General features: G+C 44.6%; 5 protein-coding genes across 6 annotated transcripts; 3 read left to right on the top strand and 2 right to left on the bottom strand.

Moving 5' to 3' along the window:
• Nucleotides 1-14,328: 14,328 nt before the first annotated feature.
• Nucleotides 14,329-17,800, top strand: LOC136473761 (myb family transcription factor MOF1-like). Of its 2 annotated transcripts, none has more exons than XM_066471401.1 (6): nt 14,329-14,615; nt 14,788-14,864; nt 15,160-15,196; nt 16,030-16,117; nt 16,253-16,505; nt 17,468-17,800. In XM_066471401.1, exons 1-6 carry the CDS (start codon nt 14,480-14,482, stop codon nt 17,798-17,800), a joined length of 924 nt encoding a protein of 307 aa, XP_066327498.1. In that variant the 5' UTR covers nt 14,329-14,479. The 2 variants fall into 2 exon arrangements, with proteins under 2 accessions (XP_066327498.1, XP_066327497.1); XM_066471400.1 differs by having other exon boundaries at nt 16,253-16,514.
• A 1,866-nt stretch (nt 17,801-19,666) lies between these two features.
• On the bottom strand, nt 19,667-24,519 carry LOC136473760 (uncharacterized). Its single transcript, XM_066471399.1, has 7 exons — nt 24,142-24,519; nt 23,447-23,493; nt 22,803-22,956; nt 22,493-22,685; nt 21,741-21,867; nt 21,227-21,391; nt 19,667-20,371 (listed from the first exon to the last, which is right to left on the bottom strand). The coding sequence occupies exons 1-7, from the start codon at nt 24,407-24,409 to the stop codon at nt 20,216-20,218; spliced, it is 1,110 nt and encodes a 369-aa protein (XP_066327496.1). The 5' UTR covers nt 24,410-24,519; the 3' UTR covers nt 19,667-20,215.
• Nucleotides 24,520-24,633: 114 nt separating this feature from the next.
• LOC136470034 (probable leucine-rich repeat receptor-like protein kinase At1g68400) lies at nt 24,634-26,304 on the bottom strand. Its single transcript, XM_066468009.1, has 3 exons — nt 25,060-26,304; nt 24,781-24,953; nt 24,634-24,640 (listed from the first exon to the last, which is right to left on the bottom strand). The coding sequence occupies exons 1-3, from the start codon at nt 26,302-26,304 to the stop codon at nt 24,634-24,636; spliced, it is 1,425 nt and encodes a 474-aa protein (XP_066324106.1).
• A 2,739-nt stretch (nt 26,305-29,043) lies between these two features.
• Nucleotides 29,044-29,577, top strand: LOC136470033 (uncharacterized). Its single transcript, XM_066468008.1, has one exon. It carries the CDS (start codon nt 29,044-29,046, stop codon nt 29,575-29,577), a length of 534 nt encoding a protein of 177 aa, XP_066324105.1.
• Nucleotides 29,578-33,290: 3,713 nt separating this feature from the next.
• LOC136477392 (cellulose synthase-like protein H1) lies at nt 33,291-40,600 on the top strand. The gene is made up of 9 exons (XM_066475547.1): nt 33,291-33,621; nt 33,730-34,051; nt 34,149-34,271; nt 34,396-34,515; nt 34,651-34,863; nt 38,670-38,799; nt 38,923-39,113; nt 39,231-39,581; nt 39,714-40,600. The coding sequence occupies exons 1-9, from the start codon at nt 33,350-33,352 to the stop codon at nt 40,257-40,259; spliced, it is 2,268 nt and encodes a 755-aa protein (XP_066331644.1). The 5' UTR covers nt 33,291-33,349; the 3' UTR covers nt 40,260-40,600.
• The last annotated feature ends 30,401 nt before the right edge of the window (nt 40,601-71,001 follow it).

The following is a 71,001-nucleotide window of genomic DNA, read 5'->3' as shown; positions in this document are numbered from 1 at the left end:
CACGACTCTAGTTTTAAGAGCAAGGTTAATAATACAACTGGTGGCTAGCTGTAAGGTTCTTTGTAGCCTATTTCTCAATGCGCCTATATAGTAGTTAGCTCTTCACTATTAATACATAGCCCACTCATTTCTCTCACAGAGTTTCTTGGTTCTTATTGTAAGCTTACATCCCACTTCTTCTCTCTCCTCTCATCTCTCTCCTCCACCTCAGCATTCAGCTTGCTTACATCATGTTATTATATACTTGCCTTAACACATAACACTAATATGACTCTAAGTTCTTTAATGCAGCATGCCTTTATACACAATCTTATGCAAAACGACAATCTCAATCAGTCGGCCGTTCCGGCCAAACAAGCACTAGTACTAGTGCTAATCCACCACATCATCCTCTTTTCGCCTCCTCCGCATCCTCTAACCATATACCACAGCTGCGTCCACATCCTCCACTCCATGTCATGGTTGCCATTTCATTTCTTTCGCCACCAAACTAGTTTGATTTCTATGGCCATGCATGCTTGGACTTCTCAACTCTAGGACAATGTGGGGACAAGCGTGTGGGAAGTTCAAAACACGCACCAGAGCATGTTTTTCCAGAGAGGGTGTCTTTCGTGATCATCAGAGAGGAGACACTGAAGCTTTTTTAACATTGTAATTACTAGTTTTTTTACATTGTCAATGACCGTTGGGAGCTCTCCGGTGGTGGTCTTCGGTGACCCACCAGAGCTCTTTGCAGTGGCGGACCCAGGATTTTAGAGTATGGTATGCACATGGCAAGAAAATATTTGGATGAACAACATAAAAAGTTCACCTCTGAATTTGACAGAACGTAGCAAAGGCAAAAGGGATTTGAATTTTGATTACTTCTGGACGAAGAAATCAAATCGAGGTCGGACAGTCGCACTTCGGAGCAGAGAACTGGAGCAGTCGGGCTCGCTGGCTCCTGCGGCTCTGGTCGCGCCGAGCGAGCAGCTCTGGCTCCGCAGCTGCCGGGTGGGGAGGGGGCGCCGGCGCCGCGGCGCGATTCCGCATCCGTCGAACAGTCCAAGCTACTGGCTGCCCTACCCCTACGGCAGCCTGATGGGTTTGGGGAGTGGGGAATTGGGGATTTGGGAGTGGGAAGGCCAGATGGGCCATTGGGCCGTCCAGCTAGGTGTGGCCTGTGGGCTACTTTCAGTTAGACGTGAATTACAACGAGAAAATAGTGAAGAATCGCAATTTTGAGACATTAACTATATTGTACATGTATATACCTCCAAGAACTACTAAAAATTTTCTTAAAAATGTTGGGTATGCCCGGGAATACCCGGGCACAACTGTAGGTCCGCCCATGGCTCTCTGGTGCCCACATGAAAGTTGTATAAGGTGGCAATGGCTAAATTGTTGAGATGGGCTATAATCAGAGTATGTGTCTAGGCAAGTTACAACTTTTGGACTCTGAAAGGATCTCTGATGGCTAGAAGGAGACTAATTTAAAGTTTTCTACAAACAAGAACACTTAGGAAAACTAGTTAGTAACAAAGATGGTCCTAATAAATACTACTACTAACTTAGTCTAGCAAGCCTAGGGTGATTAGCTACACAATCCTAGATATCAAGTGAAGCAACTAAATAAGGTTTTTAGGAACTGTAAAGCTAATTAGGCAAAAGCCCTTGGATGACAAGTCCTACTATCTCTACTTCTAGGAATTGAAAGGCACAAATAAAAGCACAAGTGGAGAGCGATCGAACCACATAAATGGAGACACAAAGATATGTCCCTGCAGTTTTGTGGCTTGTCGGCCACAGTTCAAGGATCATCGCCCCTCAACAAGCTCAGTGACCCCTCAAGGTCATCTCTGATGTGAGCGCTTTTTTATGAGGCGGCTCAATCACAAGGTACCCCAACAAAGCCTTGGTATCCAATTGCTCTTTGTCTCTCCGACGGAAAATAAGCACAAATGCCCCTCACAATATTCCTCTAAAGCTCCTTAACAATCTCCAATGAGTACTCAACGTAGTGACGGATGCACATTCAACCTGTGGAGCCACCTAGCCCCACAGGTTTTCATGCAGCAAATAGACCCCACTATAGCATATATGGCTTGGCCCCACAGCTCCTACTCTAGCTGGCCCCACAAGTTTTAATTGCTGGATGCGCCACTGACTCAAAGAAGTCCCCTTCCTCCAAGTTAGACATATTGTTGTTAGGGTAAGGTAAACTTTCCAGGACACCAACCAAACAAGTTCTTATTTTGGTCTCGAGCTCAAATGAGGATTGCAGTGGCAGCAAAATTTGGTTGCCACTCGAGCCGCCCCGAGAGAGGGATGTGGGTCCTCCGTATTTATTGCTCTAGACCTTGTGGAAAGAAAAAAGATAAGCCGTCTGTTGCTCTAGACCTGCGCATTATAAACAACAGGATTTTCGAAAACTTGGAGGCTTGGAGCTACCATTAGGCTATGCTATGAACAACACCAGACCTAACGCCTAGAAGGCAATATATATGTCTTCTTTTCGCCGATACGGCGTGTGCACTTTTTATGCAAGTGCTTGTTTAGTTCCCAACCAAATTTCCAAAAAGTACTACAGTAACCATCACATCGAATTTTATGATACGTGCATGGAGCATTAAATGTAGACGAAAAAAACTAATTGCACAGTTTGGTTGAAAATTGCGAGACGAACGTTTTGAGCCTAATTAGTCCATGATTGAACACTAATTGCCAAATAAAAACGAAAATGCTACAGTAGTCAAATTTCCAAAATTCATGAACTAAACACAGCCCAAGTGCAAGTGCGCAACGTTCAAATTCCTGGCAAAGCTGTAGAGGTGTAGGATGCGTGGGTGCCTCAGCTCAGCTGGATGCTGGCGGTCTGGCGCACAGCTACCCGTTCTGGCTCTGTTGGGCCGAATTTTTTACTATTTGGCCCTTTTTTCGAAAGTTTATCACAAATGGACCCTTGGCGGAAAGAATTCCGGAAATGGACCCTTGGCTCGGCGCCAGAGTGAGTGGCGCCGAGCTTGGCGCCACGGTCACTGGCGCCGAGCTCCTGGGCATGGGGAAATGCCCTACCAGGGGGCTCGGCGCCAGAGTGAATGGCGTCGAGCTCGGCGCCATTCACTCTGGCGCCGAGCCCCCTAAATATCTGTCGCCCCGGCCTTTCTTCTTCTCCATCTCACCCCTGCCCGCGCTGTCGCCGCTCCACTGTGCCCGCGCCCGCCCGCCCGCGCTGAGCCCGCGCCGCGCCGCAGCCGAGCCCGCCCACGCCGCTACTGCTCCGGCGGCTAAGCCCGCGCCCTCGCCGCGCCGCGCCGTCTCTACTGCTCCGGCGGCTGAGCCCGCGCCGCGCCGCCGCCGCTCCCTCGCTCGAGCCCGCACCGCGCCACCGTGCCCTCGCGCTGTTGCCCATGGTTGGCTACAGCGTCGCGCCGCCACGCCCTCCACCGCCGTTCTCGCCTTAGCCTCGCCTTGGTCTCCACTGGCGGCCTCGGCCTCGCCCCGCCTTGCCCCCTCCACCACCGGCCTCGCCCCGCCTTGCCGACATCCACCGCCGCCCTTGCCTCACCCCGCCTCCCGCGCCCGTTGAGTCGGTCTCGTCGCACGGAGCGCTGGGCACCCCGCGATCGCCGCGCGCCACCTCTGTCGTTGGCCGCGCCACCGCAGGCCTGGATCTTCGCCTTGACCTACGCCCATCGTCCGTCGACCCGGAAAGGTAAAAAATATGAATATGCAATGTATCTATTTAGTTGGTGTTTGTTATTTACTAGTTATACTATGATGACTTAGTTAGTTGATTTAGTGAGATATATATGTAGATAGATAGAAACATAGATACATTGGCAAATAGATATAGTTAGATAGCTACTTAGATATGTAGTTATATTTGTAGTTAACTACATATGATCTAGCTATTTAGTGAGTACACTATAAATATATACGTAGTTATTATCTTGATTACTTAGTTTGTAGTTAGAAAGTACTTGTTAGGTACTATCTATCGTCTAATTTAGACTAAAGGACGTGTGTTTCGTTACGTTTTTGAAATAGATGGACAACCTAGTGACCATATATCATGGAGGCACGGTTGAAAGCGATCGCTATGGATATGTTGAGTTTCTTAACATGCAAAGCGTGCCTGTGCTATTCAATGATAGGCCTTCATTTAGTGAGATGGTTGCAAGGGCTCGGGAGGAGCTGCATTGCTTTGGAGATGATGACATTGTAGTTGATGGTGTACTGCACCTAGGTTGTCCTCCAAACATCTTCAGGCGAATGATCTCAATTGGTTGTGTGGATCAGTGGGACAACTATGTGAGATCGGCTATGAAGAGCCAGCTGTAATGTTTGGATATGGTTGTGCGTCGGGTGTTAGTTGATCCAATCCCTCATGGGTTTACCCCAGCAATGGATCATCCGGCACACATCGACCCTCCCGTTCCGGAACCTTACCTGCATGTGCAGATTGCGCCTATGGTTCCTGATGCTCAATCTGCCCCCAATGCGTTATTTGGAGATGGTTGTCATACTCATGTTTTTATGGCAGATCCTCCTTATGAGATCCCTTTGACACAGAATCATCCGAGTAAGTGTCTTAACCGCATGGTTTTTGGGAGTTTATCATGTTCCTTACATCTATTTCTTTCATTCTTTCCTCATTTCTGTAATGACGTTGCAGGAGACATTCCTGAGAATATGGATGTGCCCCATGTTGCTGCGCAAGTGCACTTTGGAGATGGATTTCATGGCTCCAATAGTGTTGAAATTATGAATGATTTGGAGCCATATGAGATGGCTAGGGCTCTTGATTCTGATGATGATCGTCCTGTTGGAGAGCTGACGGAGAGTGATGTTGATATGATGAGGCATATCTTTCCCGACCACCGTGATCCTAGAGTTCATGAGTTCAGTGATCTTGCTCATTCCGATCTGGCGTTTGCAGAAGGACGTGATGATGAGCTCCTAGAAGCTCCTGAGGCCGGTCCTAACATGGTAATTGAGGAGGGGAGGGTGTTCAATGACCTCCCTGCTTTAAAGAGGTGGTTGTAGACTTTTGCAGTGATACGAAAGAGGCCTTACAAGGTATTGCATTCATATGTGGAGTGTCGTTACACAGTTGTGTGTGACAAGGAACGCTGTCCATGGAGGGTTTGTGCAAGGAAGCAACAGGTGACCGAAAAATGGAAGATCACAAAAGTTGTTAGGCCACACAATTGTGCTGACCATGAGCTAACACTGAGGCATCAGCAGTTGACATCTACCCTCTTTGCCAAGCGGTTGATGGGAATTTTGCAGGGAGAACCCAACATGAAGGTGAGAATAATTATCAGGACCGTTGAGACGTTGTATGGAGGATATGTGATAACTTATGGTAAAGCATGGAGGGCTAAGCAGCGAGTGTGGAAGATGATATATGGGGACTAGGAGGATGGGTATGAGCAGCTACCAGTTCTTTTCAATGCAATCAAAGCGGTGAATCCAGGCATGCATTATGAGTACATCTCAAAACCTAATGCATGGAAGGATGGGAGGCAGATATTTTTCCGTGCCTTCTGGTGCTTTCCTCAGTGTGTCGAGGCCTTTAGGCATTGTCGTCCCGTCTTCTCCATTGATGGTACGTTCTTGATTGGCAAATACCAAGGCACACTTCTTATAGCCATATCTTGTGACGCGAACAACAAGTTGGTTCCTTTGGCATTTGCTTTGGTTGAGAAGGAGAACAATGACAGTTGGGGATGATTCTTGAGGCTAGTCCGGATACACGTGGTTGGCCCTAGCAGGGAGGTTGGCATCATATCTGATAGGCATTAGGACATACTTAATGCCGTGCAAGAGCAGTTAGAGGGGTATGCACCTTTGTACCATCGTTGGTGTACTCGACACCTTGCCGAGAATCTACTACGGAAGGACGGTGTCAAGAAAAACTTTGATCTATTCTAGGAGGCTGCTTGATAGCTTGAGGACAAGTACTTTAGGGAAAAGTTGGAGCAGGTCAGAACTGCATCAAATGTAGAAGGTAGACAATGGCTCACAGGTTTGATGAGGGATTTGGAGAAATGGACGAGAGCTCATTACGACAGTGGCTGGAGGTACGAGTTTCAGTGTAGCAACATGGCAGAGTCATTCAATAAGTTGCTACTGGGGATACGTGGTATGCCCGTGAATGCAATTGTTCAATTCACCTTCTATAAGCTTGTTGCCTGGTTCAACGATAGACATGCCCATGCATTGCAGTTGAGGAGTGATGGAGAGATATGGGCTCCGAAACCAAAGGCACACCTAGAGAAGGCAAGAGAAAGGGCTGGCACACATGAGGTTGCATGCTTTGACCACGCCACAGGGACTTATCAGGTCGAGCATAGGGGTGGTACAACTTCCAACAGCGAGGTCCGAGAGTCCAGGATACATGTGGTTGTCCTCCAAGATTTCAAGTGCACTTGTGGTAAACTAAGGCAATACCACTTTGTATGTTCGCATTTGGTGACAGCAGCTAGGCATCGCAACTATAATATCGAGAGGAGGATACCTCAAGAGTTCAGTGTCAACACGCTTGTGAACACATGGAGCCCCCGCTTCGTGCCTTTCTGGGACCCTAGAGAGTGGCCTCCATATGATGGGCCGAAGTACATTGCGGATCCAGATTACCGTTGGAACAAGTGTGGATCAAGGCAGAGGACGAGGCATAGGATATTTATGGATCAGATACCCGAAAGAACTAGGCGTGGGAGAGGAACTCCATTTGTTACTAATCCTGAGCAGTACGAGTGTGGCAAGTGCGGTAGACTTGGCCACAACTCACGAAGTTGCCGTTGGTAGATTAGTGAGGTAGGACTATTGGTTTATAGTATTATTTTATATTTGTCTTATCATATATTTAATTATGCATGTCTCAATTTATGCTTGTATTTGTGTCAATTACTTATACATTTATAAGTTTATGTTTCATTCTACATTGCAATTCTAATTCATTCACTTTTTTTGTAGGATGGAGCAATTCCACCTGCTCGACCCGACGTACGAGGAGACCCACCGAGGACATCTCATTGTGCTAGGGCAGGTAATAATCTATAAGTTTTATTCGTACATGTATTCGTGAAGTAACATGTGACTATGTTATATTCGATGCAGGACCTTCCGCACCTTTGTTCTAGGACCCACAGTGGGTTCTTGGACATTCGGTATGACGATAGGTACACTCCTTTCCTGCAAAGAGCTGGCCTGGATGTCATCTCCTTTTAGGTTCGTCGTGGGTTGCCCAAGTTCAACTCAGCGGTGATAACTGCGTTGGTAGACAGGTATTAAAGTGAATCATTGCCTCCATTAATGGCCATTTGTTCATACGATTGACTTTTTGACAAGTAATCTTGCTTGGTCTTAAATATAGGTGGCGGCCAGAGACTCACAGCTTCCACCTACCTTTTGGGGAGATGACAGTCTCGCTTCAGGACTGTCAGAAGATGCTAGGCCTAAGGATTCATGGGAACCTAGTCACCGGGCAGTGCAGGTTAGAGGGCTGGAGAGCATGAGTGGAGGCCTTACTTGGGCATGAGCTTGGCGAGCAAGGGGCTCGCACTTCTGGAGTTCCCATCTCATGGCTACGTATAGAGTTCGCACAGTGCCTCGAGGAGGTAGATGAGGAGACGGTTGGGTACTACTGCCGGGCGTGGATCCTACACCTTTTTGCTTGCGTTCTCTTTCCCGACGCGATGGGTGACAATACGTCCTAGATGTGGATCCACTACCTCAGTGACTGGGACTAGGCGAGTCAGTATAGTTGGGGCTCTGCAGTCTTGTGTTTTCTATACCGGCAGCTGTGCGAGGGGTGTCGTCGGTCTACGGCGAACCCATCACTTGGTGGATGCGTGTACCTATTACAGCTATGGATGTGGGCTCATTTTCCAGTTGGTCATCCAGAGGTACTGGCTCATCGTGAGTGGTTCCAAGGTCAGCCTCCAAGTCGCCAGCCAACATGGGCGTACCTTTGGGACCAGGTCAGGGTTCCACACACGAGGATAGACCGGGCGTACATTGAGTACACGAACGAGCTAGATTCGCTGACGGCATCTAGTGTAAGTAAATTTTATTTTCCATGCTGCTTTTAAAAGGATTAGTATATCATCTAACATCTTATTTGGACATGTTGCAGGTGGAGTGGGAGCCGTATGGTGGAGAGGACGCACTTTCTTTTTAGCTGAGCAACGTCTGTGGGGCCAACGACTACTTCTATAGGATGAGGTGCCCTCTAATCTACTTCTATGTTGTTGAGTACCACCTGCTAGATAGGGTTGCACGCCAATTTGGAGTGAGACAGCTTTGTCCTATGCCTCTGTTCTCGACTGGCGTTGACTTACACAAGTAAGTGTTTTGATATTTCAAATGTCTCATGATGATGGTCCATTTCTTATAATATGGTGCCATGTACGTGGATTAATGTAACGATGACATACGTACAGGTTGGATCATCAGAGGAACAAGAAGATTTTTGACTGGGAGAGGCACCACCAGTCCTACATTGAGGAATGGGAGGAGATGCACAACAACCTGGATGACAACAACGAACCACACATGAACCGTGAGTTCAGGCGATACCAAGCTTGGTACCAGCGTTCGACACGGTGCAGGCTCAAGCTACAATGGACCGAAACTGACTATGCCGACATCGAGTCCTCCGACGATGAAGACACGACGTATGATCGGTCCACTCATGCAGGAAGGCAGGTGGAGGTAGGACCGATCTTGGATAGAGTGGTAAGCCAATCGCTTTATTTTATTACGTTGAGTTACATAACAATACATTAGGCGTTCTTGGACCGACATTAGGAGTTATCTATTGTAGTTATTGCAACCTTCGAGCCGTATAACCCTTATAATAAGTTACATTCTTGTACAAAAGAAAACAAAACTAAATGCTATCTGTTCAGAAGTCTTATTATTAAAAACTTTGTTACAGGGCAATACACTGAGAAGCTCAGTTGAAGAGATCGAGCGCGTTTGGCCGAGAGTCAATGATGACTACATACTTGGCTTCCTAGATGTAAGATTAAAAATATTCTTTCAAACAAATCATTAATACGTTATATTCTTTCAGTTAACATAGTTTTGTACAATAGAGGTTGTCACGTCGTCTACGCCGTGTGGCTGGTCGTTGTGGTTGTAGGACAAACACGACGCATGACGTGTACGATCCTTCCATAGGAAGAGGAGCATTGGGTTCCATAGGAAGAGGAGCATTGGGTTCCTCTAGTCAAGCAGCTATAGGGGACGGGGACGAGAACGAGGAGGCCGACGACAACGATGACATGGACAAGAGGCACGATGAGCTTGAGCCCTCTCAGCTCCATGATGCTCTATCGACTCATCCTACACCGCCTCTAGGCACTAGGCGACGCCGTCCGCGTGACCCTTACACTCTAGGCACCAACGCTCTGGGTCACAAGGGTAGGGACAAGAGTAGGAGACAGTGAGGGACGTGGTAGGTGTTACTATGAACTATTGTGAATTTTGCATTTACTTTTTTGTAACTATTCGGGACTGTATGGACATTGTGGACTATTTGGACTTTGCATGACATATTATGTTGGTTGTGATATTCATTGTGGTTGCATTATGCTTGTTGGATGATTAAATGTTTAGAATATATATTGATGTCTCTGTTTGTAACTGTGGATGCTCCTAATACAAGACCGTATCTTGCGAATTTTTTGCGTGAACCTTTAATCATACTACACTTGTACAAAGGCACAAATGTAGTACACAGATTAACTATAAATTTATTACGTGTATAATCCAGGAATATTTGTACATACGCTGTGTAGAAGAATCTAGGTTTACCAAGCAACAGTGAATGAATCTATGTTTTTCAGACAATAAACATAGACTTTTTAGATACACGGACATCATCGAATTATCACATCACTGATATAGACTTTTCAGATACACAGACAACATGCAAGGAAGCACAACTCAACTCTATCTCCACCATCCATCTTATGACTATTTGATCCAAGGGCTGAGGTGAAGAGGCACACAGATCACTCACATGGCACATTGACAGGCCTCCATTCCTCCTCTCAACCTATAAATAACCACTTACTCCCTCTCATTCACACAAACAACAATGAAGAAGAACACTCCTCAGCATTTGCTTTCGTTGTAGTACCAATGTCTGAAGGGTCGTCCAGAGGGAGAGGAAAGGGGAAGAAAACTACCTAGGGGTGGGAGGGTCCTCTTGGTCCCGATTTCTTTGAGGAAGCTCTTTATGAGATGTTCCCAGTTGAGAGCAAAAGTGATTTCACCAAAGAGGCACCGCTGAGAGGATACGATGAAAGGAAAGAAGAGTGGCCAAAATACATGCATGGTGAGGACTGCCTAGTGCAGATGTTCACCGAGGGAATAGATGGAGGTCATCGTTTCTTCAAATGCCCGCGAGTATGGATAATTGCTATTACTATTTGTTTCTTCAATATGTTTGTCTTGTATATCACTTACACGACATACTTTTTGTAGTCTTCCTTGGCCGAAGAAAACTGTGGGTTCAGTGGTGGGTCGATCCTCGACCTATTTATCCGCATGCGGAGTACATCTACTACCTACAAGACTGTATCTTCGATCTAGAAAGGGAAGTTAGCAACGGTTACAAGGACGACGAACAGGACGACAACAACAATGGTGCCGATTCACAGGAGGCACTCTGCAATGATCCATATTGCACCTGTCCTAACCACAAGAAAAAGGGGCCTCCCCCATCACCCCTGCCACCACCACCAACAACAATGGGAGGCTACTATGGAGAAGGTGCAACACAATTTGCTATGTGGCCACACTACTAGGATGACTTTATCTTTTTCACATGTACCTAGGTTTAATTACCTAAGGCATGTTAGGTTTAATTACCGAAGACATGGTTTAATTACCTAAGGCATGTTAGGTTTAGTCAAAGAAAACTCTGTACCTAGGTTCGGTACATGTACTCACATGCCATTTAATGTGTTTCGTGTGTTGATTTCTATAATGTCGTATGTCGTTAACTGTTTTTTGCAGCACGTGTTCAAATGGAAATACGTCCGTATCATTAAGCGGAATATTAAGACCATTAATAATGAAAACAACCATATAATGAAAAGTTTGATACTATGCCACATTACACAACATATTAATACTACAACTAAGTGCCGACAGTAGACATAGGGGCAAATGCACTTCCAAATCCTCAGTCTGAAACGTACTGAGTAAGCAACTCATCATCCGAGTACCAGTCCTCTACTACAACCCTGTTGCTATGGCTAGGCTCAACTGCGTTGCTCTGACCTGCCTATCACTTGTAGTAAGCGGCATCCGCTTCATCTGCGGCCACTGCGGCCTGAGTGAAGAACGCGTCGTCATCCTCCTCTGCCTATAAGCCCGCCTCTGCTAGAGCGATGAGCTCGCTCAGTCTACCAGTGTCGTCGTTAGCCTCCTGCGCCTGAATGCCTGCCTCTGCTAGAGAGATGAGCTCGCTCAGTCTGCCAGTGTCGTCCTCAGCCTCCTACGCCTGTATGCCCGCCTCTGCTAGAGCAATGAGCTCACTCAGTCTGCCAGTGTCATCCTCATCCTCGTCTCCGTCATCACACAACATAATCGGTGATTGAACGGTGCGACCAGCTCATGATCTATGGCCATCTAACTTCTTCTCCTCATACCTTGCACGAGCCACCTCTACAACATGTTCCCCGCTGCAACCAATCCCTTCATGTATAAAATGCAATCAGTTAGCAACGCGATAATATTACATTTAAAACCAGGCAATGAAAAAAAAGGTTTTCAAGCACTCACTGGCACATAATGTAGCAACATGCTCGTTCAAGACCTGCATCTGTACTCTTGTCTCCTCCCTTGCCTCATTCCTTGCCCTCTCCTCCTCTAACGTCGTCCACCTCTTCAATCCCCATTTGTTAAGCCCAACATCGATCGGGTTATAAATACCGCGCTGTCTAGCAAACTCACGCATCTTTTTTTTGTGATGTTTAACGAATAGGTTGACGTAGTCAGGTCCATATCCCCTCTTCCGTGCAATTACTTGCCTCTTCTTCAGTTCATCCAAGAACTTAGCTTGACCATCATAACATTCCCAACTGCATTTCCTAGTGCTCTGTTTAAAAGAAATATTATATCATATATGTCTTAGCAAAACAAACAAAATACGATTTCATGTTTACCAGAAAAATAACGAACCTCATCATACTCAATCATATGGCCGCAATAATGACCTATTCCAAGCTCCGAAGGGACCAGGCCATAGTTGGATTTTACACCACATTCGCACATGACAGGAGGTGCTTTGTAGATTACCCGTTCTTTCTTCTTTTCCTTAACCCTCCGCGGTTCTTCCGGCCATTGGTTCTGAGGACCATACAACCACTTCTTGAAACGATACTTCGCCATTGAATACACCTAAATAATGAGACATTAGTACATGAACACATATAGCTCAAGATTTTAACATATACACTTTGCACTTACTTCATGCTTGTTTGGACACACAAACTCCAACGTATTATTAGGGTTTATCACAGCTCGATCTCCGCAATCACACAGAGGAGGTTCCTCGAGTCGTCTAACTGCGGCTAGGTGCTTCTCCTTAGCCGTTATTGCCGGAGGGTTAGGGGGGTTGGAACCCACCGCTTGAAGTGCTCATGTGGATGTCTCCCTCTAAACCAATCGTCAAAAAAAGAGGTACCTAGGATCAAACTTGTCTGCACCATCGATCCACTGAAAGAAAAAGCACCTCTCATGGTCCTACACAACGAGATTCCAACAAAATATTAGTACCATACTTAAACAAATAAAGAAAAAGGATAGTACAAACAATTTCTTACATTAAACCGACTACATGTGTAGAAGCAACGCGCGGCTGTGTCCGGATGTTTCGATTGAAAAACATGGGCCGGGAAACCACAGTCACAGTTAGGGACAGGAAGGTCAGGAGGAACAGGGGCATCTTTGCTAGACGCGTCGGGGTATAATTCTCGAGGACGACCCCGTTTTCGCCAAAACTCCTCCCGAAACATTTCTTGCATCTAACAAAACAGATGTAATTTAACAAACATAAATAAAAACATCACCAAAAAATATCAATGAGAACCATAACTACAATACAACCAATTTTGTTCTAAGAACCAAAAGCAGTTAACATTATACCCTAAACCTATGGTTTCTCATTTCATCCACAACAATGAACCCATAACATAACTACATGCGGCTTGGTTTGCTAGCTTTTTTCATGCCTTGGAATCAACCTACGGTTGTATAATACATATATTGAGGGATACAATGAAACCCTAAGTGATGACGAATCTTAGGTTCAAAAATCCGACTAATATGTACCGAATCGATGCGAAAAAAAACAAGGAGGTGAGCAAGTATACCTTGCTCTCGAAGATCTACGGATCAAATTAAGGTTTTCAAGGTTCAAGTGGCGAGAGAAAAACCTGAGAGGGAGGAGAAATAAGAGGAAGAACGCTCGAGGAAGAAGTGTATGCTGGGTTAAATGCAGGTGGCTCAGCACCATTCACTATGGCGCCGAGCTCGACGCCAAGATCTACGGCGCCGAGCCCCCTGGCAGACCATTTCCCTGTGCCCAGGAGCTCGGCGCCAGTCACTCTGGCGCCGAGCCAAGGGTCCATTTTCAGAATTCTTTCCGCCAGGAATCTATTTGTGATAAACTTTCGAAAAAATGGTCAAATAGTAAAAAAATTCGGTCTGTTGGGCTGTTGCTCACCACCGCGTATCTTGTCTTTCTCCCTTGGCTGCAGCTGAAAATGGATATGTAGACAGTAGTAGTAGCTTGGCAGAGCTCGGCAAAGAATGTGCAGGAGGAACGTGCCGCCTGTGACCTGTGACTGTGATAGCGGCTTGTACACTGAGCTGAGAAAAGGCTGCGACGGAATCGAGTAAAAGACCCTGCAGCGTGCCGTTTGTTTCGAACTAGGCACGACAGGATTCGAGTTCGTCGTCGTACTACTTGCTTGTAGGAGTAGTACGTAGGTATCATTGTCATACAACGAGTAATCAATGTTGCAACTGGGTAGGTGGCATTGCTAGCTTAGCTTGCAACACCACTGTCCACTGTAGCTCACTCTTCTGCGATACCCCTGAAACTCAATGAATCCTTCTAATGATGGCCATCTCTCGTGACGCGTGGGATCACTGTTCAGTATTCACTTGGGAGCCGATGGACCGCCTGCTCCGCTAGCCGCTGGTCCTGTTATAATCTACAGTCTAGAGGGTAGACACGCCCTGAACGCCCAACGATATATAGACAAGCAACCCGGCCGGCCGCAAGCCCGGGAGGAGAGCGATGCAGTGGAGAACAGGAGCTATCTAGCAGCGCATGCAGCGACCGAGGCTGACCGCCAGCGCGATACCGCTACCACTCGGTGGCACCGGGGGAGAGAGGCGAGGCGTCTGACGATAAGGAAGAAGCAGGTCGAGAAGAGGCTGCCAGCAGCCGAGCGTGAGGAAGATGGGTGGCGCCGGCGGTGGGAGGAACGGGGTGGCGACGAGGCGGTACAGCAGGTCCAAGGTGCCCAGGCTCAGGTGGACCAGCGAGCTCCATCGGAACTTCGTCCGAGCCGTCGACTGCCTCGGTGGCCAGGACAGTACGTTCACTTCTGTCTGTGTTCTCAGTTCTCACGCTAGCATCCATACATACATGTCTTTGGTTTGGTGCTCTTCATTCATTCATGGTGTGGATACGTTATATATATCTTTCCTCGCCCAAAATGGCCTCGTTCATGTGCGCTCTTGGCGATCCATGCTGACTGCATGCAGAAGCTACTCCTAAGCTAATTCTTCAGCTCATGGATGTCAGAGGGCTTACCATTGCTCATGTCAAGAGCCACCTTCAGGTCAGTTAGTTTCTTCTCATCTTAACTCAGTACTACATATCATGATGATACGCACGATTGCACGAATATAATCATGATCATGAGTTCTTGTTATACACTTTGCTTATAGATTACCTTCGTCTACTTGTGTTCTTGTTCCTTTTTTTCAGCCAATTAGCTGAACATTTTGTAAGAATTTGGCTGTGTGAGTTGAAGAGGCCGAAAACTTTTTCCATTATTAAAAAAAACATATGGCTAAGAATTAATGTGCATTTACGTTATTCTAACTCGGTTCCTTTTGCTCTCGGTATAACAGATGTACAGAAGTTCAGGACATGACATTAGAAAGAGAGGTGAGAGAGATACTGCCTTTGTCTTTATTTGTTCCTTCTCATCTTACTCCCAGCTCAATTTCTATTTAGAGCAATCATCTTAGTTTCTCCCAGTGATGGAGCCTCTTCTTGGGATTTGGGATTAAGATCCTTAGCTAAAGACAGACCATCCTGATATAATACTACTAAGGCCCTGTTTGGTTTTCATAAGTCAGGTGACTGAAAACCAGTGACTTATAAGTCATGTCTGTTTGATTGTAGATGACTTATAAGTTCATTAAAGGTGTGGGCCCCATGCGAAAAAGGATGACTTATAAGTTTTAAGCAGGGGTGAACCAACTTAAAACTTATAAGTAGAGGTGACTTATAAGTTGGTGGTGTTTGACAAAATAAGTTATTTTTTTACTTTTTAGCTTATAAGTAGGTGACTTATTTGGAACCAAACAGGCCCTAAACATCAATCATTATTAGTTGCAAGATTGCTCGGCACGTGCCATGCATGCATGTGTTCTGTTGTCTTGCACTTGCACATGTGTGGTGCTAAATGCAAACTGGAAAGCCAAACCACTTTTTAGTGCCCTAATTCTGCAGACGAATGCTGTTAATGGAAAGTCAAACCACCTTTAGGGGGTGTTTGGTTCGAGCTACTAAACTTTAGTAGCTACTAAACGGTTTAGTCACTTTTAGTAACTCCAGAGTTACTAGAGATGACTAAAGTCCCTTTAATAGCTTTTAGTCATAGCGTTTGGTTAAAAAATTACTAAAGTGACTAAAAGCTACTAAATTTAGTAACTACTAGACGAACCAAACAGACCCTTACTTATCACCTCTTTCCTTTTTCATGTTACCATTAGAGGTGCAACCACGGCTAGGACATCTGAAGCATTCATTCGCCATTGATGAGGGAGGCCCCAAGGAATTCATCTGCCCACCCATGAAAAGGTTTTTTTTTTCCACCTCTGCTGCCGCTTTTATTCATCTCTACCATTCCAACAGAATGATAAAAATCCCTAACCTTTGGCACACACTCAAACAAACACCTTTGCCATGCCATCTTTTGCCTGCTTGGATGAACAGGGCAGAGGCAGGGCCAGAAGCTGCAGCCACGGCCACGCACGAAAGCATGCAGGGGAACAGTGACATGGGGGCTCCTGGCACCCGGCGCTGCGGCGATGATTACACGCGAACGATTCCCATGGGCAGCAGCAGGAGGACAACCGACGGCCTCGGCGGATGGCAGTGGCAGAGGGATGCCGCTCGTGCTGCCACAGCCACTTCCACCCTGCGAGATCTGGGATTTTGGGTGCGAGGAACCGAGGAGCCCTTCAAGGTACGGCAGGTAAAAGAAATAAAAAAGAAAAGCTACTGAAAAGAAGCATTGGGTAAAAAGAGAGTTATCAAAAGAAGATATCTCTCTCTCTTGTCTTAACTGCTTTTGCACGCTGATCTTTCTCTTCACATGTCTCTCGAGTCGTCTCATCTGCATGCCTTGCTTTATAATGGAGTACGTACGTGCTTCTGCAACATGGTCATCGTGTTCAGGATCAGGACTCACGTTAGCTGAAATGCATTATGCATTATGCATTATGCATACAACATACGTACATCCCTAGCTAGCTTTCATTAGCCTCAGCTGTTGCTCTTGAGAAGAATTCTTGGCTTGAAGTAGGCCAGACAGAAATGGAGGCAAAAGCCGGTGATGCAGCAATGCATGAGTGGGTGCTGTTGCCAGTTGCCTGTTGCTAGTAGTAGCAGAGGAGTGCCAGAAATGGCTCTTGAGAACCTGAGCCCTCAGGCATTTGCTTCGAACTCGTCGACAATGATATGCCAAAAGAAGGGGCTTTTGCAGCACTTGATTTGTTCCCGTTCCACTCCAACCCTTGCAGCTGCATGCACAAGCAGCGTTGCCATGATGACGGGCGATGTTGCAGACGTGCAGTACAGATGCAGACGCAGATTCAGAAAGAACAAGCCCATTAAAGCTTCTCTGGTGCTTTGCTCCGGCCGACGAGAAAAGGGGAGGTGCAAAGGCCAGCGTACCGGCCGTTTGCTTCTGAATTATCATGAAGCACACTGTAGTTCCTTGTCGACCACTGTTGATCCTTGCAGCTTCAGTGCTTCACGGCAAAGAAACGGTCTCAATCAAGCAGGACCAAATTCAAATACGAACTAGTTGCATTCTATTGCAGTAAATAAATAAGAAACAAAAAAAGATAGTACGTTTTGTTTTCTATTTTCTTAACAAATTTAACGACTTGGTCCTTCTGACTGCTGCTGTGTTTTATTCTACAGAGTGGCAGGCCCATAGCGAATCGTCTCAGCCCTGTGGTGAGGCAGCCATCTTCCAAGGAGATCAAGTGCGAAAACGGACGCTTCTTGTGTGGCACTGCTGCGATTAGAGACGAATCGGCCAGGAGACGTTCACCGTCGCGACCGTCGGCCTCCTCCATCGACCCAAAAGCTGTGGCCGCTGTCTCCTGGCCCAGTGAAGAAGGCGGCTGCATCCTCCCGCCGTTGTCGTCGTGGACCAGCTTGAGTGCATGCTCAGGGCCGTCAGGCAGCTGCATATTCGCCAGGCAGAGAAGAGTTAACTTGGACCTGTCCCTGTCCATATGTGGATCATAGCTTTAATCACCGTGCTGAGTTTTGTACATCAATGTTCCATGATGCATTGCATGCCGATGTAGTTCCGTTTGGATATCAATAGTAGCGTGCATGCCACAGGTTGCGGTGATTCGTTGTCTGTCTTCTGACCCCGCTTTTCTTTGACATAATTGGTTGTCTAGTCTAGAACTAAGTGTGTTAATGAAGATCTCAAGAATGACAGTTCACATGTTCCGTTTTTTGTTAGTGGTAAAGGCAAAATTGTCTGGCGAAAGTGACCAGCAAAATGGAAGCTTCAAACATGGAAATAGTGTGGACCTTGTTTAAGACAGATCCTCCCACAAACTTGGGAGGTGTTTGGATATAGGTTGTAAATGTTAGCAGCTAAAATTAGCATAAGTAGCGAACTGAGCATAGATCAGTTGGTTAGGTTCTTTGTGGTGGAACCTGTCCATCCGGGTTTAAGTTCTCGACTTGGCACGGGTGCTCGTATTTTCCTGGATTTATTTCAGGATTTAACGGCGCTATGGTAGGCGACGTCCCCGTCGACAGCAAGATGCCAGTGGTGACTTCGTGAATCTTGAGATCTACCGGCTCAGTTCTTCAGAGGTGCTCATAGAGGTAGGGTTTGCGTACGTGTGTTCAGAAGTGGTGACTTCGTGAATCTCGAGATCTGCCAGCTCAGTTCTTCAGATGTGCTCATAGGGGTAGGGTTTGCGTACGTGTGTTCAGGGGTGGTGACTTCGTAAATCTCGAGATCTGCTGGCTCAGTTCTTAGAGGTGCTCATACGGATAGGGTTTGCGTACGTGTGTTTAGGGGTGGTGACTTCGTAAATCTCGAGATCTGCCGGCTCAGTTCTTAGAGGTGCTCATACGGATAGGGTTTGCATACGTGTGTTCAGGGATAAGTGTGTGTGCGTGTTGTGGACGTCTGCATTATACTATGTAATTCTAAAAAAAAATTAGCATAAGTAGCCAAAATGTCCCAGCTAACAGCCTAACTAATAGCTTAAAATGACCTACCTAGCTAATAAAAAGCTAGCAATTGACTTCCCTAGTCTAAATACTAGTACTAACTATTAGCTGGAAGATCCAAATAACGCTTAGCTGATTAGCGAGGTAATGATACCACGAATAGAAAGCTGTTAGCTGGCTTGTTCCTGCTAGCAGCTAATAATTAACGGCCCAGATCCAACCAGGCCCTTAGAACACTTTGAGTGATCCATGAAGGTCAAATGTAGGTGCCCTATTAGGAATACAGTGCTCCTGTCAGCCTGTCCTCACTCTTCCTCCCATTCTGCCCCTTACTTTGGCTGGCAGCTCCTGTACCTGCAGGGATTTCATGAACAAAGGAGATTCTCCATGTCCTCAAAATGTTTCTTCTTTCTTTCAAGCATTAAAATCAAGGATTATGTGTCAATGTTATTTCAGAAAGTAAATTGAGGTTGCCTAATGCACAATGTCTGATCATGTTGCATGCCTCTTGTAATTTTCGTATCAGGCATGTCTCATCGTAGATTTAACAGCAGAGATGACCAATTCAGGCATGCGTCTATACAACTATGCAAGCAAATGCACTCATGAACCATGACTACGCAAGTATGCATGATATCCTTCTCACCCTCCCTGCTAAATGAAACAAACAGAATGATTAAAACATCAGTCATCTCATATGCGTGCGTGTGTTTGTCAAAAGCCTAAGCGCCAGGAGCAAAGCTAGTTTGATGCAGACTACTGATCTGCTGGCTCAAGGATTGACAAATCCCATCCTGCGTCTCGTCCAAAAATACACTCGTCAGTTTCCGTGTTCGCCTTTGATGCTGGGTAAAAGGAAACGGCATCAATCCTTTTGTCAAAATCACACGGCCATTTACCACTTCCCCAAAAGCCTGAAAACTGACGGCATCTCGCCTCAAGTACAAATTATTACCATGATGAGCGGCACAGTAGATTACAGGGGAAAAGCACGGCGGCCGGAACAAAAGCCGTCGCAGAGGCTGGTTTCTTCAGCAACATGCATCATGCTTTGTGGCTGGACACGATGGACAAAGTTCTGAAACAAACAGTGGAGAAACCATCATGGCCGGCCAGTTTTGACATTTCGGCACGCTGGTAAAAAGGACGAGAAGCTAGCCTCCAAGAAGGCAAGAACTGGATGAACTCTTTGCTATGCTGCTACGAAACACAAATTGACCTCCCCAAAGGCAGACAGACGACTATTTGTGGGGGGTGCAAAGGATGATACATTGTCGAAGCCTCGAAGGCATCATGCCAGTGTCTTCTATGCTTGTTAAAAACTCGCCTTGATCATGGTTTTACGTCCTGATAAAAACAAGGCTTAAGGTGATGGTACTCAAATACAAATAGGCAGGTGAAAAACTGCATCCACAATTTCCCATTACAGCTACTCTGGTTGACGAGAGGCACCACAGGATTTCACTTCTTTTTTGTTGCTTTTGCATCAAGCACCAAAGACCTGACACAAAGGCGAGGTTTGGTCGAGATGAGTTCTGCTGGGAGAACGGACACCCCAGCCACCGAAGATCCAAGAGGTACCCCAGAAACCGGGAGCATCTCAACGAGTACCGCAACCTGGACATTAGAAACATGTCATTCACTTTACCAAACCATAAAGCTAGAAAATATTAATGAGAATTAATGCAAAAGCAAACTTGACATAGCCCATAAATTATCTCAAAGTCCTAGTCGCCCCGTATATGTTAAGGTAAGAGCATCTCCAAGAATTTTTCAACTCACACTTTATCCTTATTTGGAGAGCGACTTGAATAAAAATCGCTCTCTTTCAACCCTCCAATGGTTTCTCTATATCTTGTGCAGATTCTAGATAACCAGCTCCGCCATCTCTAGGAACAAATCAGGAATAGAAGACAGCAATATTTGGAGATCTAATTAAAGAAGATGCTGGATAACACTTTTTTCATTAAAGTCTCTATTCCTATCAATACGGAAGGATATAAAGAGATTCTTGGAGTTGCTCTAAAGAAACATAAATCTTAAAGTCTAGTTATCGTCTAATGTATATTGCATATGGGAAAGAACAGTAGGTGAAATATTACTATAAGCAAACCGGAGGAATATAAGTAGATATAATAAAATTTGTGGGTAGTCTTAAGTTTGGTAACTTCAATGAACAATCAGTTAGATTAGTAGCTGCTAGAGAAATCTGAAAGGGTCTTCTGACTCTCTGACATATGCCCAGAAACAGAAAGTAAACATGCTGCAGCTGCAGTATGTCAGATGTCAACACCTAACCAAACTTATAGCAGTTTTCATCATGATGGCATGGAAAATAAGACCTTAGATTCACTAGTCAGCATTCAAAACTTTGTTGTTTTCCAATTTGGATCTTAACAAGTATGATGTTGTTTGTCATCCAACCAGCATCGAGTAACTATGCAAGCTGTTACAATTGTCGGTCAAGGTTACCTCAGGAGATCTAAGATCAACCACTGAGTTCTCAGCAACGGATTTGACAGCAGCAGCTACCACTTTGAAACATTGCTCCCTGTCCATCAAAGCCTGCTGATTTGAACCTTCACTACCGTTCTTCTCTGTCTCATCGATGCCCCTTCTATTATAGGCAACCGCAAACTGTAAAATATGTCAAAACTTATTCAGTATAAAATGTTTTCATGAGACAGTGCAGAGTGTACTACAGCTAGTGATGCTCTTTAAGTGCAAAAGTGAAATTTCGATTATTAACAAAAGAATGCAGTAATTTTGATGCATAATAATGAAGGTAATAGAGCAAGTGATACTTAGAGCCTGGCATTAAAATGTAGGAGACAACTTAAACATTGCATGAATCATTGTATGAGACCTGATAGCAAGGATATCTATACAAATGCTGCATAATACATTGCAGTAGAAAATAGTATGAATTTGACTCCATTACACATTAACAAAATGGTTAAACGAAGATAAATGATGCAATTTCTACCTTTATAGGCTTGTCCTTCTTAGTCTTGCTCCTCGAGAAGTCAAGGAATAACTTTGACACAGTGGCATGCAGGTCTTCTTCTGATAGAATGCAAGTTTCTTGAATAGGAAATATGCGGTGGCACCATCTGTCAATTCAGAGTTTAATTTAGACGATGTAACAATCTAACAATCCAAGGAGAACCTTAGATTCATTCTGAAACTGACTCTAAACACCAAATCTTTAAGCCTTTAACTGTATGAAGTAGGAGTAGCTTATAATCAGCGGTGTCCCTGTATTTTACATATGCAACTTGGTCGGAAGAAAGAAAATCGTATTGCTGTTCAACTTTATTGAAAAGAAGAGTGGTAACACAGGTTGCACAAATCAAACTGCTAGAATGAAAATCTAGCAACAAAAATAATGGCATGTTTAGCCCCAAATCGACATCTCATTTAGCCAGGGCGTTTCTAGGACACCATTCGACACTAGTCTCATTCAGCCAATAAGCAGAAAAAGATAGGCAAGAACAGCATGCTGTGTAGAATCACTAAGAAAAGAAAAAAAAAATGCAGAATGAATACTGAACCAAGGCTGGCAACTTTTTCATTAAAGTACTGTAGACGAAGTGTCACGGGCTATTTTTTCAGTTCCAGAAAACTTAGATAATGCATAGTACTGGTCATTTAGACATTTCTAAATGGCAGCAGCAGCATCTCAACTTCTAATGTCAGCACTTCAGAAGAGTTCTTACAATGAAGTTGGAACCTTACTGTGGAGATTTGAGTTTCCCAGATCTGAGTGAATGAAGTATTTCTGTAAGCATCTCAGCAACATGAAGGCCTCCACTAGGAAATTTAAAGAAGAGCAAGCCACTTCTTGATAGCTTAACCAGTGAGAGATTTGAAGCCCTGTCAACATTGTCATTCATCTTGGACTGGGGTGAGCTTGAGTTTATAGTTCCTCCTACCATGGCGCCAAGAAGTGCACAAGATCAGAAAATAACATACGGAAAGCCTTTCTGGATCTATAATAGCTATAAGTAACTAAGCATAAGGATACAATCAGATAACCTATACTAACCAATTGATTCTGAAACACTATTACTATTCCCATTCATTACTGCCTCTTCTAAACTTCCTGATGCCTCCGAGCACAGTTTTCTTTTCTTCAGTGCATTTTCCACATCACATGGTTCTGTGTGTTCGGAAACACAGCAATTTGCATGACCAATGTACTGAACAAAAAACAAAATGAAGCTTTCACATCAGCATATTTTAACATTGACTGTGTGGAAGCTAGAGTTGAAAAGAGTTTCGAACAAAAGATGTAAAACTGAATTTGCAAATGTCCCTTAAACTGCTGGTGCTAATAGTCATAGCTAAGCTATTCAGTCGTTGGAGAAAAGACTACAGAATGAAGTTGCAAACAGTGCAACTCAAAAGAAGTAAAAAAAAAAGCCTACACACTCAAGCATAGCATGAGAAAGCCATATGAACAGAGGAGGTAACAGTTAAGTACTATTAGGTGGGAAAATATAAAGCTTCCTCTACATGTAAGTTTGAGAGCATGCATCAAATAGTGAATGAAATGCAACATAATTTTGGTATATTGCAAAATAAAACACAGATTGAGACAGCGACATTCTCTAAGATAGAATTCATGCACTATAATTATCTACTGGGAAAGACAATTAAATACTACGGAGCAACATGATGAGCAATGACCTCTTCAAGAATGGAAATGGCTTCCTTGGTTGCACTTTTCTCACGCTCTGTAAGAAAATGAAAAGCACATCAAGTTTGTAACAATGCCCACATGCCATCAATACTGAATCAAACTCTTTTTTAGTAGTCAAAATTTCATAAATGGTACTGCAAGTGAATGATACATTATCATTCTTTCCTGTAGAATTCTCATCTCCCATTGCACTTTTTTTATTTGAGATTGCTCTGCAAACATGCAATAACCAACTAAACTTATTTTGACGACACTTGTGAATTTGATTACTTAACAGTATCAACTCTTGGGACTCAGACCATTACACGATGCGATGTAGGCGGCTATAAATTGATACTAGAAATCATGGGAATGCTTACTGGCCAATGTATGTCATTATGCTTATTGATTATGCCCACCAGTATGGATCTTACTAGTGCATAATGGAAATTTCACTGCGAACATGTCAAAATTCGTCTAATATCGTAGTTCAACGCTTTTGTATGATAGACCAAAGCCTAAGTCTTCACAATATGTATCCCCGATCATAGGAACTCGAACACAAACGCTAAAATAAGACAGAAACTAGTTTGGGGCACCCATAGTCCAGAACTAAATTCTACTAAGACATTAATCCACGAATAAATCCAACAACAGAAGCTTCAATGGGAAAATAATCTCTATAATTGGAGAGGGAACGCACTGATGGGGCAGGTGATGAGGAAGCCGGAGTGCGAGCGGAGGAGGAGGGACCCTGATGCGCGGTAGTCGTAGCGCGGGAGGTTGATCACCGCGGCGTGCTGCTCCCACGGCTTTAGCTCCTGGCTGGAGGCAGGGGCATCGGATTCAGACTCCGGTAGCGGCTCGCGGCCAGTGGAGGCAGGGGCGTCGGATTCAGACTCCGGTAGCGGCTCGCGGGAGAAAGATGGGGTTACGTCTTCCAGCTTGGCCTCCGGTTCCGGCGCCGCCATGGGGGGGCGAGAGCACTGGGACCCTGGAGCTGTTGGGGGTACGGGGAGGCGGGCCGAGGGTTCTGACTAGCAGCACTGAGCCTGAAAGGCGTACTTCTCAGATTCAGGCTAATCAGCCGTCAAGTCATCAAGGGCCAAGGAGGAAATAAGGGGATATTTAACTTTTTATCATCACAACACATGGCCACACCTCGGATAGCAGGTTTAGAATTAGCGCTACGATTTTAACAGCTGAGAGAGAAAAGCGATACATTTTTATCACAATTGTTAGCGTGGCACGCCACCTCAGCTGGCCAGCGTGGCAGGCGAAGGAAAAATGACCGCCTCTGCCCCTGCCCTCTCTATCCCTCCCCACGCGCGGCCCGACCCACTCCAGCTCGTCCTTCCGCTCCTCCTTTCTTCTTCCTCCCGCTTTGCTCGCCGACGCCGCCACCCAACGCCGCCGCACACCCCACCGGAGGTAGGCGAGGCCGTGCGCCGCGTCCTGCGCCAGCTTCAACCTGGTCTGCCAGCCCAGAGGAACTCTTGCCGGGCCACGGTTCTCTATATATACACAGAAGAACACCAATTTTGTGCACACGTCAGAAGACATCACCTGACTGACACGTCCGAACTACACGTGCGACGAGAAATGAGGAGTGCTGCTCATCGTGCAAGAGGCTATGGAGGCTGCTGGTGGGCATGTAGTCGAAGACGAGGAGCAGCTCCTCCGTGGACGCGTAGAACGCGCGCAGGCCGACGACGTTAGCATGCCGCCACGTGCCCATCTCCCTGGTCAGCTCCCCCCGCCGCCTCTCGTCCTCCCTCGACGCGCCGTCCCTTCTCCTCATCCTCTTCACCACCACCACCTCTCCGTGGGCCTCCTCGACGCCGGCGTCGCTCGCATCGACGTTGCCTCCCATGACCACACGGTACGTCGTCGCCGTTGCGCCTTTCCCCAGCATCTCTGCGGCGCCCTGCATGAGCGTGACCACGTCGAACTCCACGCAGCACCCGTCGAAGCGCACCGTCTCCTCCCGTGCGACCGTCGAGTTGGAGAACGTCGAGCTGGCGCCCGGCCGTCTCGCCGGCTTCCTGTTCTTCAGTAGAAGCACTGCGCACAGTGCCGCCGCGACCAACGACGCGACTGCCGCGCCCACCGCTGACATGGTCATCACGACCATCCACCGGTCATGGATCTTATTCCCCCTCCCCGTCGTCATCGATCCGTTCGATGCCTCGCCGCCGCCGTTGTTGTACACGATCTGCTGCGGTTCATTGCACCGGCGGGCCAGCGGCGCGCCACAGAGCCCCGGATTGCCGTCGAACGACGACGCGGGAAAGGTAGCTGCGAGTTGGTTCGGGATCCGCCCCTCGAGGTGGTTGCCGGAGACGTTGAGCTCGGCGAGTTTGGGCATTGCGTCCAGCGAGTCCGGCACGAACCCGACGAACGAATTTCGCTGGATGTTCAGCGTCAGGAGAACACGGAGGCAGTGCCCGATCTCCGGCGGGATCGTGCCCGCGAGGTGGTTCCCCGAAAGGTCGAGACGGCGCAGGTGGCGAAGGCGCGGGACGAACTCGGGGAACCGGACGGAGAAGCCGTTGCTGGAGAGGTAGAGAAGCTTGAGGTGCGGCGCTAGGCAGGAGAAGTCGACGCCGTGGAGCGCGCCCGTGAAAGTGTTGTTCTTGAGGCTAAGGGACGAGAGAACGGGGAGATCCGCGAGCAGCTCCAGCGCCGCGGCGTGCCCGCCGAGCCGGAGGCCTTCGAGGACGACGCGACGCACGCGGAGCGGGGAGGTGAGCGACGACGACCGCGCGGCGGGGTGTGCGGCGGCGTTGGGTGGCGGCGTCGGCGAGCAGAGCGGGAGGAAGAAGAAAGGAGGAGCGGAAGGATGAGCTAGAGTGGGCCGGGCCATGCGTGGGGAGGGATAGAGAGGGCAGGGGCAGGGGCGGTCATTTTCCCTTCACCTGCCACGCTGGCCAGCTGAGGTGGCGTGCCACACCAGCAATTATGGTAAAAATGTATCGTTTTTCTCTCTCAGCTGCTAAAATAGTAGCGTCAATTCTAAACCTGCTATCCGAGGAGTAGCCATCCGTTATGATGATAAAAGGTTAAATATCCCAAAATCAGGGGCGGAGGAGGTTTTCAATAAAAAAGAAAAAGAGCGGAGGCAGGAGGCAGTGAGGCACCGCCCGGCCACCCCGACTCCCCTAGCGGCTGTCCGGGCTCGTTAACGAAGTTCAGAGGAAACAAATTTTATATATATATATATATATATATATATATATATATATATATATATATATATATATGAAATACAAATTATATAAAAACATGTAATTTTCTAGGTAAATACAAATATTTTTTATAACGAGGGACATCCGGACTTTTGAAAACTTCCGGCTCCGCTACTGGCAAAATAACAATCTTACCTACTGCCTCTCTGTTGAATAATGATATTTAAGTGTCTATTAAGAGGGTTCTCCGAGCAAAGCAAAACTTACCTAGCCTAGCTGAGCCACGATATGAAGCCATAGGATGCATTTGGTTGATTTGCTTGCAGTCTAGGGACTTTTGCAAACAAGAATTTTCAACAGATTCCCTTACGTGACAAGCGAGCCGAATTGGCTCGCCGGACCTGGCAAGCTTCTCGTGACCTGTGCAATCTTATTTAGGTAAAGCAAAATGGCGTCAAAATCAAGCTTCTGATACTAGAGTGTGGTCTACCCTACCAGTAGACTTGACTATTTTTGCCTAATCTGACCCGCGTCCCTGTTTGGATACGATTATAATCCGATTACCGACGGCTGGCCGTGAGAATCGAGCATAATTGCACAAAACGGCTCGTTCGTGTGTCCTGAAATCCGGCTTGATCCGCTTATTTTTTTCATCCGGAACAGTGTTTTTCTCTCACAAATTCATTCAGCATTCCTCCAAACCATCCAGATTCCTCCAGAATTCAGACAAGCGAACGAGGCCGGTTTGTGGTGTCAACAATTATTTCTACCGCCCGTGACTCAGCCACCGTGAGCTTCAACAGGGACTTCGATTTTAGTATGGCAGCTCCCTGACCGCGGTTCTCGTACCACACTGCACGGTGGGGAAGATCGTATCCAAACATAGCCTTAGTGGATAGGGATTATTAAATAGTGAAACGCAAACACTAAAAAATCTTAGCCCAACCATAGCACAATATAATATTTAAATTACACACTAAAAATAATAGATAGAATAGAGCGTAGCTCAGCTGGTTGGGTTCTTTATGGTAAAACATGCTCACCCGGATTCAAGTCTTTAATTGTCCAGCTGCTGTTAGTAGATGGTTTGCTCTTGGCATCACCTGGACAGATTCAGTTAATCTTTTTCAAAAATTAATTATTGCAAGAGAAGCTTCTCCCCACTCTTTCTTCATGGAGATATTCATGATCTCAGCAAATTGTATTTGGGTGGAACGAAATGCTTTTATCTTTGATGGAAAGGCTCCTAGTTTGAGCTCCTGGAAAGCTACTTTCAGACACGAAGTTACCAGCCATCTGTACAGAATCAAGCCTTCTCTGCACTCCTCTGTTCGCTCTTGGCTTCATAGCTTGTAACCTTTGTTTAGTTCTGTTGTTGGTAGTTTAGTCTGGTAGGTAGTTCTGTTTAGTTAGTTAGTTAGTTTCTTTTTTCTTTTCTTTCTTGTTTTCTTCTTCTTTCTTTGTGTGTGTTGGTGGTGTGGTCACCCCCTAGGTGGACCTTTCTCTGTAACTGTTCTTGTTTTAGTTATTGCAGTTCTTTGGGTGCCGGGGGGATTTTTTCCCCACGGTTTTTGTTAAAAAAAAGTCCACGACTTGACATGGTTGCTCGTATTTTTCTAGATTTATTCTAGGATTTAACGACGCTATTCTTTCAGTGGTATGTGAGCGTCGGCGTCTATAACTGGGTCTCATAAAAAAAGAAAAAAAGAAACCTAAAAAAACCGATACGGCACGTCTTGTGTGTGTATGCGGATGGCCTATGCCCTAACTAAGCCCAACAATGGTTACAGACATTTTATGGGAAGAGAATGCAAATTTAATTCTATCTCTACCGGTGCATGAAAATCGTCCAAGTGTATTGGCCTGGCATTTTGATCTAAAAGGTGTTTTCAGCGTCAGAAGTGCCTATAAAGTTTGTCGGGCGGATTTCGTTTGTAGCAGAGATCGCAGTAATGTCCAGCAAAGTGGCAGTGGGGATGTGGATCCACTTTGGGGCGGAATATGGAAATTGGATTGCCTGAATAAGATCAAACATTTCCTATGGAGATTTTGCTCATAACAGTCACCCTTTGAAAATGAATTTGATGCGTAGAAGAATTAAGCTGAACACTATTTGCCCGGTTTGCTGCAGAGTCGATGAAGATGGAGGCCACTTGTTTTTCAAATGCAAAACTGTCAAACAAGTTTGGCGCTTTCTGAATTTAGAAGAAGAGCGTGTGTTTTTGGCAGAGAAGGAGTCAGCTATGGAAGTTATTCGGTATATTCTATCTATAAGAACGGAAAAGAAAATGTTGATTTTGATCACCATCTGGATGTGGTGGACAGAGAGAAATGTCATCAGAACGGGGGCTCAGAGGAAATGTGCTGCTTTGCTTGCCCAATCAGTGCGCCTGTATGTTGGAGAGTTGATGCAGACAATGGTGGATCCAAAAATTTCAGTGCCAAAGGAGAAAGGGCGATGGCTGAAACCACCGGAAGGAAAACTGAATTGTGATGCATCGTTCTCCTCTACTACGAAGACTGGTGGTTGGGGATATGTGATTAGGGACTACGACGGGGATGTGGTGACTGCAGGAAGAGGGAGAGTGCAGTACCTTTACAATGCACTACAAGCTGAAATTATAGCATGCTTGCAGGGTGCCCAAGCGGCAATTGATCAAGGAATTTCCAATCTTATTTTGGAAACTGATGCTTTGATGGTGAAACAAGCACTGCAATCTGAGGACTTCTCAAACTCATTGGTGGGTGGTCTAGTGGAGGAACTGCACTTCCTGGTGACTATGAATTTTAGCTCGTTTCGTTGTGTCTCAATTCCTAGAGAATCTAATAGAGTTGCCCATGAATTGACAGCTGTTGGGTGTAATTGTGACGACGGAGGTGAGACAATCATCAATTCACTTCTGGCGCACATTCATGTAATTGTTGCTGAAGAATCTTCAGCTCATGAGTAATATGAAGTCATCCAATTTCAAAAAAAAAAAAAAAATCGAAAAGGCACGTCTTGTGGGATGAGCGTGGATATTTCGGCCTGAAAAAAATGTGCTTCTTGACTATAAAATGTTTAGGTCTACATAGCAATCTGCTACGCACATATGCGGAATCATATACGTCGCCATAGGTAGGTATCACCACACATTTTTGTGACGAATCTTTCTCTATCTAAGTTCTTTTCGATTGGTTAATGGTAAAGTCTTAATCTTAAGAGGACAAGGAGTACACTGAGAAAAAAAAAAGATACAAACACACATCCGGAATTGCGGATACATATACGTCGCCATCAGGTAGGTATCAACAAAATTTGGTGACTTTGCTAAAAACCAAATTTTGGTGTCGAACCTTTTGTCCTTTTCGACTAGCTAATGGTGAAGTCTTAATCTCAAGAAGTATATTGTGAGAAAAAAGATAAATCAAACTGTATTGCTTTACGAACTAATGTCGTATATTCAATTCATAACATCCCTTTTCAATCCATAATCAAGAATAATTAGGATTTTTTTTCTATTTTTAACGTCTAATTAGATCAGAAATCCTTCCAATTAACCAATTAAGAAGTTAAGCTCGTTGCTTTTTTATTTTACCAGAGTTAGAGACAGGCTCTATCCATTTATTCACTAGACCTAGAAAATAAAAAAATATTAAAAAACTTGATTTTATTATGACATACTATTTTTCCATTCATTATCTTTGAGGATTGTCATCATAAATCCTGGCTCTCACCTTTTTTCATGGAGATCATTAAGGATCATCATGATAAATCCTGGCTCTCGTCTCCTAGAGTATTTCTTGCTTACCTTTCTCAATGCAAGAGGATTTTCTAAGATATTTTTCATGGTTTGAGAACTTTGTGACCTTTAATTTTGTTTCTCTTTATGTTATGTTAATAAACATTTTTGTCGTTTTATCTTTTTTTTCTCCTTTTATAGTATATTTACCCTATGGTCTAAGAATTTTTATTTTTTAATCTTTTTTATTCAATATTTCAATAATAATCGTTCCTAATTTTTTTTTTTACCCTTTTGGTCGTTGACTAGCTGTGTAACCAAATAACATCATCGCGTCGAGTGCATTGACGCGGCAACGCATATACTGTAGCTGCCGTTGGGGAGGGTACGGGGCATCCATGCCCTTCGCCCACACCGGCCTACTGTGCATGCCCATGTGTACTAAAGTGGATAATACCCGATGGATTTTGAATACCCAACGGATAAGGCCCCGTTTGGTTCACGGGTTTTTCACGGGAAAATCAAAGGAAATAAAAACGGAGGAAAGGATCGGTGGTAGAGTGTTTGGAACGGAGGAAATAGCAAACCCTTTCCTTAGGAATACTGTAGCTGGCAAGCCTTTTCACGGGAAAGAAACCATCCAATCTGATCCATGGTTTTGGTTTCCTTCGTGAAGCCCGAGGCAGCGTGTGTGAGGACGAGAGAAAAAAGAGCAGTTAAGAGTAATTAGTACCCATATTTACCTAACATGTTACAATTCCTATGTTTATAAATTCCTGTATTCCAAACAGCCTAAATTTTCTGTTCCTGTGTTTTGAAATCCCGTAGTTTTTTACTTTTCATCATACCTTATTCCTGCGTTTTTTCCTATTCCTGCGTTTTGGATTCCTTCGTTCCAAACAGGCCCAAGACAGGGAAGTAGGACAAGCATCAGCAGCTGGGCATTAGCGCGGTGCATACTGTGTGGGAGTTTGCACTACATGAACGGCTAAATGAATACTTGGCATATTCGTTGGTTGGTTTTTGCGCTTATAAGTTCGGCTAATGCTGGTTTGTTATGAGAGAAAAATACTGTTGACTAACTGATAAGCTCTGACTAAAACCAACAAGCGAACAAACTGACTGAATGAATAAGGTGGATATTATCCTACCCACACCCAAATCAAAATGGGTATTTTATTTCAACCCATACCCTCACCAATTAATGCGGGTGTGGATTTGAATATGGGGATTGAATATCCAGCGGCAGGTATATTTGTCACGTTAGACGGCGTTTCCTACGTAGAAAATGATGTCACGCCACTCTCGTTGGCATGACAGTATTATTTTATCGCGCCACCAGAAGTGGCGTGACAAGATAAAACCTTTAAAAAATCATAATTCTTTGATACGACGTCGGATGAAGATAAAATTTATATGAAATTTGTAGCCCTCGATGAGATCTACAACTTTCTAGTTTTAAGTTTTTTCATTTGAAGACGTTAAGATACTCAAAAAATAATATAAATTTCAACTTTTATATAAATGAAAGTTGTACATTTTATTGAGAAAATCAACTTGGATATAAAAAGTAGTTTCATTTGACACGATAAAAAACAATATTATTTTTCTAATGCGACAAGCGTTAGTACGCGATTAATATGCTACTGAAATTTTATATTATTTTTTTTGAGCATCTTAATGATTCCAAATGTGAAAACTCAAAACTATAAAATTGTAGATCTCATTGAGAGCTACAACTTTGATGTAAAAAGTATTTTCATTTGACACCATACAGAAAAGATATTATTTGTGTAATACGACAAGCACTAGTATGCGGTTATTATGCTTCCGAATATTATTTTTTGAGCATCTTAAAGTCCTCAAATGAAAAAAAACTCAAAACTAGAAAGTTGTAGATCTCATCGAGAGCTACAATTTTCATATAAATTTCATCTTCATCCGACGTCGTATCGAAGAGTTATGATTTTTAAAAAGTTCGGTCTTGTCACAATACTCCCGATGGCGCGATAGAACAAAACTGTCACGCCAGCGGGAGTGACGTGACAACGTTTTCCATGTAAAAAACGCCATTTAACATGGCGGATATTGCCGCGCCAATGCATGTGACGCCGCTGGCGCGATTAAAAGGGTTATATCAGAAAAAAAAATAGGAGCGATTATTATTGAAATATTGAATAAAGAAGGATTAAAAATAAAAAACCATGGTCTTGGCCCCCTCCTCTTTGCTCAAAAGAACAATACTCTGTTCATTCCTAATTATAAGGTATTTTGATTTTTCTAGATTCATAGTTTTTATTATGTACTTAGGGAGTGTTTGGAACTGCTCAACTTCATGTTTTTTAGCTTTACTTTACGTTTTTTAGCCAAACAGGTTTAGCTCCACTCACTCCGCTTGAGGAGAAAAAATTAAGTTGTGAGAGTACCTAAAGGAGTGTTCCACAAACTCTATGTTTTTTTGAGCTCCATGATAGAGTTTATGGAATAGAGTTCGTGGAGCCATCTCAAACACAACCTTAGATTAGGAACAGAGGTAGTAATGGACTGCAAAGAGCTAGGATTTCGATAAACCAACCTTGAACTACCTAAAATATTGCTAGCTAAACTAACATTCTAATATAAGATTAAAGTAATTTTATTACTCAGTTAATTGTCCATAATATAGCATCGAAACATAAAAAACTAGGTAAGAACTTTAAAAATTCACATTTGGTCACACCCATAGACATACTATTGAGCGATAATATATCTATATAGTCTTACACTCTGCAATGCACGGGTATTTCTGTTAGCATAAAACATAATAACAATCTTTGAGATAATTTATTCCTTGTTTCTATCACCATGTAAGCTTTATGGCTCGGTTTCGTTTAATAAATAAATTGAACCGGGGCATCTTACGATGCCCTGTTAGTCTATAAAATTCTATCTGCATAAAAAAATAATAGCCACCACTCGCGGTGCTGCTTCGGTGCTTGCCTCTGGAGCTGCGGCAGTGGCCATGGGGAGAGCCAAGAAGCTGCAGGAGAGGGTCCCGATCCGCCGCACGGCGTGGAAGCTAGCCGACCTCGTCGTCCTCTCCCTGCTCCTCGCCCTCCTCGCCCACCGTGCCACCTCTCTGCTGGGCGGCGCCGGCACGACGCCGCCGCGCTGCTGGCTCGCCGTCGCGGCGCTCTTCTGCGAGGCGTGGTTCACGCTCCTGTGGCTGCTCAACATGAACTGCAAGTGGAACCCCGTCCGGTTCGAGACGTACCCCGACCGCCTCCCCGAAAGGTAGCAGCCGCCCAAGGCCCAACGCGCCGTCGCTGTTCATTTGTATCCGAAAGACCGGAACGTCCCGTCCTTTTTTTTGTTGTTCTCACAGCTTCTGATTTCTACCAGGGCCGACGAGCTCCCGGCGGTAGATGTGTTCGTGACCACGGCGGACCCGGAGCTGGAGCCACCGGTTGTGACCGTGAACACCGTGCTCTCGCTTCTTGCCGTGGACTACCCGGCCGGCAAGCTGGCGTGCTACGTCTCGGACGACGGCTGCTCGCCGTTGACCTGCTACGCGCTGCGCGAGGCTGCCGCGTTCGCGAGGCTCTGGGTGCCGTTCTGCAGGAGGCACGGAGTCGGTGTCAGAGCTCCCTTGGTCTACTTCTCCTCCACCTCAGAGCCCCGCGCCGCCGGCCAAGAGTTCTTGCAAGAATGGACGGTCATAAAGGTGAGCCGTCTCGTTTTTTCGTCCGTGATCCTGGCACTGGCGCGGTGTCTGATCTTATGGCTGCTTATATATGCTCGTTTTCTTGTTCGTGTTGCAGAACGAGTACGAGAAGTTGGTGAGTCAGGTCGAGAAATTAGAGGAGGCCACTCTTGTGCAGAGTGACAGTGAGTTCACTGAGTTCTTGGGTGTGGAGCGAAATAATCACCCAACCGTAATTAAGGTTGAGATGTAGCTGCGCTATTTTTATGAGTAACTAGATTAACAATTGTTGTAAAAATATTTTGTGAAATACATATCGTCTGCAAAACTTTTACTGGTTTGGTGTTCATTTTTGCTGATTTCAGGTCCTGTGGGACAACAGCAAGAGCACGACAGGAGAAGGGTTCCCAAGTCTGGTATACATCTCAAGAGAAAAGAGACCCAGATTTCACCAGCACTTCAAGGCCGGGGCCATGAATGTCCTGGTTAGTGTTTCTCACGCTCCTCAGCAGAATAAGTGAATTCTGATTAGTGAGACACAAAGTTCAGAGAAGTGTCTGTTGCATTAACATTAGCAGAATACAGCTGATCACTGATTGTTGACCTTAATTGGTGTGCAGACAAGGGTTTCCGCTGTGCTGACCAATGCGCCAATCATGCTGAACGTGGACTGCGACATGTTTGCAAACAACCCACAAGTCATTCTCCATGCAATGTGCCTCCTGTTGGGATTCGACAACGAGGTCCACAGCGGATTTGTTCAGGCACCACAGATATTCTATGATGCCCTCAAGGATGATCCTTTTGGAAACCAGACGGAAGTCATGTACAAGGTACCAGAATTGTACTTCCCCTGTTCCCCGTCCTGAAAAAAAACATACAATCTTAAAATAAAATTTAATTAAATTTATATTAAAAATATTAATAATTATGAATTTATCATACTTTTTTGTAATCTACCTTGAATGGCCGGAATAAACGACCAGAGGGGGAATAGGAGTCTGAATTTTTTCTCTTTTTAAGAATGAAAGAGCGTCATATATCCCGACATAACACACAAATCTCTCGATTAGTGTTAGCCAACGAACCTACAGACCCTAGAAACTAGACTAGAAAAATATGGAAACAGTCAGAGGTGAAAAAGGACAAATTCGAACACTTTCAACAAAAACCAGCTTGAAAGAAAAATATGGAAGCCCAAACAAACAACCTACCAAAATCATGAAATTTAGGTGGACAGGTTTATAACATAGTAAAGAAAACTCCATAAAAAATCACCTCATTTGGGACAAGCCTCAAAAAACCGGCTTAGCCAAATTTGAAAACCAACTAGGCTAGTTTTTTCAGAAAACTGCAAAATGCTCTGCAAGCAAAATCCATAACTAATCCAAAAGAGGTCCAAAAATTACGAAATTTTGCACACGCCTTTAACTCATGGTGAAGCTATCCCCAAGAGATCTTGCAAAAAAGATCAAAGTTAGGCTAGGAATTTTGAAATAAAAAGATCAAAGTTTTGCGAGGAATTTTGAAATCCCTCTCTCAAATTGGGGTTTGTCTGAAACCTCAAAGCGATAGTTTATAGGTGCTCATGGAAAATTTGTTGAAGGCAAAGTCGATGTGTGTTCCTAAGGTCTCATAGCACCTAAACATCAATCAAGAACGTCTCAGAAAACCTCGAAGCAAAGGTCTTCAAGAAACACCAAAAGAGGCTAGAAACGACAATTTTAGAGGGAGAGCAACTTGTGAGATGAGAGTTGAGCTTCAATCCATACTTTGATCAAGTTCCAAGGACCAAAATCACTCAGGAAATCAGATCACACACAATTCCAAAAATCACCAAAGAAAAGTGATGAAAGATTACAAAAAGGCCAAAACAAGGGACTCAAAAGGAGTAGACAAGAGAGGTGAATTCCACACGGATTTCTTATGAACTAAGAAACTAGGAATCTACCTATACATCCCATCATCCTAGCTCCCAACATCCTCCGACTCATATCAAGAAAAAGAATAAGAGGTGCCTATCTCTCTCTAGCCCTAGAAAATGGAAGGGGTGGAGTGGAAGGACCGGATGTGTTGGGCAGTCACTTCTACTATTTATAGGGCTATTACACATATATAAAAAATGTCCCTACATTTAGACATGAACCACTCGACCACTGGGGGCAAAATGGTCTAGACCATTTTCAAAGTATCAGATGACCACGAGCGGTCGTGTAGCCGGTACTCAACCCCTCGATGTCGATACGTGTTCTTCATGCCCTTAGCCTGGAGGTCCAGCAAGTACTCGTGATGCCTTGCCTTGACTCGGTTGAACCCCGACCTTCACTCTGGTTAACATCGTCTTTATCACTCATGTACTCTTGCTCTTCCATGTAAGCCTGGGCAAAATACCCGATACCCATTACCCGTACCCGAATTACCCGAACCCGGACCCGAATTACCCGAACCCGAGGTACCCGATCCCAAATTCGGATAGCGATTTTGATTACCCGAAATTAGTTTGGGTAATTCGGGTAATATCCCCCGGTACCCAAACTACCCGAACTACCCAAAAATTTGTTTTTGTCTTTGTATTTATCATGTGTTTTAGCTGAACCATTTAACTTATCACTTTATTAGAATATAATTCTCTCTATTTGAATGATTGACTGTCATATATTATTCTCTACAAATTGCTATTGAAATTCTATACAAATTGCTGCTGAAATTATGTATAGATCGCTACTGAAATTTAGTGTAGTCTGTTGTTTTCTGTAAATTTGGGTATATCGGGTAATACCCGAACCCGAACCCGAATTATTGGGTACCCGAATTTGTGGGTAGTGTTTTTTCGGAGGTAATATCGGGTAGCAATTTTTATTACCCGAATTTTAAATTACCCGAATTACCCGACCCGAAAAAATCGGGTAACCCGAACACCCAGGCTTACTTCCATGTTCCCAATACGAGCCACCAATATGGTTCGTCCTCGGCCCTGTGGATCCTTCGGTCCAAGCCTTTCATATCCGTTCTTCACCGTCCTCGGTCCATCGTTGATGGACTCCTTACTTGACTTTCTCCATCGTTTATCGACCAACTCGGTGCACCCAACACCTGTACATTCATAAGCCAAAGAGACATGTTGCACACAACACATGCCAACTAGACAACTTGGTTAGTCCAAATCACACTAACCCAACTCAACCAAAGAATTATATCTTTTTTGGTACGGAGGTAGTACATATCATGTTGTCTAACAATTTGCTTAGAAATAGGAGGATCACAATTCAAACACTAACTATCCAACAAATTACATGCACCCAAACCAAAGAAGTCTTGGCCATGTTTAGACAAAACTCTAGCTAGTTCAAACAACCAGACTAGTTTATAGCTCATTTTATCCAACCACCCAGCTTATAAAAAGCTATAAGCTGGTTCATCCGAGATATTGCATCTCACGTTGTAAATGCGGTACTGATTACTGAACACTAAGGGCACCCTCAACAATAGAATCAACTTGTTAGCTCATATGAATTTAAAAAGGATAAAGATAAAGTAACCCAACATTGTTATTATAAAAATATGTAAGCATGGGCCTTGTTGTGGTACCCCCAAGTAACTGTGAGCCGTTTATTTAATTGGATCGGAGGGTTGATATCATCTATTACTTCCTAAGAGGTAATATGTGAAATAAGGTAAGTTTTAGATATAAAAATATTTTTCAAGATCTAATTGATGCATGCTGATTTATTAGATATGGTAAATCTTTTTTATTTTGCAACTTTGGATATGACATACTAACTTGATTAGCATTATTTTGTATTATTCGGCCTTGGCATCTATGGAGACTTCCTTTTTAACATTTCTTAATGTGAACAAAGCCGAACCTATATTGACAAGAAAAAAAACATGCACGTAACATAATCAAAACATTTTGTACGTGACAAATTTGTCAAAAGAAATAAATATAAAACCCTATCATTATAGTTATTTATATATATATAATGTTGTAACATGACAGGTGTATGTATCACAACCGTATATATATAAAAATATACGTGATATTGTTGCATTATATATTTTGCTACATACTGATTAGTTGCACATACCCAGAAGCATGTAGTATTACACGAGATAATCATACAGATACACATATAAATCTTGTACATACGTGCCATAACTATCGTGCATGCTCCTATATCAGATATGGCAAGGAAATCAGCGCACAGATATAGCCAACATTTTTTTCCTAATTATTTGATTATTTAATTGTCTAATATGTTCTAAAATTCAACGGTTGTGATTTATTCAAACTCTTACCTCCTAAGAGGTAATAGATGTACCGTAGCAAAACCCTGTAAGCATAGATACATACATCATAAAAAGGAGTATGAGCTTACACCGTGTTCGCTTTATTGTTTCTGTGGCTTATACGCCGGCTGATGTTGTTTTGTTGTAAAAGAAAAGCACTGTATCATGGCTGATAAGCATGGCTGATACGATCAAGCGAACATGGTTGCAAGCTCTTCATGGAGGGCAACTTATTATTCTCTCTCTTTCTTACTCAATAAAATATTCTATGACTTAGCTCTTCTATTATTGTTGGAGCTGCTCTAATGTCAGTTGCTACTGGCTATCGTTTCTGTGCTGATGAGTTTAGAAGCTTGGGTATGGATTTGCTGGACTTCAAGGAATTTATTATAACGGGACGGGTTGCTTTCACCGAAGGAAAGTCATTTATGGCGTGCCACCGGACTTCATCACCAGACAAGTCAAACAAAGGATAAAAGGTGCATTCTGAGCATAAACTGATATGCAACTATCAGCACTCAGAAGTAACTGCAAACTCCAATGTATTTCGGTTCATTTTATACCATTACATGAGTTGGTGTAATTAGAAAATTATTTGTCAGGCTCACCATATAGCGAGGAGCTGCAACTGCAAGTGAAGCTTGGCAATCAAAAAGAACTAATCAAATCAGCTTGGAGCATCATATCCGGAGACATGCTCCCAGCACCAACTGTAGATTTATCAAGTCGCATCGAAGTGGCAAAAGAAGTGTCTGCCTGCAGCTATGAGACCAGCACATGTTGGGGACAGGAGGTATTTAGCGATCAGCACTGTTAGTTCAAATTACAACTTTACAAAGTAACTATAGTGTAGACACACATCTTTGTAGATTTTGCTAGTGTACATTGCTTCACAATAATGTATCTGCAGATTGGCTGGGTTTATGGATCAACGACTGAGGACATTCTGACCGGGCAGCGGATCCATGCTGCTGGCTGGAAATCAGCACTTCTGAACACCAATCCGCCGGCGTTCCTCGGCAGCGCACCGACGGGTGGGCCAGCCAGCCTAACCCAGTACAAGAGATGGGCGACAGGCCTCTTTGAGATACTCCTGAGCCGGAACAACCCAATTCTTCTCTCCATCTGCAGGCGCTTGCAATTCCGGCAATGCCTTGCCTACCTGGTCATCGACGTGTGGCCGCTGAGGGCACCTTTTGAGCTCTGCTATTCGCTGCTGGGACCTTACTGCCTTCTTGCAAACCACTCTTTTCTGCCAAAGGTATAGTGTTTCTAACTACAGTTTTTTTTCCCCCCTTTTTCTTCCCACTGCAGATTCATATATAAAAAAAGTTTATTCTTCGTTTGAAGTTTGTACTTCACGGTTCTATCTGAACTCTATGCTCTTGTGCAGCCATCAGAATCAGGTTTCAGCATCCCGTTAGCCCTATTCCTGAGTTACAACACATACAACTTCATGGAGTACATGGATTGCCGGCTCTCAGCTCGTGCCTGGTGGAACAACCAAAGGATGCAGCGGATCATCTCATCCTCCGCTTGGCTCCTCGCGTTCCTCACCGTGCTACTTAAGACTATAGGGCTCTCTGATACAGTGTTCGAGGTCACTCGCAAGGACAAGAGCACGTCCGGTGGCGATTGTGGTACAGACGAGGCTAACCTTGGGCGGTTCACCTTTGATTCGTCACCGGTGTTCGTCCCTGCGACAGCAATTGCAATCTTGAACATTGTCGCCATAGCTGTCGGAGTATGGCGGGTGGTTGCCGGAGCGGCTGAAGACGGTGGCCCGGGTGTTGGGGAATTCGTGTGCTGTAGCTGGCTGCTGCTATGTTTCTGGCCATTTGTGACAGGAATTGTGGGCAAGGGAAGCTATGGCATCCCCTGGAGTGTCAAGCTGAAGGCTGGTTTGCTTGTGGCTGCGTTCGTACACTTTTGCAGATGAACTGTCGCGGCCATGAAACATTAAATGATAGCATAGTTCACCTTTGGTCCAAAATAAATGCACATCTCACATTTTGAGGAATCAAACTTTTTTAAGTTTAACTAAAAATATAAAAAATATTATCAATATTTATATCTTCAAATAAATTTATAAAGGAAGTGTACTCTATGCTTAATCTAATGATATTTGTTATATATCATAAATATTAATCTATTTTTGGATAAATTTAGTCAAAGTTTAAAAAGTTGGACTTCTCGAGAAGTGAGATGCGTGTTTACTTTAGAAGGAAGGGAGTATATGTTAGGACTTAGGGACATGTAAAAGACAAAGATATGATAACAATTCAAAATGAGTGACATGTCTGTGACCACATTCATCTCGAAACAAGTCTACAGCATGCTTGACTTAAAATGTACTTTTAGTATATTTCTCTATTTTTTAAGTCGTTTAATAAGGCATAATTTTAACAAAAATTAAACGTCGAATTATCCGAGAAGGTGTTCTATTCTTTAGTTTTTTTTATAGATACTACTTTCTTCATTTCAAACTAGAAAACACATGATCGTTTCTGTGGCTTATAAGTCGACTGATGTTGTTTTATTGTGAGAGAAAAACACTATATCATGGCTGATAAGCATGACTGATACGATCAAGCGAACAGGCTGAATGACCAGCCGTGTCGTAATTTTGTGTTTCCATGATCTAACCTTCTGTAGCACATAAGGTAATTCCATTCTTCACCTGCCCTTTCTTCAAAACTAATTTTCAGGGGGGTCATAAACTTTATCCCTTTAGACTGCATGCTTTCAATTACATTGTTTACATTTACCTTATATTTGGTTGCACTTCTATTGGTTAACCTGACTATGAATTCTGAGCACCAAATTCAGAAAAGAGCCCACAAGATATATGAAAAAATGTTAGATCGACATATGATTGAACCCACTTAATTCCGACCACCAAATTCAAAAAACTGTCCTCGGAACCGGTGAGACGACGACCTAGGGTTGACCCTCCTCACCTTGAGGGCTGAAAGGATCAAAATGCCTAGAGGGGGTGAATAGGCATTTCCTAAAATTCATAAACTTTTTGCAGCGGATTAAATCACGGGTATCGGAATTCTCGGTCCCAAGTGGAATTTATGGACTTGTCCAAATTTCCGAATCCCGGAGAATAGTGAACAAATTAATTGAAATGCTCAAATACTAAATTGAGTTCACCACATGTATGGAGTAGTTGTACTAAGTGAATTCACGCCTTTGCTTGCTCCTCCACCTACACACAATATATATCTTGCCACCACAACAAATAATGCAATCACCGGTCAAAGCACACAGAGACACAAGGACTTATCCCGAGGTTTGGCCACACTACAAAGTTGTGCCTATGTCCCCGTTGTTGAGGCGACCACAAAGGTCCTTAGAGTCTTTTTCAACTCCCCTCTTCCCAAGCGACCACAAAGATCAAGCCGAGATTTCCACTAGAATCAAAAGGTAATACAAACTTCCCGGGCGCCCTTACAAGCATGAATTAAGGGCGTCACTGGGCATCACCTAGCCTGCTAGGATTCAAGAAACCAAAGAGTAGTAGAGCGAAGATCAAATCACCGGCGGGTGCCACAAGTGCTCAAGAGATGGATGTTACTCCCGGAGTCGAAATCCATGAAGAAGTGACTCCAATCTCACTCACAAAGATGGGGAATTGAGCAAGAGAGAGAGTGTGTGTGGGAGTTTGAGGGAGAGAGCAAGAGCTTCTTCAAAGTGTTCTTCAGAGAAAGAATGAGCGAGAGAGTGAGAAGGAAGGGGGCATGCGGCTCCCATAGCCACTCGTGGGCGCTTGTGACCGTTGGAAAGGTGGATATGAGCTAAACAAGAAATTATTGGCCAGAAAACCTGTTTGAGTTTTACCTCCTCGCCTAGCTCTCTTTGGTGTTCATTTGATTGGTGTATTGCAAAGTTGCCCAGTTTTACATCGGAGTGGCAGCCTCTATACATGGAATTTAATTTCGACAATGTATTACAGCATGGATTACAGTTGAAATCGTTCTTATGCTTTGTACAGAACCCAACATGCGTGATGCCAGAATCTGCTAAGACATCAGCACCTAATACACATCGTCAGCGCAAACAGGTTCCCACTGCTCCTCAGTTCCTGTTAGTAAAGTGCAATATGTCTAGACCTCTAAATGTGTGTTCCATGTGGCTTGTGCTTTCAGTTTTTCGTCCTATGCAAGGAAGATTTCTGGTGGTATTATTCACTTCCTCTACAACGTAACTGACATAGCTGGTGCGTTTGGATGGGATATTTAGATTCGACTATTTGAGACGTTTGTGTTACCAACCCATTATTGCATTATTCTTGATCAATCAGACATATTTTTGATAATTTAGTAGGTCCTCCTGAGATGTTCAGAGATATATAATCATGTGCACCCTGCTTTTGTTTTATATATACCTCCCTTGCTTACTTCTCTTTCACTATCGCATTCTCAGTATATGCTTTACTGTTTCTTTCCTTGGTCACAAATACCATGGCCCCAATTTGCAGGAAATGTAAAACTACTGCGTTTTTCAACTGACAAGAAGGTTAGTTGTGCCCGTATATGTGGACAGCTTGTGAAATCATCCACCATTCACCCCTGCAAACAACGAAGCGCGGGTACCTGCTCAACCATGAAAAATATGGAAATGCAAACCTGAGGCATGCAAAGATTCTCAATGGTGGCTCTTCTCAAATCTACTATAAATGCAGCTATATGTGCTTTTATCAAGACTGACATCACCTAATGGTCTGTGTGTTTTAATCGAGAATAACCCTCCTGAGCAAACAGACAGCACTCACAATGTTGTTTATAAGCAAATCTTCAATTTTCACTGATTTGGCAGATCAATAGTATCTTCAAACAAATATGCTCAAGGTAATCCTAACACACGTAACCATTTTATTAACAGCTTAGCTGAAACTTAATAACACCATGTCTGTTGTCATCCTGCTAATCGATGATGCCTCTGTTATTTGAGACATAAGCAATCCACATTCTTTTCTCACATTTTCCCTTACATGTTTGTAGATGGACACCATAATCGATTTCCTCATAGATGCTCGCTCCAGTGCCAAGAGGCTGCCATGTTTAGCTACAGACCATACTTCCTGCAACATGATGATGTACCCTGCTGTAAATATGTGCTTTAGACCTGCATCTTGATTTTTTATTGTCACCATAATAACCATGGCGAGCAATATTTATTGTAATAGTCTACTCAACTTTTTTTTTTGGAGAAATTGATTCAGCTTATATGACGCTGATATGTGCTCCTGCATCTTCATTTCCTCATCCACATACTAGCATATCAGCGTTGTACATTGTCTCTGTTATGCTTTTGCATTTTTTGCTTTTTACCACCATTTACCTTAACCACAAAGTTTCCTCTGGATACCATACACGCCTGATTTAGTATAGCAACAAATCATTATTCACCCTACCCGCAGCGAACCTGAAAAGTCCTAATATGGCCATAGGGGGTATGAATAGCCTATTTAAAACTCTACAAATTTACTAGAGCAATTTGTTAGTAAACTAAATGGCAAAATGCAAACTTACTCTAGCTCTACAAGGATTGCAAGCTATCTACCCAACAATTCTAGTAGCTATGATCTCTAGGCACACAAGAGACTAAGTCACTACTCGCTAAGAGCTTTCAATAAGGCTATACTAAAGAGCTCCACTAGAAGAAACTAAGCTATCAAGCAAGCTCTCAAAACTAGTTATACTAAAGAGCTTACTTGTCGACAGAGTATCATCGGCAGTCCTCCGAGAGGTATCTCACGAAGGTAAATTGATCGGCAGAGATGCGTGCAATCGAGAACAAGAAGGCAACAGAGACACAAGAGTTAGACAGGTTCGGACCGTCGGCGTGACGTAATATCCTACTCCTGTGGTCTGCTGTATTGTATTGGCTATTGTATGATATTGCGTGTGTTTGGAGGGGGTCCCTGCTCGCCTTATATAGTCCAGGGGTAGGGTTACAAATCGGTTAGATCTAGGAGATAACCAGAAAGTAATAACAGATTACAGAAATCATGGGATCATACGTATCCTAACAGATCTTGTAGTATCTTCAGGATATTTCCCGGTGTCTTGCGGGACTCGCCGAGCAGCGCCGTGCCCCGCAAGGCTTCGTCTTGTGGGCTGGGCCGCCCCTAGGGGCGCAGCCCATGTGGCCTACCATGGGTATCCGGGGTCGTACCCCCACAGCTAGTCCCCGAGCGCCTTGTATCCGTTGTGCAATGCCGCCTTGAGCTTATCCGAGCAGGTGCGAACAAAGCCGAGCAGTCAAACTCATAGTTCGATGACTGTGATGAGTTGCCGAGCAATTGTGAACTGTCACCGAGCAGTTGTGAACCGTCGCCAAGCAGTGTGAATCGTCGCCAAGCAGTTGTGAACCGTCGCCAAGCAGTTGTGAACTGTCGCTGAGCAGTGTGTCCCAAGTAAGGCTTGCCATAAGGATATAAGGAGCTCAAGTCCAAAATCAAAATTTCCTCGCAGTGGACCAAGTGTGCCCACTTAGACTCCGACCATGAGAAAGGAAGATAGTCTTCTTCAACTTCAGGAGGCACGGAGTCTTCCAGATTAAAGCAAACACACTCACCGTGAGGTGAAGTGTGCCTACTTAGTCCCCGAGCCTGACAGTAGGTGACGTAGTCACGTGGTGCCAGAGTCCAAAGTAGAAGAAAAGCAGAAGACCAGCCGAGCAGGCAGCCAGTCCCCGGGCATAGCCTCAAGATGAGAAAAGCACATTCATCGCAAGGTGAAGTGTGCCCACTTAGTCCCCAAGCCTGACAGTAGGTGACGTTATCACGTGGTGCCAGGGTCAGAAACAACAGTCAACAGAAGAAAGTCCCCAGTGCAGTGAGGAACCAAGTCGTATTGATGACGCAGTCCCCAAGCCACAAGTGGAAATCTTGGAGAAAACAAATCGTGGAGAAAAAACTGGAGTAACAGATGTACAGTAGGAGTTACTGAGCCTTAATGGATTGTGGAGAAGTCGGCGAATATTCGGTAAGCAGTAAAAAATTATGGCGAAAAATGGGTGATACGGGCTGTAGTTGCGCGAAAGCCTAGGTAACGGCCCACCACGCTGTTTTAGAGAATTCGGAGAGGCACAAATCGTGGAGCGGTTTTCCAAAAACCCTCAAATGCGAAAAGGTGGGGGGTAGTGCTTTATAACTGCGCCACCGCACTCCGCACTCCCACCTTTACCACTTTGCTACTTCATCTTCCTCCTCAGCCCTCGCACTTCTAGATTCATACGTGCTTCCGCCACCAATCCTAAACCAGATCTGAGAGATGGCGCCGAAGAGGGGAGTTGGAAACCCAAAGAAGGTGGCCGCTGGAGCCAGCCGTGACAATGAGTGGGTGCCGTCGCTCATGGGGGAGGCAGAGATCAAGAGGATGGTGGAGGTGGGCGTTCTTCTGGACCGTGTCACCGCCGGATGGTAGCTGACCAATGGTGAGCCCTACCCAATGCCTCATACCGACGAAGCTATAGTATTTGAAGATTACTTCTAGCGCGGGTTAGGATTTCCTATTCATCCTTTCTTGAGGGATGTTTTGGAGTTCTGGAGAGTTAGTCTATGTAATCTCCACCCAAACATCATCTTGCACATCTCTATCTTTATCCATTTCTATGAGGTGTATCTCAGAGTTCTTTCCCACTTCAACCTCTTTCGTCACCTATTCTGGCTGAAGAAGAAGGGCGGCGGCGGTTCTAGGGTGGTCAGCGGCGTGTATCTGCAACTCCGTGACGGGATGGCGGGCGAATACATCACTGTACCACTAAACACCTCGTTGAAGGGGTGGAACGCCAGGTGGTTCTACATGAAGCAGAGCCATCCTGCCATCCGCTATGATGTTGACCGCGTCCTGAAAAACCAGAGGAGCTGGTCAGAGAAGCCAAGCAGTGGTGATATGGATCAGGTGAAGGAGCTCCTCGGCCTGATAAAGGGCATGAAGATGAATGGTAGACTGGTGGCGGTGAGCTTCATAGTGCGCCATATCTAGCCCTACAAGGAGAGGGCCCACATGGGCTTTGATTTCAAGGGGGACACCGACGACACCCAGGAGAGGATGGAGAGGCTATCGAAGGACAATGTGATAGGCTGATTAGCTAAACTATTCACTCCCAATGCGTCGTTCAGCGTGCAAGGGTAGATGAGAGCCTTCAACTGCATGAACCCGCCTCCTCAGGTAACATCTCAATTGTTTGTTCCTGATCCTTTTTTATCATGTACCATTGTCGAGCAATGAACTAATTAACTTGTGGAAAGATCCATTCGTAGGAACAAACAACATACTTCTCAGGCGTGCTAAGGAGCGATTGGCCAAAGGCAGTGGATGCCTAGCCAACAACTTAGCCTAAGGAGGGTGCCATCAGCGCCTTGTCGGAACCCAGGGAAGAGGGCAGTGGCAGATGAGTCAGCCCAAAAGAAGAGGAAGATGGCAGGTGTAGCTCCCCACAAGCCGAGTGACATCTCGCTTGGCGGTGACCAAACTACTCGGACATAGAGTGTGGTGATGTCCGAGTGGTCAGATGACGATGGGGCCTTAGTGGCTCCTCTGCTGAGCACTGAAGCACCTCCACACAATAGGCACGCAGAGGTGCAATTGAAGGGAGGGGTGGGAGTCCCCAAGCAATAGGCGAAGGAAGTCCTCGAGCGTCAAGCGGAGAGGCCGACGGCGAGGGCCGTGAGACCTCTAGCCCAAGGCATGCGGGTTGATCCTAGAGCCATGCCTGGGGGCTCGGGAAGGCAGCGCCAATTTAGAACCGTGTACTGGGAGGCCGATGTGTAAGTTTCTTTTCCTTAGATTCAGCTTGTTGTCGGATCCTTATAGTTGCGGTGATTGATGAGCTAATCTGATGCAGAGTGACGCGTACGGAGGATCTAAACCCGTCCGTCCAAATTGGTGAATAGTCGGGGGCTAGTCCTAGTGCGGAGGTAATGTCGGCAGACCCCATCACGGAGTCCTCGAGCACTCGGTGGAATGCAGAGGAGTCAACCACTGCTGCTGGTGGACTTGGCGGCGTAGAACGGTTGTCGCTGATGGTGGATGAACCGGCGGCGGTGCCCGGGGCAACGGCAGGAGCTGCCGAGTCTTCGGAGGTGGATGCTAGAGTTGCTAACACCATGCTAGAGTCTGGAGCAAAGAAGCCAGTGGTGCTAGAGGAGCAGATGGTGCTCCCTAAGGCGTCAGAGGGCATGGTCCGACACGCTGTGCGGCCACCGAGCCCCCTTGTGGTGCCACTAGCTGTGGAGGAGGACAAAGTGGAAGAGATTGAGCGTGAGGAAGCTCGACCTCAAGCCATCTGGATCCTCCGCAAGCGAGGTGATGAAGTTGTGGTGGTGGAAGAGGAGGACACCACTAGGGAAGTTAGAAGGCTAGAGTCCACCCTTTCCACAGCAATGAAGCAGATCAAGGTTAGTATTGCATCGGCAATGTCTATCTCTGTTGTCGGAGATTGGAGTTCTTCATAATCTTGTTGCTTTTGTAGGGCATATCATGAACTACCAAACAATGGCAACAACTGATCAAGAGGATGAAGCCCCTCACCAAGGAGAACAAAAAACTAAAGGAGGGTGTGAAGCTTATGGAGAAAAACGTCCAGAGGGCCCAGTGCGAGCGGGATCTTGCCGAATCTGACGCGCGGGACCTAGAATACCAAAAGGGGGCCTTATCCGAGCAGCTGGCAACCATGTCCGAGTAGTTGCATGGCAACTTCGAGCAGCTAGCGCATAGCTCCCAGCAGCTGAGAAGCCTCTCTGAGCAGAAAAAAGGTACTGCGAATCGGTGAACTTGTTCTATATTGCTGAACAGCTTTATTGTTGCTGACGATCGTCACTTTTGTAGAACAAGATGCGGAGATTGTCCCATTGCGCTAGGTCATCGATCAACTCCAAGAGTAGGAGAAGAAGGTGTCTGGGCGAGCGGAGAAACTAGCTGAGGAGCTAAAAGGTGAGTAGTTCATGATCGGAGTTGTTGCTTAACTGACTTAATCGCTTTACAGATCTTCTTGGTGCTTGCAGAATACCAACGAACGACCAAGGCCTAGTTCGATGTGCTGGAGTTGGAGGCACAAACCCAGAGGCAAAAGCTCGATGCCATGGTGGCCAAAATCAGGCCGGTGCTTGACTACATTGACATGGAGGTAGCTCCTCAGCCCGACGACAGGCTGCCTCATCCGGACACCATCATCGACAGGTGCATGGTGGCGTGGGAGAACTTCAAAAGCTTCAACTATGACACCACTATCTCCGCCATGACCCATGCCCTAGCTGTAGTCCAGTCTCATTACCCTGCCATAGATCTGCGAGGGATAGGGGCCAAATTCACCAGAGGGACTGGTGCGACAAAGCAGTAGGAGCTTGAAGATGAGATGGAGGATGCGACGAAGAGGTTGGCCAGAGACGTCGACCTGTTCGGCGAGGTGGACGAGGAGAGCCAAACATAATGACCTGCTTGAAGAGTGATTTGTAACAGCTAGAGAGGATAGTTAAAATGCGCAAAGGCACATACAATCATTTATGTATGTGTATAAATGTTGTAAAGTGGCATGTGCATATTTATGTAGTTTGCTAGTATTTTGGTGAAAAATCATTGTACTGTTAACCCTAACATGATTATATGTAGTATAAGTAGCATCTGAGCAGTTAGTTCGTTACTAAGCTCTTGGCCTTGGCTAGCCCATATTCCATAATGTCGAGTGCGGAGCCCGTGCACGTGTAAGAGGAATAGACGTGCCAAGGAACCACAGCCGACCACCCATAACGCAGAGCATGGAGCCCGTGGCACATGTAGGGAGAGATCGGAGACTGGGTTTTCTCCAAAGAACACAGAGCAGAACATGTGCTGCTCGGCAGTTGGTGAAATATCTTAGAGATATGGAGAAACGTGGCAGAGCATTTATGGAGATCGCGTATTGAAGTTTGTTAAGGAGTAGCTTATAGCTGGCGACCATAAATGGAGATTAAATCATAATGGAGAAATAATGGAGACAAATTATGGCGACCAAAACTTCATTCATTATGGAGTGGAGAATGCATATCTAGAGCATTTCAAGGCTAGAAACGTATAAGGTGCTCAATGTGCCATGAATTAGGGATATCGATTATGTCCAAGTCACATAGCCGGTAAGACCCTTGTCAGGTAACCTCTTTGACCACGTAAGACCCTTCCTAGGGAGAGGAGAGCTTGTGCATCCCTTTGGTTTTTCTGTTTTCTATGAAGAACAAGGTCATTGATAGCAAATGAACGACCTTTGATGTTGTGGTTGTAGTATCTTCGCAAGCCTTCTAGGTATTTAGCTATGCGGATGCAGGTGATCAGGCATTCTTCTTTGGCCCTATCGACATCCTCTATCTGAACAACTACGGCTAGCTCTTCATTATAATGTTTCATCCTAGGTGCTCGGAAGGCAATGTCCACGGGAAGTATGGCTTCTAAGCCGTAGACCAAGAAATATAGAGACACACTGGTGCTATGACTAGCTTGAGTACGCAGTCCCCAGACCACAGCTGGGAGCTCTTTGAGCCATCTACCTAGATGCTTTTCCTCTTTCTGATATAGCCTCTTTTTGAGGGCATCAAGGACCATGCCGTTCGCCTGTTTGACCTAGCCATTGGCTCTAGGATGGGCAATAGAGACGTATTTGACGGACATGCATCGGTCTTCATAGAAGTCCAAAAAATGATGACCAGTGAATGTAGTTCCGAGGTCGGTGATAATGCTGTTTGTGAGACCAAATCTATGGATGATATCTTTGAAGAGCTCGACTGCTTTCTTTGCAGTAGCCAAAACAAGCAGTTTGTATTCGATCCACTTGGAGAACTTGTCAATGGTGACATACACATACCAGAAACCACCTGGTGCTAGCTTAAAAGACCCAATCATGTCTAGTCCCTAGCATGTGAAAGGCCAGGAAGCTAGGATGGTCTGCAGTTCTTGTGCCAGCACGTGTATCTGCTTGACAAAAAACTAGCATCCTTCACAATGTCGGACGAGGTTTTCTATGTCGGTGATGGCCATGGGCTCGTAAAAATCAGCTCAGAAAGCTTTGCTGACCAGGTTTCTCGAGGCCGTGTGATTGCCACAGGAACAAGAGTGAATATCGAGAAGTAGTTTCACTCCCTCTTCTTAGGTGATGCATTTCTATAGTATCCCTTCCTTGGAACTTTTTCTCATCAAGTTCCCATCTACCAGCACGTAATGCTTGCTTTGATAGATTAGGCACTCAGCTTTAGTCTTGTCAGTAGGTACATCGATGCTGGTGAGGTACTTGATGAACTGTTCCCTCCAGTCGGCGGCTGGCGAAGGTACTGTAAGTACCAACTTCTCGGCAGGGGGAATTTCTTGAACTTCCTTCTCTTCCTTAATAGACGGCGTAAAGAGGTCTTGAACAAAGACCCCAGGTAGAATTAGGGCGCGAGAAGAGCCTATCTTAGATAGGTGGCCGGCGAGCTAATTTTGATCTCGTACCATGTGGTGGTACTCGATACCATAGAACTTCCCTTCGAGTTTCCTGATTTTGGCGCAATATGCGTCCATCTTCTCACTAGAGTAGGACTAGTCTTTGTTGAGCTGGTTGATGACCAGCGCAGAGTCTCCATATACCATGAGGCATTTGACACTGAGCTTGATGACTATACGAAGTTTGTGCAGACATGCTTCATATTCGGCGGCGTTGTTGGAGGCTGGAAAATGTATTCGGAGAACATATCGGAGCTTGTCTTTGGTCAACGTAATGAATAAAATGCTAGCACTAGCACTATTGATGTTGAGGGCACCATCAAAGTACATCACCCAGTGCTCGGGGCAAGTAGCAAGGAAGGGCTTTTGGATCTCGGCCCACTCAGCGACGAAGTCAGCGAGCACCTGTGACTTGATGGTAGGCCTGCTTTTGAATTCAATGGAGTAAGTGTCGAGCTCAACAACCCACTTGATGATGCGGCTATTGGCCTCTTTGTTGCGGAGGATGTCTCCCAGAGGGAACTCGGTGACCACGACAATCTTGTAATACTCATAGTAATGGCGAAGCTTGCGTGACGTGATCAGAATAGCATATAGCAGTTTCTGAACTTGAGGATAACGAATTTTGGGCTCATTGAGGACCTCATTGATGAAGTAGACCAGATGTTGTACCTTGTAGGCATGTCTAGCCTCCTCGCATTTGACGATGATAGCTGTGCTAACGACGCGAGAGGTGGCGGTGATGTAGATCAGTAGGGTTTTGTCTGCTCAAGACACCATCTTGATCGAAGGCTTCGTTAGAAACAACTTTAGCTGCTCGAAAGCTATATTTGCCTCCTCTGACCAGGAGAAGTGCTTAGAGGCCTTGAGGAGTTTGAAGAATGGTAGTCCCTTTTTGCTAAGGCACGATATAAAGTGGCTGAGAGCAGCCATGCATCCTGTATGCTTTTGTATGTCCTTTACATAGGTTGGCCGTTTCATGTTGGTGATGGCGGATACCTTTTTGGGGTTGGGCTCGATGCCATGGGCACTGACAATGTAGCCTAGGTGTATGCCGAATGGAACTCCAAAGATGCACTTTGAAGGGTTCAACTTCCATATGTATCGTTTTAGGTTGGTGAACGTTTCTTCGAGTTCGGCAATGAGATTGTCTGTGGTCTTGGACTTGATGACCACATCATCGATGTAAGCTTGGACATTGTGGCCTATCTATTGATCAAGGCACATCTGGATGGCCCTTTAGTAGGTTGCCCCAACGTTCTTGAGTTCAAAGGACATGGTGGTATTGCAATATGCACCGAAAGGCGTGATGAACGACATTTTGATCTAGTCGTTCTCTTTCAGGGATATCTGGTGATAGCTAGAGTAACAGTTAAGGAAGGAGAGCAGTTCACAGCTAGAAGTGGAGTCTACAACCTTGTCTATCCGAGGCAGACCAAAGGAGTCTTTAGGGCAGTGTTTGTTGAGATCAGTGTAATCAACACACATTCTCCATTCTTTATTCTTTTTTTGAACGAGAACAGGGTTTGCTAACCACTCAGGATGATAACCACCAAAATCCGGTAGCTAGGAGCCATTTTATTTCTATCCTAATAGCCTCCTTCTTGTCTAGCATAAATCGTCAGAGTTTCTACTTGATCAGTTTGGCGGTCAGCGAGATATTCAAGGAGTGCTCGATCCTCTCCTGTGGTACCCCTGGCATGTCTACAGGTTTCCAAACAAACACGTTAGTGTTGGCACATAGGAAGGAGACGAGCGTGCTTTCCTATTTGGAGTCGAGGTGAGCCACAATCTTGACAGTCTTGGAGGGGTCGTCAAGGCTGAGGTGTCGCCACACTGCCGCGCTCTCACCTCCGTGCCACCGCGCCATGGCCAGAGCTCGTCGGAGCCTCTTGTCTGGTTTGTGAAGTAGATATAGCGTCGCTTAGTCACCACGGATCTCGTGCGCCTCTTGCCGAGCTTTGCCATGGCCTTCTATGGCTGGCACACCACAACACCGCGCTGCCGTGCCGCCATGAATGGCGACAAGCACTCTCCTATGCACGCGCACCTCCTCCACCTAGGTCACCCAACGCGCCTTGGTCTATAGATCACATAGATGCACTTGGTTTCGCTGGAGAGCTCACCGAGGACGAGCTGTGGCCGGGCCGCATCGATCTAGTGCCACTGCTCTATTTTGTCTCGCTGACATGTGGGGTCAACTGACCAGCGGGTCCTGTCTGTCAGTGACTCAGTTCAGAAAAGATAGTTCAATTATTTCCAAATTTCATGCTATTTTGTAAAATTTATATCTAGAGTTTGGTAGATCTAAATTTGGTGGTTCTAATTTTGTTAGGATCTTGGTGAAGTGTAGTATTTAGGAAAAATACAATATTAGCAATTTTAGTAGAGTTTCTAGAAGAATTTAATTGAAACTTGAAATGTGTTTTTAAATGCATGTAAACTTGTTTAATTTATATCTAGAGTTCCTGTGCTCCAAAAATTATGAAATTTATATGGTGAGCTTTTCTTGATAAGTATAAGCTCTGGTAAAAATTTGAGGGTCAGTGCATGAATAGTTTTTGAGTTATAGATTTTCCTTTTATAATTAGGTGATCCTTGTGTGAATTGTTATAAATTATCTATGAATCCAATGCTCATGAAATTTATTGGAGGTTGTACTAGTACCTTATGGATGCAAATAAAAATATAAAATATGTTGCTTGACACTTTTCACTAGGGTTTTCTATTTATGTTATTTTAAGCTTTTATGCCTTGTTATTTTTGCATAGGATGTTTTACTTGGTAAAATGGCATGAAAACTTTATAGTAGTCTATTGGTAGCTCTAGTAAGCCACTGTAAATTTCTGAGAATTTATGATGTACATTTGTTATATGTTTATTATTTAACCTAAGTATCTTAGTAAATTGATAAAGGCATTTAAATAAATAGTTTGGGCATGGTCATTATGTTTTCTTGAGTGTATTTGATGTCCTTGTACTGTTGGTATGATTGGTGAGGTCAAATTTGGAATGTTTATATGCAATAGAAATATCGTTGCTTTATAATTCAGGTGAGAAGGGTTTTCGGACAGATTTTGTGGTTTGGTATGTTGCATAGCAAGAATGATGTTTGCTGTAAAAATGGTTAATAACAAAGTTGTAGGTAACTTCTTCATATATCTTGTGTCAAAATTTCAAGACAATAGGCCAAAGGGTTTATGAGTTATAGCTGTTTAAAATTAGTATTCCAAAATGCTCGCTCTCTGGAATTTCTGGACAGTACTGGATTGGTTGTCTATTTTGGTTAAGATAGATTGTGAATTAGCTTTTGGTGATTAAATAAGAGTTGTAGACAATTTTATAATATTTCTAGAAAGTCCAAGATCACAGCATTTGGATAAGTAGAACTTCAGTTGTGAGTAAAACAAGTAGCTATTGTTTGTGGTATAGTAAATGAATTGTTGAAGTATTTGATTAAGTAATCAAGAAGAGATATGCACATACTCAGTAAAATGTGGTACACTTATTATTACATTAACACCATGCTATTAAGAATACTTACATGAATTCATTCATCATGTATCATCATACTATACTTGTCAGCATGTATGCATTCGCAATATCTTATGCCATACTCGTGCATCAAGAATCAACAGAGGAGATAACGTTGCTGGAGTTCAACGAAGGAGAGGAAGGGGACCAACAGGAGATTCCTCAAGCCATAGCTCCCAAAGAAGAGGAGCAGACCCTAGAAGAGCTTCCGGAGTGCCCTGACCACCGTCCCACTTCTTTTCTGAAAGGCAAGCCCCGGAGCATTCTAAGTCTCCTAGTATTTTACAAAATATTACTCGAGTCCTTTATGATTGATGCATTAGATTATAAGAGTTGATTGGAACCCCTCGATGCATATATTTTCCTTATCCATAAATATACCTTTAACCCTATGTAGGTCTAGGATCGAATATATGCTTAGCCATGCTTAGACCGGTAGAAGTCGGGTGATTTCCAGTCACCTACGAGATATAGGTGGATACCAAAGCATGGTTGGCTATATTTGCTATCGTGGAAAAGAACCATGGGGTAATGTAAATCGAGGTCGGGCGGAGTCTATGGGAGGTTGACACATGTGATTCCGTCTATGCCAATTAAGGACCATACTGTTGTTGGACCTTTTGACAAGATTGAACGCATGCCTATCACTTAGCTGGCCGGATAACTCGTTCTGACCACGAAGCCGAGTAGCTCAACTCAGGCCGAGCCTCGCTCTGTAAGAGTGCACACTCTGGATGGTAGTAAGGATGTGCAGGTGAAAGGTCCTAATGGCTAGAGGGAGGGTGAATAGCCTAATAAAATTTCTACAACAACACTTAACAAAGTAGTTAGACAATTATGAGGCGAAGCAAGTATTGCACTAGCCTACTCAAAAAGCAAGCCACCTACCACAATTCTAGGTTAGATAGTTTCTATTCACACAATAGCTATGATGCTACTCTATATTAGTGTGCTCTCAAAAACTAACTAAAGAGCCACACCAACCAAGCAAATAAGCTCTCACAACTAGGTACACTAAAGAGCTTGACAACTAGTTTGCGGTAATGTAATAAGAGTGATCAAGAAGGTTATACCACCGTGTAGATGAAGGAACCAATCAATCACAAGGATGAATAACAATGAAGACCAATCACCTCAGAATCAAAGATGAACACAATGATTTTTACGCAAAATGGGGTGTTAGCATTCCACTAGATCCTAAATGCATATGCAATGAGTTAGAGCATCTAGTGGCACTTTGATAACTGCATTTCGACACGAGTTTCACCCCTCTTAATAGTACGGCTATCAAACCTAAATGTGATCACACTCTCTAAGTGTCTTGATCACTAAAACAAAATAGCTCCTATGGTTTATACCTTTGCATTGAGCTTTTTGTTTTTCTCTTTCTTCTATCCAAGTCCAAGCACTTGATCATCACCATGGCATCATCTTCATCATGCTATGATCTTTGTTTGCTTTGCAACTTGGAGTGTGCTACCTATCTCATGATCACTTGATAAACTAGGTTAGCACTTAGGGTTTCATTAATTCACCAAAACCAAACTAGAGCTTTCAGTGGGGAGCCAAACTGAGCCCAAGGGCAGGCTGGGCCTGAATGTCCTAGCATTTGGTGTCCTTAATTGTGCGGCGCTGGGCGAACCCATGAAATGTGTACTTGAGTTATACCAAAGGTAACCTAAGGCTACCGTGGCTGGTAGACCTAGGTTTGTATTAGGAATAAATTCCCAGCTGGTTGAAATCGATTCGAATCGCCATCTCTCCCGGATAGTGAGAAGCTTAGCTAGCTCCAACCTCGTAGTAATTGTATTATGGAATATGATGGTTCAGATAAACATGAAATTTCTATACCTGCTATGGTTACTATTGTATGCTCTTAAAATGATTTATCACATGTTTGGCATAGGATAGTTGCTAATTTAGAGATGGATAGTCATAATTAACCTGATAACGGAATCATAATTGTATAACTAAGTTAATCGCTTTTTACGCAAAATGTTGTCAAGCTACAACCACTTATATAGCCTTGCATAATCCTTGGAGTCAATTCATTTCTGGTTTATGACGGGTAAGTCTAGCTGAGTACCTTCTCGTACTTAGGGTTTTATTTCCTATTGTTGCAGATGGCACAGTTTATCATGGTTATTGCAAGAGTTGCTTTTATCCCGCTGTGGATGAGGAGTAAGCCTTGGGCAGGTGTCTTTATTAATCCTCCTATATGCTTTTGTGGACTGTGATCGTATGTTGGCACTGTACTAAACTATGTTGGCAAATGCTACTTTCGAACTTAATTTGCTTCCGCTATTATCTATCAAACTTGGTTTGTAATAACTTTATTTCATACTCTGATGATGGAAATGTATCTGCGAACTTTATGTAATATGTGGCATGCATGTTGAATCATGTACGATCTTAGTTGTTGTGGATCGTTTATCGAGACCCGTCGTGGTACTTGATAGACTACCAGGTTTATATGGGCTCAAGTATGACAGTGCGACCGCTTGCGGGCTGTCATTGTACTTGTGCTCTTATAAATTGGTCGGTTCTGCGATAGCTAGCATCAGAGCAAGATTCAACATTAATTGTCACATGTGTATTTAAAACAAAGGTTTTTGTTTTCCAAAACCCTTTTCTAGCAACTAATAGCTATATAAATAGGTATTTGAAATCTAAAGTGTGCCAGTGATCACTTTCCTTATGCCCAAATTAAGGACTATTAGGTGGCTATTTAAGTACTAACATGGGGGTTTTAATTTCGTCGTCCATATGGCGTGCTATTGTATGGATGCCATTCATTTGAATGGTAATGTATGGATCAAATGCCTCTACGCCAAGGTAAGTTGATGAGTGGCATGACCGCAAGATGTGAGCGTGCGGTTGGGGAGAGTTAGCTTTGGTATGGCTACATATGCATGCTTGCATGTGTATGTGGTGCGTATTTAATTATGGGTTTAAACTATTATCAGGTAGCTTTGATACAGAAGTATATGTATGGGTATACATATATGGAAGTATTTAGATTTACATTCTGCATATTTAATTATGGGGTTGGGCTGAAATGAAACTCTTATGCAGGTACACTAACAACGAAATATGTAGCTCGACTAGTTACGCTATATATGAGAGAACGTATGTATGCCACCGTGTATGTCGTTAGAAATAAAATTTTCCTAAGTTTGTGAGGACATACGAAACATGCATGCATCATGATAATAATTAACCAATACTTGCATTGTCCCTCCCCTTATAAATTTCTTACTCGGTTATGTAACTCTTATCCATTATCGCCTTGTCTCACAAAAAGTTGTACATGTTGATGGTACAGATGGCAGCACCAGTTGGATGTGAGAATTTCCTGATGGTTTTTGAAACTCCTACTCTACTTTGGAGAGTTTTGCACTTTGCGGGGTACCATGAACCGCCCCTTTATCATTGGAATGAAGAGTACCTAGAGGGACAACCATGGTATGAGGTGCGGCTAACTATACCAGCCCACACACAAGCACCTTTCTGGCAGGAGTGGAAGGCGAATTCTGAGGGGAAAACTCCTTGGGAGGTTGCCTAGGTAGTGGCCTTTGAGGTACTAAGTCAAATCTGTCAGCAGCATGGGGATGCACTCACTGGCAGTGCAGCGGGTATGTTTCCTTGGGTAGATCCATCCACAGCATATGGGAACAACGCAGCCACAATGCATTGATTAGAGACCAGGATGAGCGGGCCAATAGCTCTAGTCTCACTATGAGTGTAATATTTGATGTCTTCCATGTTTCTCAGTTGAAGAAATGTCTTCGTGTACCTGAAGAAGCTATTGCACCCACCAACATAAAGCTTCAATCGGATTTTACCTATGAAGAGAAGCCAATCCGAGTGTTAGAAGAGATGGAAAGAGTAACACGGAGTAAAATCATTAAGTTTTATAAGGTGGTATGGAACAATCACAGTGAACAAGATGCCACGTGGGAACAAGAGTATTATTTATGAGAGGTTTATCCCGCCTTTTTCCAAGAATGATATGTCTTGCAAATCTTGGGACGAGATTTTTATAAGGGGGAGAGGCTGTAACACCCTAGGTGTTGAGCTTGCATAATTTGACTTGCATTGCATGAGCATGAGCATCAAGCATTCATATTTAAGCTTTTATATTTGAAACATGTGATTGAAACATATGAAACATGCTTGATATTTTATGTTTCTTTGTATATATGCATATGATCATGAGTGAATACATGTAAATGGTTGATGTGAGTCACTAAAACATATTAGCTACACTTAGGATGACTAATGGAACATGGTTTATGAAGATCACTTTGCATGATCAAGTACTTAAGTGATGCTAGGATGTTGATCTGGAAAGCTTTCTATGTAACCCATGTATGAAATGATTGTGTGACCTTATAAATAGCTTGAACATGTTCAGAGTGTCATTATGAACAACTTTGGTATTCATGGCTAGGGCTAAATGGGTCACTAAGTCATAGTTTAAGTGTATACCATCATTTGAATGAAGTAGGTTTGACCTAGTTTGAACTATGTCATAGAGACCTTGCATGGATGTGGTCACTAAAGCAAAGTTGTAGTATTTGATGAGAGGAACAACTTTTATGTTTGGGTCATAGACTAGTTTAGCTCCTAACATGCTTGAAATTGGCTCACAAGAATCAGTTTTCACTGTTTTCAGCACTTAGCAAAAATTTTCTAAGTCAGTTAACTGACAGTGTCGACGCAGCCAACTTTAAGATGGTATTACTCCTTAACCTTTGGGAATTAGGTCTTGATTGTTTAAGAAGAATTGTAGCAGGTACATAGGTCTACAAATTCTATTCAGATTATTTGCACTAAGGAGCCACAAATAAAGAGTTTGATCGCCTTCAAATCATGTCGTTAGGCTCGGGTTCAGGCGCTGATGAACGCCGTGTCGCGCTCTGTCATGGCCGACCATGGACAGAGCATGGCCACAGCGTGGCCGCCGTTGGCCGATGCCTGGCCTCAATGCTGCACGCTGGCAGCCATTATCTGCACCGCACCACGCTCCATTTCCACTCACTCCCGCCCACTCTCTCACTCTCCAGTGCTAGCCCTGCCTCTTGCCGTGGAAGAGCACAGCGCTGCCGAGCACTGCACTACCTCCGCTGTCGCCTCACGTGTGCTCCACCGCACCGCCATCACCTCCATCTCTCCCATAGCTGTGCCACGTCCACCTTCACCGCCTTGACGTGATTGCAGCGTCAGAAGAGCTTTGGTGAGGGCGTATTCACCATTTCCCTCTCGTCGGAGATCTCGGCTGCCATGGCTGCCTCCACGGCGAACTCGCCACTGCTTGGCTCACTCGCGCGTTGCTTCTGGTTATGTGCGTTAGGGCTTGGTTAGGATGGGTGTTAGCTCATGTTATGATGTTACCACCATTAGTGGTCTCACCGGTGCGGAACACGGTGTCTCGCGCCGTGGCCAGAGCTCGTCAAAGCCTCTCATTTGGTTTGTGAAGTAGATATAGTGTCGCTTAGTCACCACGGATCTCGTGCGCCTCTTGCCGAGCTTCGCCGTGGCCTTCCATGGCCGGCACACCATAGCACCACGCCGCCGTGCCGCCATGAACGGTGACGAGCACTCTCCTGTGCACGTGCACCTCCTCCACCTAAGTCACCCAATGTGCCTTGGTCTGTAGATCACGTAGATGCACTTGGTTTCATCGAAGAGCTCGCTGGTGATGAGCTGTGGACGGTCCGCGTCGATCTAGCGCTACTGCTCTGTTTTGTCTCGCTGACATGTGGGGTCAACTGACCAGCGGGTCCCGTCTGTCAGTGACTTAGTTCAGAAAAGATAGTTCAATTATTTCCAAATTTCATGCTGTTTTGTAAAATTTATATCTAGAGTTTGGTAGATCCAAATTTGGTGGTTCTAATTTTGTTAGGATCTTGGTGAAGTGTAGTATTTAGGAAAAATACAATATTAGCAATTTTAGTAGAGTTTCTAGAAGAATTTAATTGAAACTTGAAATGTGTTTTTAAATGCATGCAAATTTGTTTAATTTATATCTAGAGTTTCTGTGCTCCAAAAATTATGAAATTTATATGGTGAGCTTTTCTTGATAGGTATAAGCTCTGGTAAAAATTTGAGGGTCAGTGCATGAATAGTTTTTGAGTTATAAATTTTTCTTTTATAATTAGGTGATCCTTGTGTGAATTGTTATAAATTATCTATGAATCCAATGCTCATGACATTTATTGGAGGTTGTACTAGTACCTTATGGATGCAAATAAAAATATAAAATATGTTGCTTGACACTTTTCACTAGGGTTTCCTATTTATGTTATTTTAAGCCTTTATGCCTTGTCATTTTTACATAGGATGTTTTACTTGGTAAAATGGCATGAAAACTTTACAGTAGTCTATTGGTAGCTCTAGTAAGCCACTGTAAATTTCTGAGAATTTATGATGTACATTTGGTATATGTTTATTATTTAACCTAAGTATCTTAGTAAATTGATAAAGGTATTTAAATAAATAGTTTGGGCATGGTCATTATGTTTTCTTGAGTGTATTTGATGTCCTTGTACTGCTGGTATGATTGGTGAGGTCAAATTTGGAATGTTTATATGCAATAGAAATATCGTTGCTTTATAATTCGGGTGAGAAGGGTTTTTGGACAGATTTTGTGGTTTGGTATTTGCATAGCAAGAATGATGTTTGTTATAAAAATGGTTAATAACAAAGTTGTAGGTAACTTCTTCATATATCTTGTGTCAAAATTTTAGGATAATAGGCCAAAGGGTTTAGGAGTTATAGCTGTTTAAAGTTAGTATTCTGAATTGCTCGCTCTCTAGAGTTTCTGTACAGCACTAGATTGGTTGTCTGTTTTGGTTAAGATAGATTGCGAATTCGCTTTTGGTGATTAAATAAGAGTTGTAGACAATTTTATAATCTTTCTAGAAAGTCTAAGATCACAATATTTGGATAAGTAGAACTTTAGTTGTGAGTAAAATAAGTAGCTACTGTTTGTGGTATAGTAAATGAATTGTTGAAGTGTTTGATTAAGTAATTAAGAAGAGATATGCACATACTCAGTAAAATGTGATACACTTATTATTACGTTAACACCATGCTATTAAGAATACTTACATGAATGCATTCATCATGTATCATCATACTATACTTATCAGCATGTATGTATTCGCAATATCTTATGTCGTACTCATGCATCTAGGATCGACAGAGGATATAACGTTGCTGGAGTTCAACGAAGGAGAGGAAGGGGACCAGCACGAGATTCCTCAAGCCACAGCTCCTAAAGAAGAAGAGCAGACCCAGAAGAGCTTCCGGAGTGCCCTGACCACCGTCCCACTTCTTTTCTGAAAGGCAAGCCCTGGAGCATTCTAAGTCTCCTAGTATTTTACAAAATATTACTCGAGTCCTTTATGATTGATGCATTAGGTTATAAGAGTTGATTGGAACCCCTCGATGCATATATTTTCTTTGTATAGAAATATACCTTTAACCCTATGTAGGTCGAGGATCGAATATATGCTTAGCCTTGCTTAGACCGGTAGAAGTCAGGTGATTTCCTGTCACCTGCGAGATATAGGTGGATACCGAAGCACGGTTGGCTATATTTACTATCATGGAAAAGAACCATGGGGTAATGTAAATCGAGGCCGAGCGGAGTCTATGGGAGGTTGACTCATGTGATTCCGTCTGTGCCAATTAAGAACCATACCATTGTTGGACCTTTTGACAAGATTGAACGCATGTCTATCACTTAGCTGGCTAGATAACTCGTTCTGACTGCGAAGCCGAGTAGCTCAACTCAGGCCAGGCCCCGCTCTGTAAGAGTGTGCACTCTGGATGGTAGTAAGGATGTGTAGGTGAAAGGTCCTAATGGCTAGAGGGGGGTGAATAGCCTAATAAAATTTCTACAACAACACTTAACAAAGTAGTTAGACAATTATGAGGCGAAGCAAGTGTTGCACTAGCCTACTAAAAAAGCAAGCCACCTACCACAATTCTAGGTTAGATAGTTTCTATTCACACAATAGCTATGATGCTACTCTATATTAGTGTGCTCTCAAAAACTAACTAAAGAGCCACACCAACCAAGCAAACAAGCTCTCACAACTAGGTACACTAAAGAGCTTGACAACTAGTTTGCGGTAATGTAATGAGAGTGATCAAGAAGGTTATACCACCGTGTAGATGAAGGAACCAATCAATCATAAGGATGAATAACAATGAAGACCAATCACCTCAGAATCAAAGATGAACACAATGATTTTTACCAAGGTTCACTTGCTTGCCGGCAAGCTAGTCCTCATTGTGGTGATTCACTCACTTGGAGGTTCACGCGCTAATTGGCCTCACACACCAAACCCTCAATAGGGTGCTGCACAACCAACACAAGATGAGGATCACACAAGCCACGAGCAATCCACTAGAGTACCTTTTGGCTCTCCACCGGAGAAAGGTCAAGAACCCCTCACAATCACCACGATCGGAGCTAGAGACAATCACCACTCTCCGCTCGATGATCCTCGCTGCTCCAAGCCATCTAGGTGGTGGCAACCACCAAGAGTAACAAGCGAAATCCACAGCAAAACACGAACACCAAGTGCCTCTAGATGCAATCACTCACGCAATGCACTTGGATTCTCTCCCAATCTCACAAAGATGATGAATCAATGATGGAGATGAGTGGGAGGACTTTGGCTAAGCTCACAAGGTTGCTATGTCAATGAAAATGGCCAAAGATATGAGCTTAAACCGGCCATGGGGCTTAAATAGAAGCCCCCACGAAATAAAGCCGTTGTACCCCTTCACTAGGCACAACGCGGGCTGACCGGATGCTTCGGTCAGTTGACCGGACACTGAGCCCCCAATGTCTGGTCGCTCGTAGTCAGCCACATGTCCTAACTTCAATGGTTATTAGTCTTGACCGGACACTGCGCTTGAGTTGACCGGACGCTGAACATCAGCGTCTGGTCGTTTACAGTAAGGTTCCAAAACCGACTTTTGCTGACCGGACGCATCCGGTCATGCTCAACCGGACCCTACTAGCGTCCGGTCACACTTTGACTACTTACTGTGCTGACCGACAACACGACCGGATGCAGCCCTTAAGCGTCCGATCGCTTAGCGACCCAGCGTTCGGTCAGTTGACCGACGCCAGCATCTTTGCGACCAACTCCATTACACCTCTAACTTCTTCACCCTTGCTCAAATGTGCCAACCACCAAGTGTATCACCTTGTGCACATGTGTTAGCATATTTTCACAAACATTTTCAAGGGTGTTAGCATTCCACTAGATCCTAAATGCATATGCAATGAGTTAGAGCATCTAGTGGCACTTTGATAACCGCATTCCGACACAAGTTTCACCCCTCTTAATAGTACGGCTATCAAACCTAAATGTGATCACACTCTCTAAGTGTCTTGATCACTAAAACAAAATAGCTCCTATGGTTTATACCTTTGCATTGAGCTTTTTGTTTTTCTCTTTCTTCTATCCAAGTCCAAGCACTTGATCATCACCATGGCATCATCTTCATCATGCTATGATCTTTGTTTGCTTCGCAACTTGGAGTGTGCTACCTATCTCATGATCATTTGATAAACTAGGTTAGCACTTAGGGTTTCATCAATTCACCAAAACCAAACTAGAGCTTTCAGCGGGGAGCCAAACTGAGCCCAAGGGCAGGCTAGGCCTGAATGTCCTAGCATTTGGTGTCCTTAATTGTGCGGCGCTAGGCGAACCCATGAAATGTGTACTTGAGTTGTACCAAAGGTAACCTAAGGCTACCGTGGTTGGTAGACCTAGGTTTGTGTTAGGAATAAATTCCCAGCTGGTTGAAATCGATTCGAATCGCCATCTCTCCCGGATAGTGAGAAGCTTAGCTAGCTCCAACCTCGTAGTAATTGTATTATGGAATATGATGGTTTAGATAAACATGAAATTTCTATACCTGCTATGGTTACTATTGTATGCTCTTAAAATGATTTACCACATGTTTGGCATAGGATATTTGCTAATTTAGAGATGGATAGTCATAATTAACCTGATAACAGAATCATAATTGTATAACTAAGTTAATCGCTTTTTACGCAAAATGTTGTCAAGCTACAACCACTTATACAGCCTTGCATAATCCTTGGAGTCAATTCATTTCTGGTTTATGACGGGTAAGTATAGCTGAGTACCTTCTCGTACTCAGGGTTTTATTTCCCATTGTTGCAGATGGCACAGTTTATCATGGTTATTGCAAGAGTTGCTTCTATTCCGCTGTGGATGAGGAGTAAGCCTTGGGCAGGCATCTTTATTAATCCTCCTATATGCTTTTGTGGACTATGATCGTATGTTGGCACTGTACTAAACTATGTTGGCAAATGCTACTTTTGAACTTAATTTGCTTCCGCTATTATCTATCAAACTTGGTTTGTAATAACTTTGTTTCATACTCTAATAATGGAAATGTATCTATGAACTTTATGTAATATGTGACATGTATGTTGAATCATGTATGATCTTGGTTATTGTGGATCATTTATCGAGACCCGTCGTGGTACTCGACAGACTACCGGGTTTATATGGGCTCAAGTATGACAGTGCGACCGCTTGCGGGCTGCCATTGTACTTGTGCTCTTATAAATTGGTCGGTTCTACGATAGAGGCCAACCTCCTTTATTTCCTTGGACTTGGCGGAGGCACATGGAGGCTCCAGCACTGGGATCTTTAGGTCATCGGTGGACACCATCTTGGTCTCGGTGACCACGCTAGCCATCTAGATGGAGAGGTCGGTGGCTTCAGCGAGGGAGAGACTCTTTGTATCGCAGGCGTAGGCGATGGAGAGGTTGGCCTGCAGGGCCAGGACTCCTATAGGCAAAGGCATCTTCAGCACCAAATAGGCATAGTGCGGTATGGCCATGAACTTGGCTATAGCTGGTTGACCAAGTATGGCATGGTAAGGCGGTGTTGAAGTCAGCGACGTAGAAGTAGATGTGCTCGACGTGGTAGTTTCAAGCCGGGCTAAACTGAACTGGGAGGGTGATCTCTCCAAGTGGTTATGATGCCTTGCCAAGTACCACACCCTAGAAGGAGGAGTTGAAGGGTGCGAGGTCTCCTATCCCGAGGCCTAGCTCCTTTAGGGCTTTGGCGAAGAGGAGGTTCAAGGCGCTTCCGCCGTCGACGGGTACTTTCCTGAAAAGCACTTTCCTAATGGTTGCATCAAGAACGAGGGGGAAACACCCTATGTAAGGGATGTTCACCCACTAGTTGGCCCTACAGAAGGTGATGAGGACCTCAGACCAGGGGTGATAGCTGGGGTTGGCGACGGCGTCTTCCGCATTGATGGCGAGCACCCGGCGGGCGGTGAGCTTCCGATCTCTTCTGATCTCGGTGGCGGTGAGGCCCCCAAAGATGGTGGCGACCACTTTGTCGTGATCCTAGAAGGCATTATTGTTGCCCCTAGGTGGTCGGTGGCCTCTGGCTCCATCATTGTTGTCATCGTCTGAATTTTGAGCCTAGAACTCCTTAGCCAAGCCGAGACAGTCCTTCATCTTATGCTTGCTATTTTTGTGGATAGGGCATGGGCCTTCGAGGATCTTCTTGTACTGCTCATCATAGTTGCATTTGGTGCGAGGTTCATCAATGGCGGCGACGATGTGGTCTGGTCGGCGGTGGCGATATTGACCAGATTTGGACCCTTCTGGCCGATCACGGCCACTATCCTGATGGTGACTACGGTCGTCGTAGCGGTGGTCACAGACTCACAGTGGCATTGGTTGTCGGATCGCTCGTCACTATGGTGAGTTGGGCAATGAGTGCTCGCATCCTCGTTGAAGCGTACTTTGGCCTCTTCAGCATCGACATACTGATCGACAGTCATAATCATCTCGCCAATCCCCTTAGGTGGCTTGTGATTGAACTTGGAGTGGAGGTCGCAGTGATGGAGTCCTCGGACGAAGGCAGTGATGACCTCTGCTTCCATGATGTTGGGAATAGAATTCCTCATCTTAGAAAAATGTCTGATGTCGCTATGGAGGAGCTCGGACGGCTTCTGGTAGATACGGTTTAGGTCATGCTTGGTGCCTGGCCGAGTGCACGTAGCCATGTAGTTGTCAGTGAAGACTTTCTTTAGCTCTTCCCAGGATCCGATGGAGTCTGGGGTGAGGCTTGTGAACCAGTTCATCACAGTTGGCATGAGCATGATAGGAAGATAGTTTGCCATGACACTGGTATCTCCCCCGGCGGCGTGCACAACAGTGGCATAAGCTTGTAGCCACTGTGTGGGGTTCATCCATCCCTCGTAGGGCTCGACCCCAGTGATTTTGAAACCATGGGGCACTAAAGTGTTTGGAGTGCCCTTGTGAATGCTCGGGGCCCTTCAGGATCATCGCCGTCATGATCTGCAGCGTTGCCGATGTTGAGCGGCTGGAGGGCTGAGTCTGAATTATCAAACTCTTGCTCGTACTTCTTCGTGGTGAGAGAAACGACGCTCATCAATATGACGTCACGTGTCTTAGAGATTATTGATGTGCGCTCGGATGTCCTGGTTGACTTCCTAGTTGTGTTGGCAAGGGTGGCCGATGCGATTGCCCCTAGCTCCCCCCTAGAGAGGTTGTCCATCGTTGTGGTGCTGGTCGCTGAAATGACTTTGGCTAGGGCAGCGATTAGATCTGTAACAGCTTGTGGAGTAGGAAGGTCTCTAATCCTAGTGAATCTCGTTGACCTAGCAGTGCGCTGCTTTAAACATGGCAGTGACCTTAGCGACCTCTGATGTCTGCGGGAGCTGGGCGAGCTCATTAGTGGCCATAGCCAAGTTGGCGCTTGGGGTCTTATAGACATCATGGCCATCAACATGGACAAATTCATTGTTGAGGTTGCATTGGAGTGGGCGTGGCCTTCCTTGCTAGTCGAGATGATCATTGCAAGCAGCCTCGGCTAGGACAAGGGCAGCCTCATTTGCTCGGTGCTGCGCATGGTTGACATTCCTATTGACGCAAGTGGCGCAATCCTCCTCGGTTTCCCCATCTAGTTGGGGGCTATCAACGCTGACATTGAAAATCCTGCCTCCATGGAGGGGTGGGAAAGGAGGTTGTACGACGGTGGTTTTGGTGATAGTCTCCATAGAGCCCTGGGACTTGGAGTCTAGATTTTCCTCCAGGATGGTTTGGAAGGATGCTTTGGGCCATCGACCGATGTGTAGCATGCTGATAGTTGGCGAGAGCTAGTCGGTGATCTGGTCGGCGAGAGGATGGACATCTCCAACCTGGTCAGCAAAGTTGCCCATTAGGGCATCTTGATAGGTGGTGGCGATGTTGGCGAGCCTAAAGGGTAGGGCCATAACCCCTAGAGTTTCCTGATCCACCTTTGATAGATCTGAATCGGAGGGTGGTCGGCGCTGAACCAGAGTGGTCAAAGCTGATTCTATGATGGAGAGGCAATCGGCGAGCTTCTGGCCAACCTGATCGATGGATGCAATCAGATTGTCATTGTTGATTCACCTCCTTGGGTAGCGGGGGAGCAGGTGGCGAATTGTCTACGAAGATGACCTTAGAGGCGGTTCCAAGATTGGATCTGCAATCACAGGTGTTGGGGTGATCGGCACAGTATTGATCTGCATCGGCTTGATGAGCTCTCCGACTCCATCAACGTTGATGATCTAGGAGATCGATTCGACCATGAAGATCTGGCTAGGCTGTGGGAGGGACGAAGAGCCTACAAAATGTACCATCTTGTTCAACATGGAAACAGCACGCATGCCCCTACCTGGCGCGCCAACTGTCAACAGAATATCGTTGACAGTCCTCCGAGGGGTACCCCATGAAGGTAGATTGATCGGCAGAGATGCGTGTAATCGAGAACAAGAAGGCAATAGAGACACAAGAGTTAGATAGGTTTGGGCCATCGGCATGATGTAATACCCTACTCTTATGGTCTGCTAGATTGTATTAGCTATCATATGATATTGCATGTGTTCGAAGGGGGTCCCTGCTCGCCTTATATAGTCTAGGGGTAGGGTTACAAGTTGGTTAGATCTAGGAGATAACCGAAAAGTAATAACATATTACAGGAATCATGGGATCATACGTATCCTAATAGATCTTGTAGTATCTTCAGGATATCTTCCTGGTGTCTTGCGGGACTCACCGAACAGTGCTGTGCCCCGTAAGGCTTTGTCTTGTGGGCTAGGCCGCCCCTGGGGGCATAGCCCATGTGGCCTACTATGGGTATTCGGGGTCGTACCCCCCACATTGCTACAACTAGTTTGTATGAAAGTAATGGAGTGAGTAGGGTGATTATATCGCCGTGTAGAGAAATAAACCAATCACAATATGAAGTCAATTCAATCACTGGGAGAAATCCAATCACACAAGAGACACAAGATTTTTCTCCCAAGGTTCACGTGCTTGCCGGCATGCTAGTCCCCATTATGTTGACCAACACTTGGTGGTTTGGTGGCTAAGAGGTGTTGTACAAACCTCATCCACACAATTGGACACCTCAAGAACCTACCCACAAGTGAGGTAACTCAATGATACGAGCAATTTTCTAGAGCTACCTTGCGGCTCTTCGCCAAGAAAGGTGCCAGGCCCCTCACAATCACCAGAGCCAACCACGAACAATCACCAACATGTGCCAAAGCTCCTTCGCTATTCCAAGCCATCTAGGTGGCAACAACCACCAAGAGTAACAAGAAATCAACAGCCACAATGATCCCCAAGTGCCACTAGATGCAATCACTCAAGCAAATACCCTTAGAATCACTCTCAATCTCACTATGATGATGAATCAATGATGGAGATGAGTGGGAGGTGATTAGTTAGGCTCACAAGGATGTCAAGTATGTCAAAGTTCTAAGAGAGTGAGCCTAGGGCCAGCCAACACACTTAAAAGGGAGCCTACCACAAAAGAGTTATTGGCCCCCTCACTGCATATCTTCTCAGGCCGACCGGACATGCAGATCAAGTATGGCTGGATGCAGCCCCCCACCATATGGTCCTCCATTGTTGTCCACGTGTCCTCGCGATTCAACCACAATCACCCAATCTCAACAGTCAAGTTCCAGCGCTTGCATAGTTAAGTAACGACCGAACATGACTCTCAAGTCACCTGACGCTTAAACATGCGACGTCTGTTCATTTCTAGTAAGCATCCGGAGACGGTTTTAATGGACCAGACGCGTTAGGTCACTAGGGACCGAACGCGCCCCAGAGTTTGGTCAGTAATTCACCTCTCTACACTCGCCCGTGATGCTGACATCAGCATACGTCATGCTAGACCTGACGCAGCCCCTGCGTGTTCGGTCACCGAACGTAGGCCCCCACTGTATGGTCCTCCATCATCGTCCATGTGTCCTCATGATTCAACCACGATCACTCGATCCCAACAGTCAAGTTCCAGCGCTTGCATAGTTAAGTAACGACCAGACGTGATGCTCAAGTCACCTGATGCTCGAACACGCTGTGTCCATTTGTTTCCAGTAAGCATTCAGTAATTCACCTCTCTATGCTCGCCCATGATGCTGACGCCAGCATACATCATGCTAGACCTAACGCAGCCCCTACGTGTCCGGTCACAACTTCTCTCCAGCGTCCGGTCGTGAAGCCGCCCTGCACCTTCTCTGGACAGCATGACCAGATGCACCAATAGTGTCAGGTCAATGCATCTGGTCGTTGCACTGCGCCCTCGGCCACCACAGCGCCTCCACTGGTGATAAATGACCGGACGCGTAGGTCAACCCTGACTATAGCGTCCTGGTCAAGTACTTTCTCCTCGTTTTCTTTTTCTAAGTCCTTAACCTCTTCACCCTTGCTTCCAAGTTGCTAACCATTGTGTGTAGAACTTGTGTGCACATGTGTTAGCGTTTTTTAAAGTATTTTACAAGGGTCAAAGTTAGCACACTAGGTTCATAAATGCATATGCAAGAGTCATGTCACCTAGTGGCACTCGATAACCGCTTAGCCAAAGATTTCCCCTCTTTATAGTATGGCTATCGATCCTAAATGACTTACACCATCTATGATGTTTTAAGTGCCAAAACAAAAACCTATCTTATACCTTTGTCGTGATCTCCTTGGTTTTTGTTTTTCTCTTTCTTCTTTTCCACATGTGAAGCACTTGATCATCTTTTGGTCATCACCATCCACCATGATCATCATCTAGCTTCACCACTTGGATTGGACTACCTCATCTAAATCACATATTTAGATCAAAGGTTAGTCCTAGGTTTCATCAATTATCCATAACCAAACTAGGGCTTTCAATCTCCTTTTTAGTAATTGATGACTACCTAATTACAAAGATATTCAATAAAATCTTTTTGATTCATGTTGCTTGCCCAAGCATATTACCATGTGTAAAGGTTATGGACAAGTTTCATCAACCCAAATTGGTAGTATTAGCTCACCCTACATATGTGCTAAGAGTTTGGATTTGAAAGCTTGCACGTATGCTTGGATTTGGAAGTGTGGGAGAGTAATGTCTACCAAATGATGCTAAGGTGTAAAGAATGGACCTTTGAAGCATGATACCAATCAGAGTTGCCATTTGAACACCATCCTTAGCACCATGGTTAGTTAGATAGCACTTGCAAAACACAAACGCTAGATACCTCATGAGATTAATATTATAAGCAAGGCTCTAGTACCACTTGTAAAACATGCAAGGCACATCTAACTATCATCCTATGCATGCTAGT

Source organism: Miscanthus floridulus, chromosome 8, assembly GCF_019320115.1.
Source record: "Miscanthus floridulus cultivar M001 chromosome 8, ASM1932011v1, whole genome shotgun sequence".
Taxonomy (NCBI): Eukaryota; Viridiplantae; Streptophyta; class Magnoliopsida; order Poales; family Poaceae; genus Miscanthus; species Miscanthus floridulus.
Note: the sequence above shows the minus strand (reverse complement) of the source record. Positions and strands in the feature narration are given on the sequence as shown.

Excerpts from the sequence above, each read along its gene's own strand:
- LOC136473761 (XM_066471400.1), top strand. The coding sequence starts at position 14,480 with ATGGGTGGCGCCGGCGGTGGGAGGAACGGGGTGGCGACGAGGCGGTAC. Across the intron at positions 14,616-14,787 it reads CTGCCTCGGTGGCCAGGACA|AAGCTACTCCTAAGCTAATT; the intron begins GTACGTTCACTT and ends GACTGCATGCAG. Across the intron at positions 14,865-15,159 it reads ATGTCAAGAGCCACCTTCAG|ATGTACAGAAGTTCAGGACA; the intron begins GTCAGTTAGTTT and ends TCGGTATAACAG.
- LOC136477392 (XM_066475547.1), top strand. The coding sequence starts at position 33,350 with ATGGGGAGAGCCAAGAAGCTGCAGGAGAGGGTCCCGATCCGCCGCACG. Across the intron at positions 39,114-39,230 it reads GCACATGTTGGGGACAGGAG|ATTGGCTGGGTTTATGGATC; the intron begins GTATTTAGCGAT and ends ATGTATCTGCAG. Across the intron at positions 39,582-39,713 it reads ACCACTCTTTTCTGCCAAAG|CCATCAGAATCAGGTTTCAG; the intron begins GTATAGTGTTTC and ends GCTCTTGTGCAG.
- LOC136470034 (XM_066468009.1), bottom strand. The coding sequence starts at position 26,304 with ATGGCCCGGCCCACTCTAGCTCATCCTTCCGCTCCTCCTTTCTTCTTC. Across the intron at positions 24,954-25,059 it reads GCCTCCATAGCCTCTTGCAC|GAGAACCGTGGCCCGGCAAG; the intron begins GATGAGCAGCAC and ends TGTGTATATATA.
- LOC136473760 (XM_066471399.1), bottom strand. The coding sequence starts at position 24,409 with ATGGCGGCGCCGGAACCGGAGGCCAAGCTGGAAGACGTAACCCCATCT. Across the intron at positions 23,494-24,141 it reads CCTCATCACCTGCCCCATCA|AGCGTGAGAAAAGTGCAACC; the intron begins GTGCGTTCCCTC and ends ATTTTCTTACAG. Across the intron at positions 22,686-22,802 it reads TAGTGTTTCAGAATCAATTG|GAGGAACTATAAACTCAAGC; the intron begins GTTAGTATAGGT and ends GCGCCATGGTAG.
- LOC136470033 (XM_066468008.1), top strand. The coding sequence starts at position 29,044 with ATGGTGGATCCAAAAATTTCAGTGCCAAAGGAGAAAGGGCGATGGCTG.